At 46.2% G+C, this 71526-nt stretch overlaps 2 protein-coding genes and 1 long non-coding RNA gene across 4 annotated transcripts; 1 reads left to right on the top strand and 2 right to left on the bottom strand.

Moving 5' to 3' along the window:
* Positions 1-38259: 38259 nt before the first annotated feature.
* On the bottom strand, positions 38260-56401 carry CD8B (CD8 subunit beta). Of its 2 annotated transcripts, none has more exon segments than NR_145981.3 (6): positions 38260-38997; positions 40888-41112; positions 43153-43242; positions 47024-47113; positions 52830-53186; positions 56318-56401. NR_145981.3 is itself a non-coding variant. In NM_001348770.2 (6 exon segments), coding segments are annotated over 6 exon segments (630 nt in total). In that variant the 5' UTR covers positions 56361-56401; the 3' UTR covers positions 38260-38984.
* LOC146404692 (uncharacterized) lies at positions 55393-59158 on the top strand. The gene is made up of 2 exons (XR_014841512.1): positions 55393-55690; positions 58853-59158. It is a non-coding gene; the product is annotated as an uncharacterized LOC146404692 (long non-coding RNA).
* A 3520-nt stretch (positions 59159-62678) lies between these two features.
* Positions 62679-63737, bottom strand: LOC146404691 (lysine-rich coiled-coil protein 1-like). Its single transcript, XM_085020125.1, has one exon. The coding sequence runs from the start codon at positions 63735-63737 to the stop codon at positions 62991-62993; it is 747 nt and encodes a 248-aa protein (XP_084876251.1). The 3' UTR covers positions 62679-62990.
* Positions 63738-71526: the final 7789 nt, after the last annotated feature.

Genomic DNA, 71526 nt, shown 5'->3' with positions numbered 1-71526 from the left:
TGATTCCCTGTGTCACCACTGGATAGGAACCCAGAGCTATCAGAACATGGATTGGTTATGACTATGGGCCTAGAAAGTCAAAGGCTACTAAAATTCCAAGAGGAGGAATTCCCGTCATGGTGCAGCAGAAAGAAATCTGAGTAGGAACCATGAGGTTGCGGGTTCGATCCCTGGCCTCGCTCAGAGGGTTAAGGATCTGGCATTGCCGTGAGCTGTGGTGTAGGTCAAAGATGGAGACGTGGCTCAGATCTGGCGCTGCTGTGGCTCTGGTGTAGGCTGGCAGCAGCTGTAGCTCCAATTAGACCCCTAGCCTGGGAACCTCCATATGCCAAGGGTGTGGCTCTAAAAAGCAAAAAAAAAAAAAAAAAAAAAGAAAAAAAAATTCAGTTAAATATTTCCATGAGGAAAAAAAAAAAGTGTTCCCAGAATGCCAAATAGGATAAATAAAAATATGTCCATCTCTGCATAGATCAAGATGAACCACAAGACTTTAAGAGCAAAGAGAGGAAGGCATCCCAGGATGCCAGGAGAATCTAGAATAATGTTTGAAACATGTTTGGGGGAGCCTTAATCACAGCTCAGATGGGGCGACGAGAGTAAGAAGCTGATCTGTGTTGGGAAAAACCCACACGTCTGATGACAACTCGAGTTGATGCTATGTCATTCTCCCTTCTTGGCACAGATACGAGCTTGCTATAAAGTTGAGTTGGGTCACCTTGCTACAGATCTTTAAGGTCAAGAACATTCAAACAGGCGCCTCTTGAATGCAACTGAAGAGCCAGGATTTGAGTTCAAGGGAGGGGCCAGAGCTGGGGAAGCAGTGGCTGCAAGGGAGGAGTAAGTTGGGAGAGGGTCTGATTGCTAAGAGAGGTAGAGTGGAAGAGAGAAGCAGGAGATGATATTGAACCTTCAAGGAAGGCTCATATTTAAGGAGAGGGAAGAAAATATTGGCAATAATTGAGGTGGTGTAGGAACTTCAAGATGGGGCTTGAGAAGGTGGAAAGCCTTTATGGAGAGATGGCTGGTGCAGGTTTGGGTGCTAAGGGAATTATGCGAGGGCACTCAAATTTGGGACTGCAGGCCTGAGGCAGGAAGAGATTGTAATTACGCCTGTGATCAGTGCCTGGCTCACATAAGGACACCCACGCCCACGTGTTTCTCAGTAACCGGGGGTAAGATGAAGAAGACTCACAGGTAAGGAGGGAGGCTAGGGTGGGTGGGGGAAGGAGTGGGAGTGATGTTGGATGTGGTGATGTTGATGTCTGAACTTCATTTATTGTTTAGTCACTTAAATGTTTCTTCTAGTCACTGCTTTTAAAAAAATGTTATAAAAGCATTTGAACATAGAAAAATAGAGTAAATAATATAAAACACCCATATGCTCCTCAGAAAACATCCTTCAGAACTACAAGTGTTAGGGAGTTCCTGCTGTGGCTCTCTCAGTGGAAGAGAACCTGACTAGTATCCATGAGGACTCGGGTTCAATCCCAGGGCCCCTGCTCCGTGGATTAAGGATCCGGCGTTGCTGTAAGTTGTGGTGTAGGCCAGCTGCTGTGGTTCCAATTTAACCCCTAGCCTGGGAACTTCCATATGCTTTGGGTGTGGCCCTGGGGGAAAAAAACCAAAGATCTAATAACTGCTAGCATTTGGTCGTATTTGCTTCAGATGAAGGTGACAGATACAACTGTACCATGTCCAAACACCCTGCCTCCTCCCCTAGAAGCAAAATGTGGGTTTTTGTTTATCAATTATTAAAGAAGGATGTTATGTTCCAACCACAATCCTGGATTTTTCCCTTTCTCCCTTTAACTTTGTCCATTTTTTGCCTTGTGTATTCTAAAGCTTTGTTATTAGGTGTACAAACGTTTAGGATTGTTTGGTCTTCTTGATTGATTGACCTTTTTATCATCACAAAATATCTCTATCTCTGGTGATACTTTTGTTTTGTTTTTTTTTTTATAATGTAGAAAGGTAGTTATTATTTTATTTTTTTATTTCTAGAAGATTTGATTGAAGTGTAGTTGATTTATAATGTTGTATTAGTTTCATGTGTACAGAAAAGTGATTCAGTTTTACATATACACATATCTATTCTTTTTCAGATTTTGTTCCCATATGAGTTATTATAAAATATTGATACCTTGTCTTGAGGGTTTTTTTTTTCTTTTGGCTGCACCTGTAGCATGTGAAAATTCCCAGGCCAGGGATGGAACCTGTGCAACAGCAGTGACAGTGCTGGATCCTTAACTGGTAAGCCATCAGAGAACTCCAGTAATATCTTATTTTGAAGTCTAGTTTGATATTCATATAGCCACTCTGGCTTTTTTATGTTTTCTGTTTGAATAATATCTTTTTCTATCCTGTTACTTTTGATTTGCCCCTCTCTGTTTTAATACCTTCACCATATATGGTATATATGTATTAGCTATATATATTATTTTTGAGAATACTTCAATACAGAGAAATATTATATGTCTGAGTTATGCTGAGACATAAATTTAGTTCATTTTTCTTAAATGTTGTATAATAATAATCTACCGAGTATAATATAATAATAATCTGGTGAATATACCACAGTTCTGTAGTTCTCAAACCAGAGTCTTGATACCTTTGGGGGGACGTGGAGATTGTCCTTAAGGATACACATCATGTTAAGAGTTTTTTTTTTTCCCAATCCTCAAACCCCATTGGTCCAGATCTGCCCAAGAACAAATGCCTTTGTCTAGTCTTCACACTGAATTTCCTTCTCCTTTCATAAGTGCTCTTTTCCTGCTCTAGAACAAAATGGCAGCGGAGTTCCCATCATGGCTCAGCAGAAACCCTAACCTCGCTCAATGGGTTAAGGATCTGGCATTGCAGTGAGTTATGGTGTAGTTCACAGATTCAGCTCGGATCCCTCGTTGCTGTGGCTGTGGCATAGGCCAGCAGTTGTAGCTCTGATTTGACCCATGGCCTGGGAACCTCCGTATGCTGAGGGTTCGGCCCTAAAACGACAAAAAAAAAAAAAAAAAAAAAAAAAGGAAATACCCCCAAATTTTTCAATGTCCATTCATTTAGAAATTTTCAAAACCATGCGTTTCTCCTGAGAAATGTACATGAGATGCTGGCAAAGAGGGCATCTGGGAGAAATGCATGAGAAGAGCTTCTCATGGCCTCACCTGGGCCTTACCACTCTACCCCTCTCTCTGGTATTGAGCTGGCATTCAGAAGCGAGACTGTAATTAAGGGATGCTATTAACATGTTTGTTAGGATTGCAAAAGGATTCAGGCTTTTTTTTTTTTTTTTTTTTTTAACAGAAAGTAAGCCTGATTTGCTAATTGGTTTGACACTGAAGCCTTTGCCAATGAGATTAGTTGGCATTTTTTTTTTCCTTTTTGCCTTTTTTTGCCTTTTTCTAGGGCCGCTCCCACTGCATATGGAGGTTCCCAGGCTAGGGGTCTAATCAGAGCTGTAGCTGCTGGCCTACCCCATAGCCACAGCAACGCCAGATCTAGGCCACGTCTACGTCTTTGACTTACACCACAGCTCACAGCAATGCCAGATCCTTAACCCACTGAGCAAGGGCAGGGATCGAACCCGCAACCTCATGGTTCCTAGTCAGATTCATTAACCACTGAGCCACAAGGGGAACTCCTAGTTGGCAATATTTTTATTTTTCATGAATCAATTGAGGTAAACCTTTAGCTAAAAAGTTCTGATGAAAACAAAATTTAAAGCCTTTTTTTTTTTTTTTTTTTTTTTTTTTTTGGTTTTGCCCATGGCATACAGAAGTTTCTGGGCCAGGGATAAAACCAGTGCCACAGTGGTGACACAAGCTGTTGCAGTGACAGGACCAGATTCTTAACCTGCTGTGCCACAAGGAAACTACAAAATTTTTTAAAATGAATAAGTGGATTACATAGTCTTTCATACTTGGTGGACGGGAGGGATACAAAAGAAATAAGATTTGACGACAATGCCACTGTTTATTTCTCTAGTCTTTTGTTGATGGACCTTTTGGCTGTTTCTAGTTTTTGTCATTGTAAATGACACTACAGAGGACATCCACGTACATAAATTCCCTAAAGTCCTTTGAGTACAAGATTTTCTCCTAGGGTGTCAACCTGGACGAGGAAAGACCTAAGGAGGATGTTGACCTTGAGGGGAAGGATAACCTGAAGCATCTGTTTCTTTTACCCCCACAGCTGTTGGCAATTTTTTCTCCAAAGCAAGGGTACCTGCTTATACCCACACCGGCTGTGAATGTGGTTCCATTTATACCCACATGCTTTATAATTCTGGGCTTTGCCAGTCTTTTCAGTTCTGCGGATTAAATAGGTGTGAGTTGGTATCTTATTGCTGTTTAAACCTGCATCTCCCTAAACAAGGTTGGGATTGTACATTTTGTCAGATATTGGCCATTCAGCCTTTTCTGAAAAGCACCTACTTGCTTTCTTTCCTTTTTTTTTTTTTTTTTTTGGTTCTGTTTTGCTTTTTGATTGCGCCTGCAGCATGTGGAAGTTCTCAAATCATGGATCAAACTTGCGCCACTGTAGCAACCTGAGCTACTTTGATGACAACACCAGATCTTTAATCCCCTGCTCGCCACAGTGGGAACTCCTCTTTCCCTTATTTTAGTGTCAACAATGTTTAACTTCCACACACCAGGGGCTGTCCCAGCCTTCCAGAACTCGCATCATTTAAAGTACAAATTTTGTTGGTGCTTAAAGAACTTGATTTCTTTCCAATTAGTTATTCATTACTAATTTCAAAAACCAAAGGAGGCTTCGGCTCTGTCCGTTCACAGATTGTCCTGAATCCAACAGTATTCATAGTTAAGGCTCTGCCAAAAAAAATTGGGGAAGCAAAATAAACTATCAAGTCTCCTCTCTTTCCCCTCCCCCTCTTCTGCCTCCCCCTCTTTCTTCTTTTTTGGTGAGACAATTTGTTGTCTTGTCTTGGAAACAGTTTACGCAAAATAGAAACTTTGAAAAGTCAGTGGAAATTTTTCTTTTGACACAGGTACTTAATTCTTTTATTTGGGTGCTGATGGAGCATATATGAAGTAATCTCAATTGGCCCATAATGCTTTTCAGCTCACATTTTACAAACTATGACTTGGCCAGTGGGCAGCCCCGCATTCCCCCCTCCCTCCCCCCTCCCCCGCCCCCAACTTTCCGAGGGGATCTGAATTGTTCTCTTTGGTTACCTGCTGGGGTGAGCTGTGGAAGCTGAGGACAGCAACAATGGAAACATCGCAAGAGCAGAGAGTGACTGTTTCCACAGCTAACCACCAGAACCCGAGGGCGGGCCCCAAAGCCTCCAACCCCCGGTAGACGGTACCCACTTTATAGCAGTGTTTTCCTCTGGGAAGAGGAGGAGGAGGGAGGTGTGCACCTGGACAGAGGAAGGGAGAAAAGGCCAAGCTAGGGATGGAAAGAAAAGAAGATGAGGGAAGCCAAAGGCTTTTCCCATCCTTTCTCTAGAACAAATCCTCTAACTCCTTCTCCCGCTCCTCCCCCTCCTTTGATGGAGGCGGAATGAAAAGGGTTGGAGGATTTCTCAAGATGGTTTGCACCTTCTCAGTTAAACCAGAAGAAATGAGCTGCTTCCTCCACACCCCAGACACTGGGATAAACTGCCCTTCAGGAATATGTCTGATATGCTTAGAGCCAGAGGCATGAAAGAGGATCTCACCCCCGCCCCGCCCCGTCCCGTCCCAGTCCCCAATCATTTTACTTGGACCGTAGAGACGCCCCCCACCTCCCCACAAACGTGGTTGTGCAGTGGAGAGGAGCTACAGGGGGAGGGGGGTGTCACTAGGGTTTGCAGCTGCTGTCAAGCTTCTTGGTCTGCTGCCGTCCTGGGCACGGATGCCTGCTCAGCAACGCGGACAGACAAGGGAACACGTGATACCGCAATGAGGGTGCCAGGATGTGGTGGGTGCAGCCACGGACAGGCGCAGAGGAGACCAGCCTCCTGCCAGCCAGTGGGGGTTGGGTGGGGGCGGGAGGGGGGTGGGGCGACCAGGGCGACTAAAGCCGGCTGTGCCTAGACTCAGTCTTTCTGGAGGCGAAGACGCAGGAGTGGTGGGAGCCAGGCTGTTGGATGGGGAGCCTGGCTGAAGGCAGACAGCCAGACAGCGTGGCAAAGACAGGATGGCCAGAAGCCGCTCGGAGTGTCTGGGGAAGACAGCACCCAGCAGGGCTGTTGAGGCAGAGATGATGCTGGAAACGAGGTGGGACCCCGTTCACGAGCTCCCTTCCCTCGCAGTCACTCGATCTGTACAGTTCTCTGGGCCAGACTTGGAAGAGGTCTAAAATACCATGCCGGTGGATCCAAAGCCTGAATTCGAGCCCACCATTTCTCACAGGAATTTTCTGAGTACAGCCAGCCCCGATCACAGGCAGTCAGCACATTTCCCACTCTTCACCCTAAAAAACAGTAGCTCCAAACGAGGGGCAAGTCCTGGATTTATGCAGCTACCCACGTGAGAGCTCAGCGCGCAACACAGGGGCAGAAACTGGGAACCCATGGTGGGTGTGCAGGACCATTTGGGGTGGGGTGGGGTGGGGTGAAGGAAGGAGAGATGGTTGGGCCTGGTTGGGGAAAAAAGAGGGATCCAGACCTGGAAGTGAGCTCAGAGAAGATCCAGTCCAACACATTTACTTCACAGGGAAAGAAAATCGGAGGCCCAAGAAGGGTGCTTATCTTACTGGAAGTAACTCCGGAGGTCGGTGGGGACTGAGACTTAAATCGAATCCAACAGCAGGGGGCAATGTTGTTCTAGCTTTGGCCTCTTTGGGGCCAGGGGGTGGGGTGGGTAGGAAGCAATTCTGAATTCAGTCCGCGCCCTCGCCCAGCCGGCATGCAAAACTGAAGCTGGTGCTCCTTCCCTCTCAGCCAGCCGTCCACCTGCGCTCTTCAACGACTCCACCTAGCTCTTCCCTGGCTGTGGCTTTGGGCCTCGGCTTTCTCAGGATCCCCATCCCGACTCGCGACTCCCCAGAGTCCTATTCCAGGCCCCTAGAACTCCTCTTTTCTTTGGCGACCAAGGATGTAGGGGGATGGAGTGGAGGAGAATGGAGGGCAGGATTTGCATTTGATAGGGGACCAAAAGACTGGTTAAAGATGAAATTTCAGGTCCCAGAAAGGGCCAGGAGATGTCTCAGTTAGACCCCTAACCTCCCCCAGTTCCTCAATCTCTACCAATTTGTCCTAAGCCCTCTGTGCAATGCATCTTCGGTAGAAATAGAATGTCAACCCTTTCATGGTGGGTACCAGTCCCCAGTTTGAGAACCTCTCTTCTTTGGGCCAGGCTGTGCGTTCTCCCAACTTTTCTTCCCTCAAAGGAAAATGAAAAGGGATGGGACTGGAGATCCTGGGCCCGGAGCTAACCCGGTCTCAGTCTGATGGGCCCCGGGAGCGGAGGGCAGGCAGGCGGGGTCCTCCTGCTCGATCATCCAGACCTGCAGCCCCTAGAGGGGGCCCTGGGCCCAGGGGGAAGGGGGAGACGAGCACCGAGCAGGAAGTGCACGGGGGTCGGGGGTCTTGGGAGGTCCTGGGTGCAGATGCAGCGGCCCGCCCCTGGTCTCCGCGGAGGTCGCTGTGCAGAGAAAGGTCCCGGCAGAGGTTTGGCCTCGGACCGGCGGGTCTGGGAGAAGGGAAAGCCTGGGACTGAGGTGGGAGGTTCCAGGCGATAGGACTTCTCTGAAGTTCCCTTTTCCCATTCACCGATTTCATTCTGCTCTTGGTTTTAGTTTTCCCGGAAGGCCCAGCCCTTCACTGACCCTGGCGGTGCTCAGAACCAGAGCCCCTTGGTCAAAACGTGTCTGCCCTGCTGTCAGCCACTAGCAAGTAAGTAGGCCTAGGCAGTTTCTTCTGGGATGATGTGAATCACCATTTCTGGTTGTTCACACGAGGCCTGGGCTGATTAAACACAGCAGTGGGGGTAGGGGGCGGGGGTGGTGTGGACCGCAGTGAATGCCTCGGCCCCCTCCCCCACTGCTGCCCCGAACCTGAACTTGTGCCTTTAGAAAATGCCTAAATTCCTCTCTGCCTCAGATGTGTACAATCAATATTTACCTAAAAATAGCACGGGGAACACATCTCCATAGTCTGTAATAATCTATATGGAAAAATAATCAAAAAGAATTACATGTATACATGTTGCTGAATCATTTTGCTGCACACCTCAAACTAACACAATATTGTAACTCAACTATACGCCAATATAAAATAAAAATTAAACAAAAATTACTTAACCTAAAGAAGTTTTGCTTTTGTTTGTTTGTTTGTTTGTTTTTAGGGCCATACCTGCTGGCATATGGAAGTTCCCAGGCTAGGGGTTCAATTGGAGCCACAGCCACAGCAAGGCGGGGTGGGAGTCACGTCTGCGACCTAGCCCACAGCTAACCAAAACGCTGGATCCTTAACCCACTGAGCGAGGCCAGGGATCCAACCCGCATCTTCGTGGATACCAGTTGGGTTTTTAACACACCGAGCCACAATGGGAACTCCCTACCTGTTTTTCAGGTTAAAAAATTTGGGAAATAGAAAAGAAAACATAATCTCTCATAGAGCCAATATGGAACTATAATATCTCTTAACATTTTGGTGCATTTATAGTATTTTTTTTGTCTTGAATCCTATACTTATGCATTTAATTTTTCATTGTCACCATTATTTCCTATTCAGGTTTCCAGGTTGCTTTTATAAATTTTCATATGCATTTCTCTTATAATATGTTCTTCACGAGTCTCACTTGACATCTGCATAATATTTTGTTATATTTTGCCCATTTAGTTGGACATTTAGGTTATGTCTACTTTTTCATTATGATATGGTGGTATCTAAGTGGTATGTAATTTCAACTATAATTTTTTGTTTGTTTTATTTTTTTAATTTTATGGCCACAACTGTGGCATATGGAAATTTCCAGGCCAGGGACTGAATCTGAGGTTCAACATTAGGCAGTAGATTCTTTAACCCTCTGTGCTGGGCTGGGGGCTGAACCTGAGACTCTGCAGGAGCCAGAGCCACTGCAGTTAGATTCTTTCTTTTTTTTTTTTTTGTCCTTTTTTGCCTTTTCTTAGGTCCACTCTCATGGCATATGGAGATCCCAGGCTAGAGGTCTAATCGGAGCTGTAGCCGCCGGCCTATGCCAGAGCCACAGCAACGCAGGATCCGAGCCGCATCTGCAACCTACACCACAGCTCACGGCAACGCCGGATCGTTAACCCACTGAGCAAGGCCAGGGATCGAACCCACAACCTCGTGGTTCCGAGTCAGATTCGTTAACCACTGCACTAAGACCGGAACTAATAAAAGTTACCCTTTTTTTAAGTAAATAGGTTGATCCCCATTTGCTTTAATTTTCTTGTTCTATGGTCTGAGAATGTGGCTTGTACTTATGCTTTTGGAGTCCATTGAATTTTCGATTGATGGTTGTTTTTAATATAACTTTAGGCAGGAGTGCCCATTGTGGCTCAGCGGTAATGACCCCAACTAGTAACCATGATGACACAGGTTCGATCCCTGGCCTTACTCAGTGGGTTAAAGATCTGGTGTTGCCTTGAGCTGTGGTGTAGGTCACAGACTTGGCTTGGATCTGGCATTGCTGTGGCTGTGGCGTAGGCCAGCAGGGGTAGCTCTAATTTGACCCCTAGCCAGGGAACCAGGGAACTTCCATATGCCACAGGTGTGGCCCTAAAAAGCAATAAATAAATAAAATAAAATAAAATAAAAATATCCAGGGAAATCATATCTCTGATAAGGAGTCAATAGACAAAAAATATAGAGGGAGTTCCTGTCGTGGCTCAGTGTTGACAAATCTGACTAGGAACGATGAGGTTGCCGTGAGCTGTGGTGTAGGTTGCAGATGTGGCTCGGATCCTGAGTTTCTGTGGCTCTGGCGTAGGCCGGCAGCTATAGCTTCGATTAGACCCCTAGCCTGGGAACCTCCATGTGCAGCAGGAGCGGCCCTAGAAAAAGCAAAAAGACAAAAATAAAAAAATAAGTAAAAAATAAAGAACTCGTACAACTCAAGAGCAAAAAAATTGAACAATCCTATTAAGAAATAGGCAGAGGAACTGAATGGGTACCTTTCCAAAGAAGATACACAAATGGCTAATATGTACATGAGAAGATGATCAGCATTACTATTATTAGGGAAATGCAAATCAAAACCATAATGAGATATCACCCACATCTGTTAGAATGGCTATTATCAAAAAGATAGGATAAAACAAGAGTTGCTGAGGGTGTGTGGAGAAAAGGGAGCCCTTGAGTACCATTGGTGGGAATGTAAATTGGTACAGCTACTATAGAAAAACAGTATGATGGTTCCTCCAAGAATTAAAAATAGAACTACCATCTGATCTAGCAATTCCACTTCTGAGAGTTTCTCTGAAGGAAACGAAATCACTATCTGGAAGAGACAACCCCATGTTCATTGCAGCATTTTTCACAATAGCTAAGATATGGAAACAACTTAAGTGTCCATAGATGAATGGATGGATAAAGAAAATGTGGTGTATGTAGGCAATGGAATACTATTCAGCCACAGAAAACAAGGAACTCTTGCCATTTGCAACAATATGGATCTCAAGGGCATTAACTAAAGTGCAATAAGCCAGACAGAGAAAGGATAAATGCTATATGATCTCACTTATCTGTGGAATCTAAAAAACTGTGCTCAAAGAAACAGAGAAAAGAGTAGTAGAGTTCCCGTCGTGGCGCAGTGGTTGACGAATCTGACTAGGATGCATGAGGTTGCGGGTTCAATCCCTGGTCTTGCTCAGTGTGTTGAGAATCCGGCGTTGCCGTGAGCTGTTGTGTAGGTTGCAGACGTGGCTTGGATCCCGTGTTGCTGTGGCTCTGGTGTAGGCCTGGGAACCTACATATGCTGCAGGAGTGGCTCAAGAAAAGGCAAAAAGACAAAAAAAAAAAAAAAGAGAGAGAGTAGTGGTGGCCAGAGGCAGGGGAGTGGTGTAAGTGAGTGAAGGAAGTCGAAAGGTATAAACGCCCAATTCTAAGATAAATAAGTCAGGGCATGTAATATATATGATGGTGTATGTCGTTAATGACATTGTGTTGTATGCTTGAAAGTTGTTAAGAAAGTAGATCTTAAAAGGTCTTTTTTTTTTTTTTTCTTTTTTAACCACCTCGAGGCACACAGAGTTCCGGGCCAGGGATGAGATTTCAAGCCACAGCTGTGGCAATGCCAGATCCTTCATGCACTGTGCTGGGCTGGGGATGGAACTTGCAAGCCAGCCTTCCAAGACCCCACCAAGCCTGTTGTGCCACAGTGGGAACTCCAGATCTTAAAAGTTCTTATCACAAGAAAAAAATGAGATGGGGGATATTAACTAGACTTGCTGTGGTAATCATTTCACAATATGCATATACCAAACCGTTATGTTGTACACTTTAAACTCATAACGTATTTCATGTCAATTATGTCTCAATAAAACTGGGGAACAGAATAGCCAGGGTCACTTGCCTAGGGTCACTCAGCAGCCCAGGTCTGCCGTCTCCAGCCTTCATCTTAAATACTGAGCATTTTGTTTGCCCCAAGAGCTCCGATCACCTCCCCTCCCATCTCACTTCTTGCCTGATCCACTCGATGTTACTGGACTGAACTGATTTGAAAGGACCAACTTTATTCTCAAGTAACCCAATAACTCAGACTTTTTTCAGATTCCACAGGCTTCTCCAAAGTTTTTCTCCAGACTCCCAGGCTTGCTGCCCCTCAATGTCTTAAGGCACAGCTGGGCTCTTTCTGGCACGTGTGGGAGGTGGGTAAGGCACAGGAGTCAGGCCACCAGGGGTGGGTGGGTGGGGGAATGCAAATCCTACCGCTTCGTTTCATTAAATGCTGTGTGATTTCAATCCTGCCAGAGAGCCTCTCTGACCCTCAGTCTCCTCACCTATTAAAGGGGTCACTAACATCTACCTTCTTGGGCTGTTAGGAAACACACAGCTCCCCAGCATAGCATGGTGACTTTGAAGCACTCAGCAGATGGGAGCTTTATTACCCTTCTTCATCTCATGGTGAGGAAGCAGCTGGGGTCTAGTGCTGTCTGGCTCACTGGAGCTGAGACACACTGGGGCTCCTTCACACCCTGGCCCAGGCTGGGACGTAGCATGAGATGTGGCCACTGCAGCAGGGCTCAGTAGCTGAAAGCTAGAGGACTGTGTTTAAAGCCAGTGTGGACCCCCAAGTGGAACATCTTCCTTCCCAGGGCAAACCCCTTCAGAACCCTTGGGAAAAAAATCACAGTTTCACTTTTAACAAGACCCTGCCGCAGTGGGGAAAGCCCCCACCATAACCAACCCTCTCCAAAGGCAGAGTCCCCTTGGGGAGGGGAGGGTGCTACACCTGTTCTGTGCCCCTTGGTCCCAGGACCCTTTTCTTTCCTCTGCTAATGCCTTAACTCCTCCCCATCCTGCCTTATTTATTCTTTTGCCTCTTCCAGCACTTGCTTCTTTCTCATTTTGGAAAACTACTGCACTGCTTGAAGATTCTGGGTTGTCCATCTGCCCTTGGCCTGGGGAGGGAGTCTGTGCCCAATGATCTCAGTGAAGCCTCTCTTCTTCTTTCCCCCTTAGTACTTAGCTTACTGCTTCTGATCATACTGCCCTAATGTGCCCCCAGGCACATGATGGACTGAACCAGGTAGCCTCTCTAGGGTTTTGAATTCCAGCAGTGTTTCCGGCACAAACTCTATGCTTTAGGTTTATGCACAGCAGGAAGGTCAGTGCACTACAAGGAAAGCCATCCCACTTGGGAAATAGAGAGTTTTAAAAAGTTGCTTTCTTCCAAGGCAGATCCAGTAAAGAAATAACCAATACGATGGACTTCTTTAAAATTAAAAACGTCAGCTCTTCTAAGACAATGTTAAGAGAGTGACAAGGCAAACCACAGACAGGAAGAAATATTTGCAAAAGGTACATCTGATAAAGGACTGTTACCCAAATTAACAAAGAACTCTTAAAACTCAGCAATGAGAAAACAAACAATCTGATTAAAATAAAGGCCACGCGCTTAATGGACACCATACAAAAGAATATATGAATTGTGAATAAGCATAAGATGCTTCACAGCATATGTCACTAGGGAAATGCAAATTAAAACAACAATGAGATTTCACTAAACACCTATTAGAAGGACCAAAATCCCAAACACTGACAATATCAAATGTTGATGAGGATGTGGAGCAATAGGAACTCTCATTCATTGCTGGTGGGAATGCAAAATGGTATAGCCACTTCAGGAAACAGTTTGCCAGTTTCTTCCAAAATGAAACCTACTCTTAGCATATGATCCAGCAATCTCCTTATAAATTCTTCTTGTATTTACCCACCAAAAGTGAAAACTCAAGTCCACATGAAAGACTGTACAGGAATGTTTACAGCACCTTGATTCATAATAGCCAAATTGGAAGCAACCAAAATGTCCTGCAGTAAGTGAATGGATAAATGAGGCATGTACATCTAGACAATGGAATAGTATCGAGAGCTAAAAAGAAATGCACTATCAAGCCATGGAAAGATATGGAGGAAACTTAAATGCATATTACTTAGTAAAGAAGCCAGTATGAGAAGGTTACAACTATATGTCACTCTGGAAAAGGCAGAATGTAGAGACAGTAAAAAGACCAATGGTGGAGTTCCCGTCGTGACTCAGTGGTAAAGAACCTGACTAGGATCCATGAGGATTTGGGTTCGATTCCTGGCCTCACTCAGTAGGTTGAGGATCCGGCATTGGTGTGAGCTGTGGTATAGGTCTCAGATGCAGCTCGGATCCTGTATTGCTGTGGCTGCTGTGTAGGCCCGCAGCTGTAGCTCTGATTGGACCCCTATCCTGGGAACTTCCATCCACATGCAGCAGGTTTGGCCCTAAAAAGCAAAAAACGAAACAAAACAAAACAAAACAAAAAACCCCCAAACAAATAGACCAATGGTTGTTGAGGCTGGGGAAGAGTTAGGAGGATTTTTAGGGCAGTGAACCTATTCTGCATTATAGTGGTAGATACATGCCATTATCCATTTGTCCAAACCTATAGAATGTACAATTTGAAGATGGAACCCTATTGTAAACTACGGATTTTGGATGATAACGATGTGTCGACATATGTCCATTAGTTGTAATAAATGTCGGACTTTGGTGGGGTATGTTGATAAGGGGAGAGGCCATGCATGGGTGGGGGCAGGGAATAATGGGAAATCCCTGTACCTCCTTTTCCATTTTGCGGTGAACTTTAAATTTTTCTCAAAACATAAAGCCTTAAAAAGGTGGCAAATTTCTAAATACAAAGTCATATGAACACTGAAAAAGTATTTCCCACCTATAACCCAGCAGGGGAAAAAATAAAAGGTTATACCTATTGTGGTTGAAAGTGGTATAGAACTGGTACTTGCCGGTGGCCTGGAAAGCATGATACTAAGTATTAAAAGCTATAAAAATAGGAGTTCCTGTTGTGGCTCAGTGGAAACGAATTCAAATAGGAGATATGAGGTTGCGGGTTCTATCCCTGTCCTCGCTCAGTGGGTTAAGGATCCGGTGTTGCCATGAGCTGTGGTGTAGTTCGCAGACGAGGCTCAGATCTGGTGTTGCTGTGGCTGTGGTGTAGGCCGGCAGCTGTAGCTCTGATTCGACCCCTAGCCAGGGAAGCTCTGTATGCCACAGGTGCGACCCTTAAAAAAAAAAATAATAATAATTTTAAAAAGCTATAAAAATATTTATACCCCTATGCTCAGTAATTCCAATCTGGAAAATTTCTCCAGTGGATATAGTCTTGGACTTGGCACAATAGGGTATGACCAGAGATGTTAAAGGTTGCAATTTAAAATGTTCAGAAATAGGAGTTCCCGTTGTGGCGCAGTGGTTAACGAATCCGACTAGGAACCATGAGGTTGCGGGTTTAGTCCCTGCCCTTGCTCAGTGGGTTAACAGATCCAGGGTTGCCGTGAGCTGTGGTGTAGGTTGCAGACGCGACTCGGATCCTGCATTGCTGTGGCTCTGGTGTAGGCCGGTGGCTACAGCTCTAATTAGACCCCTAGCCTGGGAACCTCCATATGCCATGGAAGTGGCCCAAAGAAATAGCAAAAAAAAAAAAAAAAAAAAAAAAAAGACAAAATGTTCAGAAATAAAGGGTCATTTAAGTAAACTATGATAATCCACTCAATACAATTTCAAGCATTAAAATTATGAATTGTTGGAGTTCCCGTCATGGCTCAGTGGAAAGGAATCTGACTAGCAACCGAGAAGTTGCAGTTTCGATCCCCGGACTCACTCAGTGAGTTGGGTTAAGGATCTGGTGTTGCCGTGGTGTAGGTTACAGATGAGGCTTGGATCTGGTGTTGCTGCGGCTGTGGTGTAGGCCGGCGGCAACAGCACCGATTAGACCCCTAGCCTGGAAACCTCCATATGCCTCCGTTGCAGCCTTCAAAAGACAAAAAAAAAAAAAAAAAAAAATGCATTCAGCATGATTACAGATAAAAAATGTTTTAAAAATTTCAGATGAAAATATGCCAACATGCCTTTTCCTCACTATCTCTCTTTTTTCTAGTTTCTAAGTTTCTACAATGTATATTACCATGATTAAATTACTTTATAGATGGAAGATTTAAAAATAACTCACTTCCCTTCTGGGCATGTGCTGCTCAGTGCAAAGCCGCAGAAACAGCCTTCAGAACTGGGCTTCTTTCTTTGGGGGGCTGAATCAAGCCATGTGTGTGTTGCTTTTTGCTCCACATTTTGTCCTTTATTCACTTGTTGTCTCATAATTTTCCAGTTTGGTATGTTTATGACTTTTTCCACAACTACTAAACATCTTTAAATAGCGGCAAATTGTACATAACATAAAATTTACCATTTGAACCACTCAGTGTACAGTTCAGTGGCATTCACATTGCAACATCAGCACCTTCCATCTCCAGAACTTTTTCATCATCCCATAGACACTAACTCCTCTTCTCCCCTTCCCCACAAACCCTGGCACCCACCATTCTGCTTTCTGTCTCCATAGAATCTAACTGCTCTAGGAACCTCCTATGAGTGGAATCATACCATATTTATTTTTTTTACCCCATCATTTTTAAAGCTCTCTAAGGATAAGGACCAAGTCTCTAATTTATTTTCATTGTAAATGTAATGTTTACTTGCTCATTTATGTAAATGCTATAGTGCTAGGCAGAGGGTTGGGCGACACTGGAGAAACATATGTGGTCTCCGTGGCTGACAGGGTAGTGGTGGGGACCGGGGCTGGGAGAACAAGGGAAACACAGAGAATGGACAGAGTACGAGAAGGGTGCTGAGTGTGGTGACAGAACCACGGGGCGCCTTCTGGAAAACCTCAGTGCTGTAGGATAATTGGGGGAGTGGTCCTGGAGGAAGGTGAGGAGGAGCCCTGCAGGGTCTGGGCAGAGGGAGGGGGCACAGAGCATGAGGAGGAAGTGGTCTTTGTGCAGTGTGGGTGTCCTGGGGGAGATGGCAGGCTCTGGGTGACTAGGGAGAGCAGGTGTGTGTTCTAGGTGTGGTGAGGATTGTGGGGGAGCCTCTTCTCTCACCCACTTGAGAGGAAGGAAGAGGTGCCCTGGGTCAGGCTGAGCGCACAGCCAAGACAGAAACAAATGCTAATACATCATGAGGGGTGCTGATTCTGCAAAGCTCTGTACCTACCTCTGGGTCCAGGTACCCAGGGAGCCCCGTGGCTCAGAGCCCAAGGGAGAGGCACAGATCAGTGCAGCTTCTTACTGGGCACTGGAGCCTGGAATCAACCCTTCTTTTTTTTTTTTTTTTTTTTAAGGGTCTCACCCAAGGCACATAGTGGTTCCCAGGCTAGGGGTCTAATTGGAGCTACAGCTGCCGACCTACACCACAGCCACAGCAATGCTGGATCCTTAACCCACTGAGCAAGGCCAGGGATCGAACCCACAACCTCATGGTTCCTAGTCGGATTCATTTATGCTGCACCACCACAGGAACTCCTGGAACCACCACTTAGTTCTGCATCTTGATTTATGCGTGGCTGTGAATACATTGTCTGCAGTACAGCAGGGGGTATCTCTAATTTGTAGGCATGAAAACAGGCTTAGGGACCAGAAGATACCCCCCAAGGTCAAAGTGCAATTGAGTGAAGAGTGAATATGTGATCGAATGAAAAGAGGAAAAAAAAGTCCTATCCCGTTCCCTCACTCCACTAGGCCCCTAGTGGGAGAGAGAGGGCGGCCTGGACGGGAGGAAGGGGGAGTAGAGTCCACCACAAAAGATGAAAAGAAGATTCTAGGCTCTTCAGAGCACACTCGGATATACTTTCTTGTGCTTCCTAAAGCCCCTTCTTGACCTTACTTACTGTAAACGCAATGTTATGTCCTGTTTTTCCATTAGTTATTTGCCTAAATGTTCTCTAAGTCTCTTACAAAATCTTGTGGGTTTTTTTTGTCTTTTTAGGGCTTCACCTGTGGCATGTGGAAGTTCCCAGGCTAGGGGTTGGATCAGAGCCACAGCTGCTGGCCTACACCACAGCCACAGCAATGCCAGATCCAATCTGCGTCTACTACCTACACTGCAGCTTGAGGCAATGCTGACCCTTAATCCACTGAATTAGGCCAGGGATCGAACCTGCATCCTCATGGATATTAGTTGGATTCTTAACCCACTGAGCCACAACGGGAACTTCACTTACAAAAAGTCTTTATGACCACAGTTGTTGAGCTTTGAAGAATTGTCTCCCGAGTAAATGGAGCACAATTTATAAAATTTTCCTTATTGTCAGTCATTGAAGTTATTTTGATATTTTCTAAAATACATAAACAATTTTACCAAATAGTGTAAATAACACTGAGAGCAATCATTCCTAAGGACTGATCTCCAGACTGGGTTGCAAGGGTCTGGTTTTTTGATCCCTGAGCCCAGTGCCTAAGGTAGCCATGGGCACGCCGTGGAGACCCAGGACTGAGCCCCAACAGTGCATCTGTGCTTGTAAGTCAACTTGTTCTTCGTCCCAAACAGCTGCTGGAGGGGGGCCTGCCCTACATCACATCCCCACATAAAAGGGGCAGGTGTGTAGGTGGGACCTGGGTGGCAGCAGCTATGCCTGACTCCCCTGGCTTATGGGGGGGGGGCGATTTCCCGCCTCAAGAGTCCCCCCACCCCACACACTCCCTTTGGGCCATTCCCTTGAACTTCCCTTAGGAAAGAGTCCAGAGTATGAGGATTCTTGTCCATTTCAGTCCGACTTCATCTGAAGCACAGCCCCAGAGTCCTTAACTTTCCCAACAAACCGCCCGCACGCAAAGACAGAAGCCTGTGGCTGGCTTGCGGTCGCTGTGATCAGCCGTGATCACGCTGGAGTCGGAAACCTGCTCTGGCAGGTGGCAAAGCTCTGTGGCAATGGATGAAGTCCCGAGGCTGTGGGGGGGACTCCGCCCTGGTGGCCTGGACTCCAGCTGGCTATGCCTCCTACCTGGCTGGCACCCGTGGGCCAAATCCTTCTGGGAAGAAACCCACAGGAAATGTACAGGAGAAGAAAAGTGCTGGGCCCATCATGGTACCTCCTCCAAGTCCAAGTGCTCAGCAGACCATAACATGGCGTGAGAGCTTTCCAGAAAATAGCCCCCTCCTTTCTGGTTGGCTCACCTCCTGCCGGTCCACCATCACCCTTTATTGCCCTTTTCCGGCTGTACCAGGCCAAGTGACTCAGCACGTATCTGTTAGCCACCCCCAAAGAGGCACTGAGGTGGCAGCCGTGACCCTGTCCTCAAGAAGGGGACACCCTTGGGTCATGATCAGGAGCACGTACCTGAATGTGTGGACATCGGCGCCTGGAGCTCTGGGAGGAAAACATCCAAGACGGCCCTTCCCAAACTGTGATACATCGGTAGACCCAGCAGGCTGAGGCACCCGTGTTTTTAGGTGGTTTTTTAGAAAGTCTCATTTATCTTGTGTTGATGTGCCCCAGGAGGCTCATCAAAGCCCTGGAGGAAGTGTGATCTTGTGGGGAGCGCTGTGCCGGCAGCACGGGGCCCTGTGCGGTCTTCTTAGTGCTGCCACTTGCTGTTGGTCCATCTGGGCCACGGGAGTGGAGAGGAGGTCACCCCTGCCCCCTGCTTAGCCAGCGACGCCTCCTGGTGGTGTGGCAGCCTTGATGGGCTTCTAGAGCCAATAGACACAACAAAACAAAGAGCATCTCTCATACGGTGATTTTCTTGCAGATGATGGAAGGAATATTCAGCAAGGAAGGAATATTCATCTGTGCCATGAATGCCTTTGCACATGAAGAGGAAAAGGGACCACTGATCAATTCATAGTGATACCATTGATAGCAGAGGTTCTGGGCTAGGGGAATACCCACAGAGGTACTGAGGAAGTAGGTAACCTGGGAAGGGTGACAATACCCCTGGGGGCTATCGCTTGAACCCGGTCACATGGAAAGAACCTCAACTCACCCTCTTAACCTTTTCTGTCTGAGTGCCTTACAGTGTCACTGCTGGCTGTGAAGAGTGACCATTAAGAATAATCCCTTCCTTTAGAAAAGGAGAGCAGGTTCAAAATTATTCTTGTGAAACTCAGTGTCACTCACGTTGTCGTAGGCTTCCTTGAGTGGGCTAGAAAGGGGTGGAGTGACAGCTGGCACACTGGGAATCAACCACATGCGACATCACTGGGAATTTCGTGGCAGCAAAAAGTTCAGCTTGGTGCATTGGTGACTCAAAGCTGCGGTCAAGTGTAAGTTACTAAGGAGACTTGCTTTGAGGGTTTTTTTGGAAGCTTGCAGGGACTTCTTTTGAGAAAAACGCTTTCTAGTGGAATTAGTTAATTAAGTTGCCCAGAGGATGGGTGTTCCATGTCACAGGAGGTACTTACATGTGGGATGGGCGAGCACTTGGCACAGTTGCTGCAAAAGGCATTCAAGTATTATTTTGGAAGCTGAATTAGGCAGGCTTGAATTTCCTTTCCCAGCATAGAGATCTGTAACTTTAAGGGATTGGGTTTTACCAGTTGTAAAAATTTTTGAATTTTAGCTGCAGTTTGCTGCTGCTTTAGTCACAACTAGGGTACAGAGAGAGCCACGGATGCCTTAAATGCAGGGATCACGAATTCTGGGACTTTATGTAGCTGTATACTAGGTAAACTTGTGCAGGAACTAAGATTAAACAGCTCTGGTTCTTTTCCCATGGGATGGGGTGGGAAACAGGACATACCACCATATCACTGGGTGGTAGTGTTGGGTAAAGTCCTGTCTCTGCCATTTGCTTTCCAGCCTGGGGACTTGTGGGGGCTCAGGCTTAGCGTCCTGCTTATAAGATAGCAGAAGGCATATGTGCTATGCATTTAATCACCCTTAAGGGGTTGATTGAAACCATGCAGGTAAAAAAGTACAGTACCATGTGAATAATAAGTGCTTAGTAAGTGGAGATGATGGCTGGCGGTTAAAAGTGAACATCAGTAAACAACGTGTGAAGATCCACGTCTTCTGGTCACTTTAAATTTTCAGGGAGATTGGAGGCAGGCAACCCTTCTCCGAAAACAAGTAGAAGTGTGTGCGTGTGTGTGGTCAGACCCAGAGACAACTTTTTAAAACAGATGCGTGAAGTAAAGAACCTCATTTATGTTTTGGAAATTAAAAAGATTTTTTTCTTGTATGTTATTTGATGATGAGGATGATTTTTTTTTCATCTCAGGGATTTTGCAGCTGCAGGGGATGCTGTTGTTGAACCCACTGTGGAGGGCAAGATGCTCTTCTGACGGCCCTGGACTCAAGAGCTGTGAAACTCTCAGGGCGGCTGAAGATGGTGGGTCTGTGATGTTCCGAGCCAACATGTCAGTGTGAAGTTCTGTACGTTTGTAAGTACATTTAAAATAATTATATTGTAGGAGTTCCCGTTGTGGTGCAGCAGAAATGAATCCGACTAGGAACCATGAGGTTTCGGGTTCTATCCCTGGCCCCGCTCAGTGGGTTAAGAATCCGGCATTGCTGTGAGCTGTGGTGTGGGTTGCAGAGGTGGCTCAGATCCCAAGTTGCTGTGGCTGTGTTGTAGGCCAGCTGCTACAGCTCCGATTAGACCCCTAGCCTGGGAATCTCCATGTGCTGTGGGTGCAGCCCTAAAAAGACAAAAAAAAAAAAAATTATATTATAAATATGTATGCTTTAAATAATTAGAGCCTGAGAAATATGATTTTCTTATTTTCCAAGTCATATCTCTTTAGGAAAATCTAGGACATAGCAAAGCCAAGAGAAGAGGAGAAGAAAATATTCATACAGTCCTAACCTCAAAGATGTAACCGGCAACCTCTCCTAGGTTGCTTTTCCAGATTCTCTCTTCAAAACGGGGCTGTATTCTGGTTGCTCTGATAATATTTCACAGCTTTTTAAAGACTTTTTGCAAACAGTAATTCTTGTCACTATACATGCCTCTCATGCATATATATTTTTTCAAAATAGAAATTGCTTTATTGTTTCATCTAGCTATAAAAATGTAATACATAGATGAGAGCAACGCACTTTCCTGAAAATTAAGATGAAAACTACCTCTAATCTGCCACCTCCCCCAACCCCTGTAACAGTCAGAGTGAATATTTTGGCACCTGCACTTTTTGACTGTCTTTTCTGATGCTTGTTTCTTAAACACAGATAGTTCCCCTTGCCTCCAAGATAGAGTTCATATAACATCTAATGTTTCATAACCTGTTTTTTTGTTTGTTTGTTTGTTTTTGTCTCTGGTCTCTTTAGGGCTGCACCTGAGGCCTATGGAAGTTCCCAGGCTAGGGGTTGAATCAGAGCTACAGCTGCCAGCCTACACCACAGCTCATGGTAACACCAGATCCTTAATCCACTGAGCAAGGCCAGGGATCGAACCCTTGTCCTCATGGATCCTAGCTGGGTTCGTTAACCACTGAGCCATGACGGGAACTCCCATAATCTGCTGTTTAAATTTAAAAATACTTTGTGTACAGACATAGAAAACAAACTTATGGTTACCAATGGGGAAAGGGGGGGATAAATTTGGAATTTAAGATTAACAGCTACAGACTACTGTATATAAAATAGCTAAGCAATAAGGACCTATTGTATAGTATGGGGAACTATCGTCAACATCTTGTAATAACCTATGATGAAAAATAATCTGAACAAGAATATACATGTGTGTATAACTAAATCACTTTGCTGTACCCCTGAAGCACTGTAAATCAAAACTTATATCAAAAATTAAAATTAAGGAGTTCCTTTCATGGCTCAGCGGAAATGAATCTGACTAGCATCCATGAGGATGTAGGTTCGATCCCTGGCCTTGCTCAGTAAGTTAAGGATCTAGCATTGCCAGGAGTTGTGGGGTAGGTCACAGGTGCGGCTTAGATCCTGAGTTGCTGCGGCTGTGGTGTAGGCCAGCAGCTACAGCTCCGACTCAACCCCCAGCCTAGGAACCTCCATATGCCATGGGTGCGGCCCTGAAAAGACAAAAAAACAAAACAAAAACAAACAAACAAACAAAAAACTGCCTTGAATTTCTTTTGGTGTAAAATGTAAAGGGCTACAAGACCCCAAGGGGTGCTGAGACCTAGTGGACCAGCTGCATAGGACTGCCAGCTCCAGGCAGGACCCCCTGCAGCCCAGAAAAGCTGCAACAAGCCTGGCCGAATCGGGAAAAGATCTCAGACGGTCTTTCTGAGTCAGGCTGTCCTGGGGAGGAGCCTCTTGAGCCTCCAAGGGCCCTGCTACCCGCCCAAGACCCCAGGGGGTGCTGAGACCTAGTGGACCAGCTGCATAGGACTGCCAGCTCCAGGCAGGACCCCCTGCAGCCCAGAAAAGCTGCAACAAGCCTGGCCGACTTGGGAAAAGATCTCAGACGGTCTTTCTGAGTCGGGCTGTTCTGGGGAGGAGCCTCTTGAGTCTCCAAAGGCCCTGCTACCCGCCCAAGACCCCAAGGGGTGCTGAGACCTAGTGGACCAGCTGCATAGGACTGCCAGCTCCAGGCAGGACCCCCTGCAGCCCAGAAAAGCTACAACAAGCCTGGCGGAATCGGGAAAAGATCTCAGACGGTCTTTCTGAGTCGGGCTGCCCTGGGGAGGAGCCTCTTGAGCCTCCAAGGGCCCTGCTACCCGCCCAAGACCCCAGGGGGTGCTGAGAACCAAGTGAAATCTGCTACCATCGTGGGGTGGACCTCCCAGTCCTGTCTGCCCTCAGGAAGTCCTCCTTTGCTTCAAAGAAACACTGTTAGTCCCATCAACACTCCAGAAAAGCCACACTGCCTCAAAAAAAGATTGACCAACAACGACAGCCCTCAGGAAATATTCCAGGGCAGTGACAAGGCAAACACTACCCGATAACGGAGAGTACAACTCCCTCAGGAGAAAGAAGACAACAAGCAAGATGAAGAAGCTGAGAAACCACCCCCAGTCAAACCAACAGGAGAACTCACCTAAAACAGTCAACAATGAAACTGATCTCTGCAGTCTGACAGACCTGGAGTTCAAAAGAGAAATAGTGAAAATACTGAAGGAATTAAGAGAAGATATGAACAGCAATGCAGATACCCTCAGAAAGGAGCTAGAAAATATAAGGAGGAGCCAAGAAAAACTAGAACATTCATTTGCAGAGATGCAAACTGAACTAGGGGCAGTAAAAACCAGAATGAATAATGCAGAAGAACGAATCAGTGATATGGAAGATAGAATAATGGAAATCACTCAATCTGGTCAACAGACAGAAAACCGAATCAAAAAACTGGAAAGCAATATAAGAGACCTATGGGATAATATAAAACGGGCCAATCTACGCATAATAGGAATTCCAGAAGGAGTAGAAAAAGATAAAGGAATGGAAAATATATTTGAAGAAATTATCGCTGGAAACTTCCCAAATCTAAAGGATACTGGATTCAAGATACAAGAAGCACAGAGGGCCCCAAACAAACTGAACCCAAACAGACCCACAGCAAGACACATCATAATAAAAATGGCAAAAGTTAGTGATAAAGAGAGGATCCTAAAGGCAGCAAGAGAAAAACAGAATGTTACCTACAAGGGAACCCCCATAAGAATATCAGCTGATTTCTCTACAGAAACACTACAGGCCAGGAGGGAATGGCAAGAGATATTTAAAGTGCTCAAAGGAAAAAATATGCAACCTAGAATACTTTATCCAGCAAGAATATCATTTAAAATAGAAGGGGAAATAAAAATTTTTCCCAACAAACAAAAACTTAAAGAATACAGCAACACAAAACCCAGGTTAAAGGAAATATTGAAAGGGCTTCTCTAAACCAAAAAGAAAGGAAGGAAAGGGAAGAAAAAAGAAAAGAAAAAAAAAAAAAAAAGAAGAAGAAGAAGAAGAGGAAGAACTAGGACTGAGGAAGATACAATCAGAGAGCAGTCACTCAAATAAGCCAGCATACAGATTTAATCATGAACATGCTTCAAACAAAATAAAATTAAAAAGAAAAAAATAAAAGAGTCATCAAAACCATAAAATGTGGGCAAGGGATGTTAGGAGGTAAATAATCCTTTTTGTTTGTATGTATGTCTCTCTTCTTAATTTTAATATAATAATGAAGTGTTTGAACTTACAGGACCATCAGGCTAAAACACAAAATTATGGGAAGGGGTTAGCATACTTAAAAAACAGGGCAACCACAAGCCAAAACCAAATATTGCATTTGCAAAAAATGAAAAAAAAAATACACTCAAGCAGATAATAACAGGAGACCATCCAACCAAAAAAAAAAAAAAAAAAAAAAGAATGGAGAACCATAGAATCAACTGGAACACGAGGATCAAATGGCAATAAATAATCATCTATCAATTATCACCTTAAATGTCAATGGACTGAATGCCCCAATCAAAAGACACAGAATGGCTGAGTGGATAAAACGGCAAAAACCTTCAATATGCTGCCTACAAGAAACTCACCTTAGGACAAAAGATACATATAGATTGAAAGTGAAAGGCTGGGGAAAAGTATTTCATGCCAATAGACATGACAGAAAAGCAGGAGTTGCAACGCTCATATCAGACAAAATAGACTTTAAAACAAAAGACATAAAGAAAGACAAAGAAGGACACTATTTAATGATTAAGGGATCCATCCAAGGAGAGGATGTTACTATCATCAACATATATGCCCCAAACATAGGAGCACCCAGATACATACAACAAATATTAACAGACATAAAGGGAGATATTGATGAGAATACAATCATAGTAGGAGACCTAAATACCCCCCTCACATCAATGGACAGATCCTCTAGACAGAAAACCAATAAAGCAACAGAGATCCTAAAGGAAACAATAGAAAAGTTAGACTTAATTGATATCTTCAGGACACTACATCCAAAAAAATCAGAATACACATTCTTCTCAAATGCTCATGGAACATTCTCAAGAATCGACCACATATTGGGACATAAAGCGAATCTCAATAAATTTAGGAGCGTAGAAATTATCTCAAGTATCTTCTCTGACCACAATGCCATGAAATTAGAAATCAACCATGGGAAAAGGAAAGAGAAAAAACCTACTCCATGGAGACTAAACAACATGCTACTAAAAAACCAATGGGTCAATGAGGAAATCAAGAAGGAAATTAAAAACTACCTTGAAACAAATGATAATGAAGACACAACCTCTCAAAATCTATGGGATGCTGCGAAAGCAGTGCTCAGAGGGAAATTTATAGCAATCCAGGCCTTTCTCAAAAAAGAAGAAAGATCCCAAATTGACAACTTAACCCTCCACCTAAATGAATTAGAAAAAGAAGAACAAAGAAGTCCTAAAGTCAGCAGAAGGAAGGAAATTGTAAAGATCAAAGAAGAAATCAATAAAATAGAGACTCAAAAAACAATAGAGAAAATTAATAAAACCAAGAGCTGGTTCTTTGAAAAGGTGAACAAAATTGATAAACCCCTGGCCAGACTCACTAAAAAGAGGAGAGAAAGAACCCAAATCACCAAAATTATAAATGAAAAAGGAGAAATCACAACGGATACAGCAGAAATACAAAAAACCATAAGAGAATACTATGAACAACTATATGGCAATAAGTTTGACAATCTGGAAGAAATGGACAATTTTCTAGAATCTTACAGCCTGCCAAAACTGAATCAAGCAGAAACAGACCAACTGAACAGACCAATCACTAGAAATGAAATTGAAGAGGTCATAAAATCACTCCCTACAAATAAAAGCCCAGGACCAGATGGCTTCACAGGTGAATTCTATCAAACATATAAAGAGGAATTGGTGCCCATCCTCCTTAAACTCTTTCAAAAGGTTGAAGAAGAAGGAATACTCCCAAAGACATTCTATGAGGCCACCATCACCCTCATTCCAAAACCAGGCAGAGATACCACCAAAAAAGAAAACTATCGCCCAATATCATTGATGAATATAGATGCAAAACTTCTCAACAAAATCTTAGCCAACCGAATCCAACAACATATCAAAAAAATTATACACCATGACCAGGTTGGGTTCATCCCAGGTTCACAAGGATGGTTCAACATACGCAAATCAATCAACATCATACACCACATTAACAAAAAAAAAGTCAAAAATCATATGATCATCTCAATAGATGCAGAAAAAGCATTTGACAAAGTTCAACATCCATTCATGATCAAGACCCTCGCCAAAGTGGGTATAGAGGGAACATTCCTGAATATAATCAAAGCCATTTATGATAAACCCACAGCAAATATAATCCTCAATGGGGAAAAACTGAAAGCCTTCTCACTCAAATCTGGAACAAGACAGGGATGCCCACTCTCACCACTGCTCTTCAACATAGTTTTGGAAGTCTTAGCCACAGCAATTAGACAAACAAAAGAAATCAAAGGCATCCATATAGGAAGAGAAGAGATCAAACTGTCACTGTATGCAGATGACATGATTCTATACCTAGAAAACCCTAAGGACTCAACCCCAAAACTCCTTGAACTGATTAATAAATTCAGCAAAGTGGCAGGATATAAGATTAACATTCAGAAGTCAGTTGCATTTCTGTATACCAGCAATGAAGCATTAGAAAAGGAATACAAAAATACGATACCTTTTAAAATTGTACCTCACAAAATCAAATACCTCGGAATACACCTAACCAAAGAGGTAAAGGACCTATATGCCGAGAACTATAAAACCTTAATCAAAGAAATCAAAGAAGATGTAAAAAAATGGAAAGATATTCCATGTTCCTGGATTGGAAAAATCAATATTGTGAAAATGGCCATCCTACCCAAAGCAATCTACAGATTCAATGCAATCCCTATCAAATTACCCATGACATTTTTCACAGAACTAGAACAAACAATCCAAACATTTATATGGAACAACAAAAGACCCAGAATCGCCAAAGCAATCCTGAGAAACAAAAACCAAGCAGGAGGCATAACTCTCCCAGACTTCAAGAAATACTACAAAGCCACAGTCATCAAAACAGTGTGGTACTGGTATCAAAACAGACAGACAGACCAATGGAACAGAATAGAGAATCTGGAAATTAACCCTGACACCTATGGTCAATTAATCTTTGACAAGGGAGGCAAGAACATCAAATGGGAAAAGGAAAGTCTATTCAGCAAGCATTGCTGGGAAACCTGGACAGCTGTATGCAAAGCAATGAAACTAGAACACACCCTCACACCATGCACAAAAATAAACTCCAAATGGCTGAAAGACTTAAATATACGACAGGACACCATCAAACTCCTAGAAGAAAACATAGGCAAAACACTCTCTGACATCAACATCATGAATATTTTCTCAGGTCAGTCTCCCAAAGCAATAGAAACTAGAGCAAAAATAAACCCATGGGACCTCATCAAACTGAAAAGCTTTTGCACAGCAAAGGAAACCCAAAAGAAAACAAAAAGACAACTTACAGAATGGGAGAAAATAGTTTCAAATGATGCAACTGACAAGGGCTTAATCTCTAGAATATACAAGCAACTTATACAACTCAACAGCAAAAAAACCAATCAATCAATGGAAAAATGGGCAAAAGACCTGAATAGACATTTCTCCAAGGAAGATATACAGATGGCCAACAAACACATGAAAAAATGCTCAACATCGCTGATTATAAGAGAAATGCAAATCAAAACTACCATGAGATACCACCTCACACCAGTCAGAATGGCCATCATTAATAAATCCACAAATAACAAGTGCTGGAGGGGCTGTGGAGAAAAGGGAACCCTCCTGCACTGTTGGTGGGAATGTAAACTGGTACAGCCACTATGGAGAACAGTTTGGAGATACCTTAGAAATCTATACATAGAACTTCCATATGACCCTGCAATCCCACTCTTGGGCATCTATCCGGACAAAGCTCTACTTAAAAGAGACACATGCACCCGCATGTTCATTGCAGCACTATTCACAATAGCCAGGACATGGAAACAATCCAAATGTCCATCGACAGAGGATTGGATTCGGAAGATGTGGTATATATACACGATGGAATACTACTCAGCCATAAAAAAGGATGACATCATGCCATTTGCAGCAACATGGATGGAACTAGAGAATCTCATACTGAGTGAAATGAGCCAGAAAGACAAAGACAAATACCATATGATATCACTTATAACTGGAATCTAATATCCAGCACAAATGAACATCTCCTCAGAAAAGAAAATCAATCATGGACTTGGAGAAGAGACTTGTGGTTGCCTGATGGGAGGGGGAGGGAGTGGGAGGGATCGGGAGCTTGGGCTTATCAGTCACAATGTAGAATAGATTTACAAGGAGATCCCGCTGAATAGCATTGAGAACTATATCTAGATACTCATGTTGCAACAGAAGAAATGGTGGGGGAAAAACTGTAATTGTAATGTATACATGTAAGGATAACCTGACCCCCTTGCTGTACAGTGGGAAAATAAAATTTAATAAAAAAAAAAAAAAAAAAAAAAAAAAAAAAAGAATAAGATATCAACAAACTAAAATCATTTTAATCAAAAAAAAAAAAAAAAAAAAAAAAAAAAAAAAAAAATGTAAAGGGCTAAAACTTTTTTTCCCAAATAGTTAGCCAATGGTCTCAGCATCTTTTATTATAGAATTTATTCTTTCCCCGTGTATGTGAACATGGATTATGTAGCCTGTAATCTGTATATTCTACCGGGGTCTGTTCTTGAATCACTTTAATTGTTGGAATCAGTGATTGTAAACTGACCAGTATGTGTCATGTAGCTGATAATCCCATTGGGAGGGAGAGGCTCTTGCCTTTGAGGAAGAAAACGTTTCTGATTCTGAAAAGATGGGTGAATCACTTTCTTCCATCTCTGCAATGGAGGAAGCCAGAATCCAGAATTCAGAATGTGGCCGACCAGTAACAAAGCTTGTATGAACATTTAAGCAGCCCCCTATCCCCGGGGTGGGGATGGTTACGGTGAAAACCGAAGATCAGCCTCAGGGATTCTAACACTTTGAGAAGTTAGCCAAATTCTGAGACCCTGATAAGAAATTAAAAAGGAAGAGTTTGAGGAGGTGAGAGTTTTGTTCTGAAGCTTTCAGAAAAATTAAAAAAAAATTTTTGGAGCAGAGAAAGTTTTATTCCAGGGCCAAGTAAGGCAAATGGGTAGCTCATGCTCAAAAACAAAGCAAACAAACCAAAAACCCCAAACCCCTTAAATAAATGTTTTAAATGACCAAAAAACTCACATCTCACTAAGTCAATAACTTCATTGTACCTACATGTCCGAAATGCATCTTTTAAGTGCAAAAACTGGTAAGATGTTCAGTTACTGCAATAACAAACTCTACTTCTGTGGAAAAAAAAGTAGAGATAAGTGGAAATTGGGCTCTCTCATCTCACTGTGCTTCTGAGCAACCTGGGTGTTCACACCATGAACCCACAGCCAGAGCAGCCCAGCCTATGTGGGGAGGTGAATTGTAATTTTAGGTAAATATAGAGGAAAAAATTAATTACCTAGAGTGATTGGAAAACTAAAAATGGAAAGTAAGAGGTGATAGCATATTGAGTACAATGAAGGACCCAGAAACATCCACTTTTCTATGTGCCCAATGAGCCGGCTTAGAGATGCTGAGGGCCAGTGAGCATCTTGCTGAGATGCTGCTGACACTCCCTCACCCTCCATCCCAGGGCTAGTTTGCTCTTACTTACTGTTCTCTTTGTGTATTTAGCTTTCTAAACTTCCCCGAATCCTTTCTGGAATTGGGCAGCGCAAGAATAAAGTAAAATATTACTTCTTGGGAGTTCCCTGGGGTCTAGTGGCTAGGATTCCGTGCTGCAACCCCCCCAGACCAATAATAATAAAATTTAAAAATATCCATTCTTAAGTGTTTCCGATGTATTGTGAAATGGAACTTTAACAGTCAAGTTAATCAAAATAAAAGGAAGCCTGTTTGTGTGTTATTCTTTCATTACCTAAATAAAACTAGTTCCTTTTTCAGAGCTTTTTAGCACGCATGCCCAATGCTGGGGGTCAAGTGGGTATCCTTCTGCAGCGGTATTTACCTCCTCACGCAGTCACATACACTCAGATATAGACATGTATGTATAGGATTTTCTGCAGGTGATTATTTGCTTTGCAGAAATAGGGTCCTATTTTAAATATATCTGCTTTTGTTCTCGGTGGATCCCTTTCAGTCTTATCAAATCATTCTTTTGAGTCATTCTTTTGATGGCTGCATGGTATTTTGGGGCGTGGATAGACTACAATATTTAGCGATTCCCTTAGTAATGATTGTTTCCAGTTTTGATTTTGCCCACATAAAGGATATTGAAATAATCATCTTTGTGTATTTATTTGTATGTAATGATGCTTTCCCTTTATGGGGGACATAGTCCCAAGAAGGCTGAGTTAGACGTTACTAGGCATTGCTGAACTGTGTTCTGAAAGGCTGCAGTGTTTCCTAGGGCCATCGGCGACTGCTGTGAGGTTGAACACATCCTCTCCAGCAGTGAGCGGCATCCTGCTTTTATATTTTTCACCCAGTGGCCATTTGTTTGCAAAGGATGGATTTCCATTTTCTGGAATATATGTTCTTAACCTTGACCGAGTCACAGCTCATGCTATGAAGATGAAATTTTGGTCTAGCCATCAGGTCAGGAGATTGAGAACCTGTGAATCAACCTTCCTCTCTTCCTCTTTTTCTTTCTTTTGTCTTTTTTATTTCCTTTTAGGGCCGCACCTGCAGCCTACGGAAGCTCTCTGGGCTAGGGGTTGAATCAGAGCTGCTGCTGCTGTCCTACACCATAGCCACAGCCACACCAGACCCCTGGCTGCATCTGTGACCTATGCCGAAGCTGGCAGCAACGTTGGATGCTTAACCCACTGAGCAAGGCCAGGGATGGGACCTGCATCCTCATGGATACTTTGTTAAGTTCTTAACCGGCTGAGCCACAGCTGGAATGCCCTTCCTCTCTTAAATACGATACACACCAGAGATCTTAATTTAGTTTGGATACTAAAAGCAGGGCAAGAAAGTGGGGTGGAGGGTGGGGTGGATTTTGTGTTAATATCAGCAGGGTCTCAAGTAAGAGACAGCTGTCCTTGGAAAGGCCCTGTCACAATCATCAGGATTAGTTTACAAGGCAAATATCCTGCCCCCACCTCACCGGCCACAGATGGGTGCCCACTCACTCGGAAATTACATAGATCAAATCCCAACAATATTATTCCTGCTTCCATGGATCAGCTCCTCATGTGCTGGCTGGGCTGATAGAGTCCTAATGGAGAAAAACGTGAAAAGCCAGTAGAGGAAAGACTGGCTCCCATCAGAGCCCCAGTGAGCTTTTCTTTGCACCTCCTTCAATCCCCCACACTGCTGGGTGGGCTGCCAGAGATGGGGCTCTGGGTTTCTGGGGAGGCAGGCTTTGAGTGGGGGCAGGAAAGGTCTTCCACAAAGGCCTGCTCCTCTGGTGGAAATCACCCTTCCTCCTGCCTCCAAAACCAAAGCATCGTGGTGGCAGGAGGGATGCCGATGGAATGGAAGGAAGGGACAGCCCAAATGCCTCCTTCTCCCGCCCAGAGCTTAGGACTCTTGAGTCAGCCCCAGCTTTCGTGCTGAGCCGATGGCCTGCTGCTCTTTGCTTCCCAGGTCCCCAGGCTGGGCTGAGGCCTGGAGTGGGGTGAGGGTGGAGGACAGGAGTCCCAGCCTCCCTTTTGCCTGGCCTGGTCCTCCCCAACCAGCAGCTCCGGCCGATCAGCCGGCTTTCGGCCCACAGGATGCTGAGGGGGTGCTGTGGGTGGGGTGTGCTGAGGAAGGGGGGCCTCCTCCAACACTTCAACTCTTCCTCTCCAAGCTTTGCCCCCACCCAACCGCAGAGACCTCCACAAAATCAACTGCGAGAGGCTGCAAACTCTCCTGTCAGCGAACACAGCTTTTTGCGAGGAGGCAGTTGGTGCCGTGGCCTGTGTTAACGTCAACTGGGTACTGATTTTAACATCGAATGGTGCCTTGTTTACCGTCTATCCAGGGCTGGCATGAGGGTGGGGCGAGTGAAGCCGGAGGGCATTCACTCTGGGCGTCACATAAGTGCCAGCCCTGTGTCCTGTCTCCCAAGACGATAGAAACCCAGGGGGTCAGGGACAGTGTCTGACCCTCTGTTGACACGGTCGTGCCCAGAACACGTTAGATGCTCCATTAGCATCCGATTTGCTGAGTGTGTGTTCCCCAGGGGGTTTGTCCAGGGGACTTGGCAGAGAAAATATTCAGGAGTTGAGTCCTCACTGCCTTGGGGAGCCCAGAAAGGTCAGCTAGGGAGCCAGGGGGATAGGGGCTGAGGGGGGCCTCAAGGGAGGGCCTGCTCCCTGACTCGTCATCACTAACAGCAGAGCAGGCTGCCTGGGGGTGCTGGGGGACCCTAGGGGAGCCTTCTCCCTTGTTTGTTTATTCGCTCTGGCCTCAAGGCTTGGGAGTGCTGGCCATTTGTGTGGTGGCAGGACAGGGCAAGAGGCCTCCCACAGGCTGTGGTCCCCTCACTCCAGGAAATGAGGGATGGGGGAGAGAGGACAGAAGTGTGGCCTAGAAGCCTCTTTGGTAAGTGCGATGAACAAGATTCGATGAGGAGCTGGGCTGTGTCATCCTGACCCCCTTTCGTCCCAGCTCAGGGTGGCCGGGCACAGGGTGCCCACGTTATTATATTTGAGGCTGCAGCAAGCAGCCTAAGAAAGAGGGGCTGTTACTGCAGAGAGAGGGGCCCAGTGATCACAGGGGAGGTAACATGTGAGGAGTTTCCTGGTAGCCTGGTAGTTAAGGATCTGGCATTTTCACTGCTTCGGCTTGGATCACTGCTGTGGCTGAGGTTTAATCGCTGGCCCGGGAACTTCTGCATGTCTTGGGTGCAGCCAAAAAAGAAACGGAAAAAAAATATGAAGGGAGATGTAGGCACCTTCCATTCAAATGTAGAGTCCGAGGGGGTTCCCACTGTGGCACAGTGGAAACAAATCTGACTAGTATCCATGAAGTTTCGGGTTCGATCCCTGGCCTTGCTCAGTGGGTTATGGATCCGGCGTTGCCATGAGCTGTGGTGTAGGTCACAGACACGGCTCGGATCTGGCATTGCTGTGGCTGTGGGGTAGGCCAGCAGCTGTGGCTCTGATCTGACCCTTAGCCTGGGAATCTCCACATGCCATGGGAGAGGCCCTAAAAAGCCAAAAAAAAAAAAAAAGTAGAAGCCAAAGTGAAGGTCTAAGGTGGATACTGGCATATAAAAGGCAGTAAATTAATGGAAAAAGACCCTCCTCTGGAGGGTCAGCAATACTATTCAGGCACAGGAGAGAATTTTCTCAGCCCTTCTGCCTTAGCTTGATAAAATCACGGGTGGCAGGCGTATTTCTTCGACTGCCAAATTGACCCAGTGTTGGGGACCAGGGCTTCCCTCTGTTGGAGTCACACCTGAGGACACCAAGAACCAGTGACTCACAGCCACTGAGGAGTGTCAGTGACGCATCTGAGGAGGTTTCCCAAGAAGCAACAGAGGAAATCTCTGTCATCCTCCACACCTGGAAAGGCCTCAGCTCAGCGCCCTTTCTCTCTTTCCCTTTGACTGGGTGGTAGATTCGGATCAGCTTCGCAGCCCACATGGGTTGGGTTGGGGATCACTTTCTGAAAACAAGCTGCTCGCTTCCCACAGGTAGAGACTGGCTGGGGCGGGGGTGGGGCTGAGTAAGGATGAAAGGGAAAGAGGGGGTGGGAGCCCCCTTCCTCCTCTGAACTTGGCCCTGCTGGGCCCCACACCTGCAGTCTGGGGCCCAGAATCCTCCACCCTTGCTGAGAGGGAGGGAAGGGGGGAAACCAGCACTGCTCCAGACCCTCCTATCGGTGGTGACTCAAGGCCAAGAGCAAGACCAAGGAGGAGACACTACTGGATCTCCCACTTCAAGGGAGAGAACTAAAGCTCACAGAGGTTAAGTAGCTCGCCCAAGGTTGTACAGCTGGTAGAGTTAGGCCCTGTTGTCTGGCTGTCTCAGCATGTGACAGTGATTTCTGTTGTAAAGACTTTATTTTATTTTGCTTTTGGAGGGGGGCACACCTGCAGCATATGGAAGTTCCCAGGCTAGGGGTCAAACTGGAGCTGCAGCTGCCAGTCTACCCACAGCATAGCGATACCAGATCTGAGCCAAGTCTGTGACACATACCACAGCTCACGGCAACGCTGGATACTTTAACCCACTGAGCGGGGCCAGGGATCGAACCCTTGTCTTCATGGATATCAGTGGGGTTCATTTCCATTGAGCCACAATGGGAATTCCCTGTACAGAATTTTAAAAAGACATGATTTCTGAACAAATTCCTCATTGATGGATATATAAACAGATTCCAATTTTTTAATAATACAATGACCAGATCCTCTTTTAAAGGAGGCTGTTCCTTTTTTCCAAATTTTTGATGCTTGGCCCAGTTATAAAAGTAAAAGGAGGGAGTTCCCATCGTGGCGCAGCAGAAGCAAATCTGACTAGGAACCATGATGTTGTGGGTTTGATCCCTGGCCTTGCTCTGTGGGTTAAGGATCTGGCATTGCCAAGAGCTGTAGTGTAGATGGCAGATGCAGCTCGGATCTGGAGTTGCTGTTGTTGTGGCTATGTCTGTGGTGTAGGCAGAAGCTGTAGCTCCGATTTGACCCCTAGCCTGGGAACCTCCATGTTCTGTGAGTGCTTCCCTAAAGAAAAGCAAAAAAAAAAAAAAAAAAAAGTAAAAGGAGATTGTTGTAAAAATTCAGAGAACACAGAAATGTACAATCCAGAAATGGAAAATCCCCAGAGTAACTGCCATCAACAGCTTGGAGTATATCCTTTCAGACTTTGTCTATTCATACATGAAAAATTATGTCCAGAAGCCTTCACATATTACTGAGCACAGATGTTAAAATACAGGCAGCTGTAGTGGCCATCATTTGATGGCAGCGTATAGGTGTTTAGCTCAGTCCTTAGTAGCAGCATGGAGTCCTTTGCATCACAATTGATCTAACTGGCTCCTTTTGAGGGACATTTGGATTGGTTTCAATTTTTGATTAATAAGAACACTCCAAGGAACAATTTGATGCCCAATTTCTTTGTGCCTGTCACTTTGAGATGTGTTTCTTTAAGGTATATTACGATGCGTGAAATTGATAGTCCAAAGATTGCTAGATTAAGAAAAGTTTTTTGGGTATTTTGCCAGAATGGCCTTCCAGAAAGTGTTAAATGCTCAGTTCCTTCTTGAAAACAAAAGTCAGGTGCTGAGGGCAGACCTCCTCACCGCAGCCCCCCGCCGCTGGCAGCCAAGGCTGTGCTGATTTCCCGCCCGGGGCCGACGGAGCCCAGGCTGCCTTGGCAGGTGCCTGTTGCACAGAAAACCGACAGAGGTGCACCACCCCCCCCATAACCTCACCCCATGCAAATGCACAAACAACTAAACACAATCACAAAGACAGCAGCAGGGAGAGTCTGCTAGATAGTGGAGCCCACAGCGGGATGAGGGGCCTTGAGGCCGGCTCTCATTTCCTCTGCGGACGGGGTGTGAGCCTTCAGAAAGGACAGGCTGCACATCTGGGTCTTGGTCTCTCATCGTTCAATGGGACATTTCAGAGCAAAGTGAACCCTGGAGGAGTCTGGTCCAGGCTAAGCTGGCCCTTTCCTCCAACCCCTCAGCCTTGGGAGGCAGCCTGACCTGCTGTCCTCACAGCTGATGGGCAGAAAGCGTTTGTTTCCCTTGAGCACCTCCTGCATCTATGCCCTTCTAACTCCTACCCACCACACCTGGTTCTGCTGCAACCCCAACTCCACGGAGAGCCTCTCAGATGCCAGGAGATGGTTACACCAGCCCTTTGTCACGTTCTGTGGCTGCCAGAGGGCTCTGAACAGAGCCTGGTTTACCATTGCCTTTTTCTTTTCTTTTTTTCTGGCTATGCCCATGGCATGCCTAAGTTCCTGACCCAGGGACTGCACATGAGCCAGACAACAACCCGAGCCACAGCAGTGACAGCACTGGATCCTTAACCTGCCGAGCCACTGGGGAACTCTGCCCTTCTTTGCTGGCCAGCAAAGCAGGTGGGACTTTCCTCCTTTGACCTGCGCCCAGAGCATCTGTGAATGCAGCCAGAATTTGAATTCTCCTTTTGCTCAAAAGCTCTTAAGCTGCTCAAGGCCTGGGTGGGGAGTTAACATGAAACCCAGGAGTTTTTACATCCCTCCACTCCAGCTCAGCATTTTCTCCTTGCAGCATATTTCTCTGACTACCAAAGCTGAGAGACGGTAAAATATCATGGACATGTGACAGAGACCCTGATGTCTCTCCCCTTCTCTTTGGTATGAGGTTGCCAACCTCACGGCCAGGTGTCCCTGGAGTTCCATGCTCAGTGAAAATGAACTGGTGCTGGCAAGGGCAGCTTGGGGAGGTCTGGGGGAGGGTGGCCTCTGCTGCCTGGCTCTAGGTGCCCTGGGTGCCTCCTCTCTGGGCCTTCTCTACACCTACAACATGGACTACAGTGTATCATGGGGGCAAGTGAGGAACTCTACCCCTCCTTTTTTTTTTGGCCTAGACTTTGGCATGTGGAAGTTTCCAGGCCAGAGATCGAACCCATGCCACAGCAGCACCCAAGGTGTAGCTGTGACAACGCTGGATCCTTAACCTGCTGCGTTACAAGGGAACTCCTGCTGCATTACAAGACATACTCTTTTTAACCTTGTGTTTTCTTTTTAACTGAGCATCACCATCTTTAACATATACATGAGTCTTTTTTTTTTTTTTAAGGCTGTACCCAAGGCATATGGACATTCCCAGACTAAGGGTCCAATAGGAGCTGCAGCCACCGGCCCACATCACAGCCACAGAAATGCCGGATCTGAGCCTCATCTACGACCTACACTGCAGCTCATGGTGATGCTGGATCCTTAACCCACTGAGTGGGGCTAGGGATCAAATCTGCATCCTCATAGATACTAGTCAGGTTCACTATAGCTGAGCCCTAATAGGAGCTCCATGGATGAGGTTTTGTGCATTTCCATCACAGGAGCCATCTCACCTTTTATTCAAGACTTTATTTTTAATGCCATTCTGAGCAATGTGGATGGAACTAAAGATTATCATACTAAGTGAAATAAATCAGAAAGAAAGATAAATACTGTATGATATCACATATGCAAAATCTAAAATATGATACAAGTGGACCTATCTATGAAACAGAAACAGATTCATGGACATGGAGAACAGTCTTGTAGTTGCCAAGAGGGAGGGGGTTGGGGAAGAGATGGAGTAGGAGGTTGGGGTTAGAAGATATAAACTATTATATAGAGAAGGGATAAACAGCAAGGTCCTACTATACAGCACAGGGAACTATATTCAATATCCTATGATAAAAGATAATGGAAAATATTTTTTTATAAAAAGAATGTATAGGAGCTCCCTGGTGGCTCGGCAGGTTAAGAACCCAGCATTGTGGAGTTCCTGCTGTGGTGCAGTGGTAACGAACCTGACTAGTATCCATGAGGATGTGGGTTTGATTGCTGGCCTCACTCAGTGGGTTAAGGATCTGGCATTGTTGTAAGCTGCATTGTAGGTCACAGATGAGGCTTGGATATGGCGTTGCTGTGGCTGTGGCTGTGGCTGGCAGCTGTATTCTCTGATTGGACCCCTAGCCCTGGAAATTCCATATGTTGCAGGTGTGCCCCTAAAAAAAAAAAAAGAACCCGGCATTGCCATTGCTGTGGTGAAGTTTTAGTATTTGATGCAGGAACTTCTGCATGTTGCAGGTGTGACCAAAAAAAAAAAAAAAAAAAAAAGTGTGCGTGTGTGTATTCTTATTCAGAAATGAACACAACACTGTAAGTCAACTATACTTCAATAAAAATAAAAAAATACTTTATTTTTTACAACCAAGTTATTTTCATAAAAGAAACAGAGAGTGAAAGAAGAAATGTACAAGCCATGGGAGGGCAGAAAGTGAAAGCTGAGGAACTTCCTAGTGGGAAATCAAGTGGCCTCCTGGCCCCAAACCCCAAGTTTCCAGCCCCAAGGGAGGTCCTCAGAAACAGAGGTGAAAGGGGGAGCCAGCTCAGGCCCTCTTGGAAGCCTCCTTTCCAACCTGGGTCTGCTGCCTGGGGCTCTCTGTGGGGAAGGACAACTCCAGCCAGGGAAGACCAAGGGGACCCATCCCAGCACCATCCCATGAGAGACTCAGGTCTCAATGTCACCGCCCTACCAGGACAAAGCAAGGCGGTGGCTGGACCGCAAGACTGAAATTCCCAGCCCAAACAGGAGCTGGAAGTGCTGCACTGGAGCCATTTTGTACTCAATCCTGCATATGCCTTTCGAGTTGCAGAGAGGGCCCTGGGGCTCTGAAGGCTTCTCTCTCAGATTCCTGATGACTATGTAACAAGTTGCTCTCAGGCATGAGGTCCACAGAAAGAACTTGCAGTAGTTAAAAGCAGGCAGCTTTGGCAGGTTGGTGACATGTCCATGGTTGAGTGTGTCCTTTCGCTCTCATTTTTCCAGACCTTGTCCATCAGTGACCGATGTATTTTTGTAGCAGGACACCAAAAGCATATTCTCTGCTCACTTACAAAACCTGAAAACAATGGCAAGTTGTGAAACCACTTATTTTCAGGCAAATGCAATTGAATTCCCTGTAATGGAGATAAATGGATGCAGACGCCATTCTAAGAAAGAAGCCTAGGGCCAAGAGTTGTTATTAATATATTTTTAAGGCTCCATCTTAGTCATGAAAAATAATAAAAAAAAAAACCCTCAAAAAACACAGCCCTAAGAGCTCTAGCTTTGAATAGTGTTACTTCCTGCGGCACTTTCTAAGATAAGCAAGTCACCAATGCACACGAAGGGGCCAGAGGAAGGTGGCCTGCTGATGGGGGTGATTTTCTAGGGCCGGTTACAAAGGCTGGGGAATGTCTGCCCTGAACTGTGAATTGACCTTGGAACTGTTGGTCTGTGAGACCCGGGACTGTTTCATCCATACCTGGATCATGACAGCAAAACTCCTTTTTAAACTCCTTTTTAGCCACAAACCCTTTTGTTCAATGACATCTTACAGGTACGTGTAACTACAGCCCATGGATGAGAGCAGAGCTGTTCAGAATGAAGAGGGTGAGGGCACTGGGAGCCCACCCACCCCAGCCCCTTCTTCGTCTGAGCTGATCCTCAGAACCTCTGGATTTGCCAAAGCATGAGGTCCTGCAGCCACCCCCTCCAGAACTGGCATCAAATCACTGGGGAACAAGTTAAAAATGAAGGGGTGGGTGGGTGGGTGGGAGGCAGAACCACAGGCAGCACACACACACCCCCCCCCCCCGGGTGCGGGGGAGTCGTTTTCCATAAAAGGTCACCACAGGAAAGATTTCAAACAGAACATTCTGGAGGTCTAGAGTTAGACAAATACACCTAAGTTACTATCTTTTAAGTATGAAGTAATTTCTAAATGCAGCACATAGGAGTTCCTGTGTAGTGGAGCCAGTTAAGGACCCAGCATTGTCACTGCAGTGGCTCCAGTTGCTGATGTGGTGAGGGTTCGATTCCTGGCCTGAGAACTTCCACATGCTGCTGATGCTGCTAAACCAAAAAAAAAGAAGGAAAAAAAAAAAAGAACAAATGAAATAATAGGCGATGAAGACTTTGGGGTATCCTGCTCTATGCATGCAAGAGCTAATTTTTTTAGGGGGGGGCCACGACCTTGGCATACGGAGGTTCCCAGGCTAGGGTTCAAATTGGAGCTGCAGTTGCTGGCCTGCACCACAGCCACAGCAACTCGGGATCCAAGCTGCATCTGCAACCTACACGACAGCTCATGGCAATGCTGGATTCCCCCACCCACTAAGTGAGGCCAGAGATCAAACCCGCCTCTTCAGTGGATACTAGTTGGATTCATTTCTGCTGTGCCACAACAGGAACTCTCAAGAGCTAATTGTTTATTCAATATCTTGTAATCATTATAGTAGAAAAGAATCTAAAGAAAGCATATACGACAAAAACCAATAAATAAATACATAAAATAAACAAGACAACAATATAGCAAAAAATGAATATATATAATAATTAAATCCCTTTGCCATACACCTGATATCAACACACCATTGTAAATCGGCTACAATTTTATTTTTGGTCTTTTTTGGACTTTTTAGGCGGTATATTGAGGTTCCCAGGCTAGGGGTTGAATCAGAGCTGTAGCTGCCAGCCTACACCACAGCCATAGCAATGCGGGATCCAAGCCTCGTCTTCAACTTACACCACAGCTCACGGCAACGCTGGATCCTTAACCCACTGAGTGAGGCCAGGGATAGAACCTGCAACCTCATGATTACTAGTCCAGTTCGTTAACCACTGAGCCACGACAGGAACTCCTAAATCAGCTATGATTAAAAAAAAAACTTTTTTAAAAGTTCATTGCTATCCTCAGGAGAGCTAAGCTCTAAATCTTACCATACTTGACATACACTTAAGCACTCACCGGCATCTCTACTTAGGTTTTGTCTTTGCCTGAACTCCATCTCCCCATCTGTTTGCACAGTGTATGATTTTTGAAGGTAGTGTCTGGCTGGGGCTCCTTGCAGCTGGAGGCTGTGAGCAGCCGCAGGGGCTGAGAAAGCCAGGGCCACACCCAGGCCTGAACACTTTTCCCAGGTCCCAGCTACTTACTGTTTCATGAGGCGATGCCAGGCTCTCCTCTGCAGGCCTGGAAGAAGAAAACAAGAGCAGTGGTTGGCCTGGGCTGTGAGCCGCTGACACTGAGCCCCAGAGAGCGAGGAGGGCGAAGAGGTGGGCAGCCGACACTTCAGCCCACTGCGTTGTGGGCTCTGCTCCAGACACTGCCTGGGTTTTAATCCCCTTAACGCTCAGGGCAAACCTATGAGTTGTATTTCACTCATTAGCTTTGTTTGCATATGGGGGAACTGAGGGAGAGAGCGAGCATGTTACTGAGTGACCTGCCCACCGTCCTGCAGCTAGTGAGTTGGCTTCTGTGCGGCCATAAACGTGTCACCTGCCTTTCACGGGGTGGAGGGTGGGGGGTGGAGGGGTGTCAGGAAGGAGAGGCTGTACAGATAGTCCTAAACCAGAGCACGAATGTTCTGGGGGTGTACAAGAGTTCCCCTGGGACGTAGTCAGGAAATATGAGCATGTCTATTTACATATTTATCTCAACCTTTTTATCTTTTTTTTTTTTTGCTTTTTTAGGGCACCTGTGGCATATGGAGGTTCCCAGGCTAGGGGTCTAATTGGAGCTGTAGCTGCTGGCCTGAACCACAGCCACAGCAATGCAGAATCCGAGCCGCGTCTGCGACCTACACCACAGCTTACGGCAATGCTGGATCCTTAACCCACTGAGCAAGGCCAGGGATCAAACCTGTGTCTCATGGATGCTAGTCAGATTCGTTAACCGCTGAGCCACGACAGGAACTCCTCAGCCTTTTTATCTTTGAAGTATATTTAACAACATAAACAGTATGTTAAATAAACATAGCTAACATAGCTATTAGTAATTTATTAAAGTATATTTATAATGCTATATTAAGTATGTACATACATAATAAATAAATACAGCCAATTGTAATTATTTAGTTTTTATAGTATTTGTACTCATTTTTTTTTCTTTTTATGGCTGAGCCTCTGGCATATGTAAATTCCTGGAGCAGGGTCAAATCAGTGCTGCAGTTGCTGGCCTACACCACAGCCACAGCAATGCCAGATCCATGCTGCATCTGTGACCTATACTGCAGCTTGCGGCAATGCCGAATCCTTAATCTACTGAGCGAGGCCAGGGATAGAACCCATAACCTCACAGATATGATGTCAGATTCTTAACTCACTGAGCCACAACAGGAACTCCCAAAAGATTTTTTTTTTTTTAACTAATGAGGTCCTTGATCAAAAATGTTTGCATACCACTAATAGTTCTTGGAGCAGATGAAATGGATCCCTTTTTTTGGGTGGCAATTGTATGCAAAAAATGTGTACATGGTGTCTTTCTCTGCAGAGGAGGTCCAAAATTGTCTTCATATGTTCAGACGGGTCTGTGACTTATAAAAGAGGCACGATCTAGTCCATGCCCTTGTGGGCCACCCTGAACCATTTTACAGAAGCCCAGAGAGGGTAAGTGGCTTGCTCAAGGTACACAGGAGAGGAGAAGAGTCAGGGGTAGACGCCAGGGCTCTGGGCTCCTGGCCAACTCTGCTGGCCTCCCCTGTAGCCCGGAGAACGAGGTGACCCCACCTCCAAAGTGGCTGAGAGCAGCAGCCATCTCTGTTTCCCTACAGCCTCACAGGGAGGATTTCTAGCCTCTGGGAACATAGCCCAAACCTCACTCTGTGCACCCTCATCTCTGTGCCCTGCTTCCACCCCAACTGCTCAGGGCCTTCCTGCTTACTGAACACAGGCCCCAGCTGGGCACCTGGCAGGACTTTACAAAAGCCACCCTGTAAGGCAGGTAATACTGTTTCCCTGGGTGGGGCAGCTGAGGCTCAGGGGGCCAGGGCATGTGCCCAAGGTCATGGGATCAGGAATTAGCAATGTCAAATTCAATCCAGGTTTGTCTGACTCCAGAGACGGGGTGGTCTCTCATCCTTGCAGCTTGGCCTGGAACTTCCATGGGTTTAGGGGGTGGGGGCAAAGTTCCATCAGGCTGCCATCTGCCCTTCTCCCCCAGAGGAGGAAGGACCCTCGGGGACACCTCCAACAGCAGAAGGAGTGCATGATGGCCCAGGGGGGCACGACTTACAGTATACATGGACAGCAGCACCCAAGGACACCAGCAGAACCAGAAGGCCGGCCACCAGCAGGCCAATGATGAGGGGGGCACAGGCAGGGCCTGGAAAAGAGGCACATGTGGAACAATTGAGACTGCAGATAAATACAAAGAGGGAAAATCAACAGGGAGCTCCATTGCCCACAGAATACCACTGTTTGCCTATTTCCTTTTCATCTTGTCCCTAGGCATTTTAAGCATTGAGATCATTTCATATAGAAAATTTCATGCCCCACATCCATATTAAAAAAATCAGTAGAAGTTCCCTGGCGGCTCAGGAGGTTAAGGCTCTGGCATTGTCTTTCTATGGCTTTGGTTACTGCTGTGGCTTGGGTTCGAGCCCTGGCCTGAGAACTTTTGCATGCCACAGGTGAGGCCCCCCCCACCATCCAAAATTAATAAACTCAGGAGCTAACTTTTTCTTTGCATGCCACAGGTGAGGCCCCCCCGCCCCAAATTAATAAACTCAGGAGCTAATTTTTTCATTCCTTTTTAGGGCCACACCTGCGGCATATGGAAGTTCCCAGGCTAGGGGTCTAATTGGAGCTACAGCTGCCGGCCTACACCACAGTCACAGCAACACAGGATCCGAACGAGCCGTGTCCGTGACCTACACCAGAGCTCATGGCAAAGCCGATCCTTAACCTAGGCAGTGAGGCCAGGGATTGAACCTGTGTCTTCATGGATACTAGTTGAGTTTGTAACCTGCTAAGTCACAACAGGAACTCCCTCAATCTATTTTCATATATTGGCCATATTTGATTTTTTTCGTCTCTAAGTTGCCAATGTGTTCTTTGCCCATTTGGTATGCTATTTAAATAGCAGAAATTCTATTTCCAGGGCCCTAAATCCTTCTCTAACACCATTTGTGCCTCTATGGTTGGTCCCTGTGAATAGTTGAGGGGGCAGAACCAGGACCCATGGGTGAAAAAGGCAAGGCTGCAGATGTGGGCTCAAAGTTAAAAAAATTAGAAACAGTTCTGAATGTCACAGAAGTGGGAGAATGTTTACTGAAGACCTATCATGTGCCAAGTGCAGTCCTAAGTGCAAACTTCACCTTGGGAGGCAGGGAGGTATCACTATCGATTTTATCTCTCATTTTATAGTTCAGAAAAGCCGAGATTCAAAGAATTTCAATTACATGCCCAAGGTCACCTGGATACTAAAAGGCAGGGTGAGGGTTTGGATCCAGGTCCTCTGAGTTCTAAGGCCCCTGCTGGTCCCCCTGGGAGAGGGCAGGAGAGGTAATGGAGGGGATGGTGTGGGCCACCACGTGGGAGGGAGCCGGCCACGGCCCAGGCTGGATGTCGCCCGTGTGGAGAAGTTGGGTGAGAGGCCCTCGGAAGCCCCTCCCACTTCTGAGATGTACGGGTTTCTTTCCGCCTCTCATCTCCTCCATGGTGTTCCGACCTGGATGAGCCTCAGAATCATGATGCAAAGTGAAAGAAGCCAGGCCTGAGAGACCACGTGCTATATGATTCCATGTGTACGAAATGTCCAGAAGAGGCAAATCTATAGCAACAGAAAGTAGATTAGCAGTTGCCGGGGGCTGGTCTAGGAAAAGAGATTAGCCGTAAACGGACCCAGGGGATCTGACAGGCGGACAGAAATGTTCTAAAACTAGATCGTGGTGATGGCTGCATAACTTGGTAAACTGACTAATTTAATAATAAATTAGTAAATTAAATAATAAAAATTAATATCATATAATAGTAATGAATAAATAACTAAATTAATAATTAAATTCAGTAAGTAAATAATTGAATTAATTAAATTATAGTAAACAATTAATTAATATTTAATAGCAAATAACTTAAACAGTAAGTAATTTAAAATAATTAGATAACAATTAAATAATTTTGAATAATTTTAAATAATTAAAACAACAGTAAATATTTTAATTAATAATTAATAGTAAATTATTAATTAAAAATTAAATTAATAGTAAATACTTAACATAATAAATAATAGTAAATAATTTACCGAGTTATGCAACCAGCGCCAAGGCACACCCAGGTTTTGCATCCTCATCTTAGCACCTCAATTGTATTTGCCTTTCGTGTCCTTTTTTGGTTCTACCCTGCCTGAAATCCTTTAGGCAAAGTTGTGGGGCACAAATACTTGATAAAAAAAGATCATTCTGTCTCTGCCTTTTTGTTCCTTAAGACTTTGCCCTCCTGTACATGGCTTCGATTTGCCTTTTTTTTTTTTTTTAATGACTGCATTTGTTGCATATGGAAGTGCCATATGCCAGGGGTTGGATCCAAGCCTCAGCTGTGATCTATGCCGCAGATGTGGCAACGAAGGATCCTTTAATCCACTTGCTAGACTGGGGATCGAAACCGCACCTTCGCAGGGACCCAAGCTGCTGAAGTTGGATTCTTAACCCATTGTGCCTCAGCAGGAGGTCCCTGATTTGCTTTTTACTGTGATCTCATATGGCAGTTTCCCTCTCCCATGCTCTGGATCCTGTCAGATGTCTCTCTCCAGATCTTTCTGATACTTTATATATTTAAGACAAAGCAGCGCCAGCAGCACAAAGCAGCCCTGGTGTGGCTGCTTGTGGTTCATTCTATTGGGTAAGAGCAGATGGCACTTTCTGTTTGTCACCAGTAACTCTGCGGGGACAGAGGTCCGTGTTTTTCCAGAAACACATTTGGCTGATGGGTTCCAGGAAAGAGTGCGTGTGTGTGACTCAGCTATAGTGTCTGGCGTCTGCGGCACAATGCAGTGAGCTGGTCCACCCATTAGTAAAAGTATATTAAGCACACACTGTGTACTGGTAGGTCCTCCTTCCTATTAGGCATCAAAACTGGGAAAGGCTAAGGTGCTGGTTCTTTAGGTTTGATTTTTTTGTCTGTTAACAGCTTTATTGCAATATAATTTATATCTTGTAAAGTTCACCTGTTCAAAGTGTAGATTTTAAAGCCTTTTGGTATATTCACAGAGTTGTACAAACCATCACCATAATCTGCTTTTAGAACATTTTCATCTCCACCCAAAGAAATCCTGCGCCCATCAGCTGTCACTCCCCATTCCTTCCCCAAACCCCCAGGCTTAGGCGAGCACTAATGGACTTTCCGTCTTTATGGATTGTCATATTCTGGATATTTCTTATCAACAGAATCATAGAATAGATGGTCTTTTGTGACTAGCTTCTTCCATGGCATATTTTCGAGGTTCATTCATGTGGGAGCCTGTATCAGTACTTCATTCTTTTTTGTACGCTCTGTGGCATATGGAGTCCCCAGGCCAGGAATCAGATCCTAAACTGCAGATGTGGCGATGCCGGATCCTTAACCCACTGTGTTGGGCCAAGGATCGAACCCGCATCCCAGAGCTCTCAAGATGCCCCCAATCCCATTGTGCCACAGTGGGAACTCCAGTACTTCATTCTTGCTCACAGCTAAATAATATTGCATTGTATGGAGAGTCCAGATTTTGTTAATCCAGTCATCAGATGGTGGACATTTGAGTTGTCTTTACTTTTTGGCGATTATGAATAGTGCCACTATGAACATTTGAGTCCAAGTTTGGGGTGGGTGTACCCTTCATGAAGTTTCGTCCTGTGATGACGTGAGAGCGTGTCTCCCACTTGGCTGTGAGATGCTGGACAACAGCGCTGCTGTCACACTCAGCTCCCCTTCAGACCCCAGCTCAGGGCTACAGAAAGAGGCTACAGCCCACACTTGGGAAGAGCTTGTGAAAGAAAGGAAGGAAGGAGAGAAGGAGGGAGGGAGAGAAGGAGAAAGGGACAGAGGATGGAGGGAGGGAGGGAGGAGGGAGGGAAGAAAGGAAGGGTTCCATTGTGCTTCTGAGAATGCAGGGGGATGGGAGAACTCACCCTTTGGGGGCACCAGGTTTGGTAATCGGCATATTTTCTTCTTGGGTCTGGTCTTCTTGGTGGGCTGGGCAGTGGTGGGAAAGACATCAACTATAAAAGCAAGCAAGACACATATCTTAGCCAGGTAAACGGCAGGTGGACTTAGAGATAAAACTTAAAACTGCACATCTTATATTCAGATTCTAAAGTCCTTATCCATGTCCCCTAGCCTCTACAGGGCTTGACGGTCACAGATCAATAGAATTTTTTCTTTATTTCTTTTTTGGCCACACCTGCGCTATGTGGAAGTTCCTGGGCTAGGGATCAAATCTGTGCCACAGCAGCAACCCAATCCACTTCAGTGACAACACCAGATCCTGAACCTGCCGAGCCACAAGGGAACTCCAGACCAATAGAATTTTTGATCTACTTCCCCACTCCTCTGAGGGCCTAGGGATGGGGTCCACTTGGTGTCCACACAAATGTGGACAGCGCCCCAGCACCCTTGATTAACCATGTGTGACTTGGGGAAAGTCCTGTCACTTCTGTGTGCCTCAATTTCCCCATCTGCTGAAACCAAGATGGCCCCATCTCCTCCTTGGAGGGTTGTGAGAATTAAAGGGGACAGTATGCCCAGTAAGGTGAGCAGTAGAGGTGGCTCCTGGCTGAAGACCTTTATCTAAAGCCTGAGCCCCCAAGTCCTTGGCACAACCAGCCCCTCAGCCCAGCTGCCAATCCCTAAGCAAGTGGAGGAAAGTCACAGAAAGGAAGTGGGTGCCTTTTTCTGCACGGACAAAACCACTCAGGGTGTTGTATGTTGCAATGCCGGATTCTTAGCCCACTGAGCCAGGCCAGGTATCGAGCCTGCATCCTCACAGATACTAGTTGGGTTCGTTAACCGCTGAGCCATGACAGGAAATCCTGAAGAGATTTTCTGCACAATGGTAGGAGAAGGAATTGGGTGACATCATGAACTCAAACTCTAGGGTCAAGGGCACAGGGAGGGGCGGCCAATGTTTGGTCGTTTGGGTCTGGCATCTCCTATATAAAAAGCAGACACTTTGAGGCGTTCCCATCGTGGCTCAGTGGAAACAAATCTGACTAGTATTCCTGAGGACACAGGTTTGATCCCTGGCCTCGATCAGTGGGTTAAGGATCTGGTGTTGCCGTGAGCTGTGGTGTAGGATGCAGATATAGCTCGGATCTGGCGTTGAGGTGGCTGTGGTGTACACCAGCAGCTATGGCTGTAGCTCCGATTAGACCCCTAGCCTGGGAACCTCCATATAAAAAGACCAAAAAAAAAGAAAAAGCAGACACTTTGGAACCTCACTGCCTAAGTGAAGGGAAGCAGAGAAAACATGCCCATTCTGCCTGCTCCGTGGTTTCTAGAAGAGCCAATGAACCAGAATTAACCCTTTCGAGGCCCCCACGGACTAGCAGCAGTGGTAGCAGTGCCAAGCACATCAGCTTAAGCTTATTGAACCCAACAATTTTGGGGATGAGCACTATTTTCCCCCACTTTATTCCTGAGGAAGCCTAGGCTCAGAGGACTGAAATAAACCACTTGCCCAAGTCTGGAGAGCCCAGGAACAGCAGGGTCAGCATCTGAGCCAAAAGATGCCCTATACCTGGATGGAGCTCCCTTGTGGTGCAGTGGGTTAAGGACTTGGCATTGTTACTTCAGTGGCTCAGATCATTGCTGTGGCTCGGGCTTGATCCCTGGCCTAGAAATTTCTATATGTCGTGGGCATGGCCAAAATAAAAAAAAAGAAAAGAAAAAAAGATGCCTATCCTAGGCTCTCACCCTGCCACACTGCCTCGGAGGCAAATGTTGTTTTTTTTTTTTTCTTTGGCCTCACCCAGGGCTTGCGGAACTTCCCGGGCAGTTAAGCACATCAGGTCATCAGAATGCTAAGGGAGGAGTTCCTGCTGTGGTGCAGGGGAAACGAATCCGACCAGGAACCATGAAGTTGCAGTTTTGATCCCTAGCCTCTTTCAGTGTTGGTTAAGGATCTGGTGTTGCCGTAAGCTGTGGTGTAGGTTGTAGACGCAGCTTGATTCCTGCGGCTGTGGTATAGGCCAGCATCTGGGAACTCCATATACCACAGGTTTGGCTCTTAAAAAACAAACAAACAAACAAAAGGCAAAAAAAAAAAAAAAAAAAAAAAAAAAAAAAGAACACTAAGAGAGACTGTTGTGAAAGGAAAAGTGGCCTCAGTATCATGCTCTGAATGCCTGTGAGGAGCCAGCCCTTTGCTGGAGTGCCACGGCCTCTTTACCCACTTCAGTCCTGGAAAGTGTTCATTCCCCTACATTTTTTTTTTTAGGGTCACACCTGAGGCATATGGAAGTTCCCAGGCTAGGGGTCGAATTGGAGCTACAGCTGCTGGCCTACACCACAGCCACAGCAATGCTAGATCCAAGCTGCGTCTGCGACCTATACCAGAGCTCAAAGCAACACCAGATCCTTAACCCACTGGTTGAGGTCAGGGATCGACCCCACATCCTCATGGATACTAATCAGGTTCATTATTGCTGAGCCACGACAGGAAAACCCACTCCTCTACTTCATACACAAGGAGGCACAGAAGCTCCCAGCAGGCAGTGGTGCTCTTCGAGGTGACCAGTTCTCCAGGACCTCTCACCTTGGCTGGGCACAGAGGCTCAGAGCTGATGGGGGTTGTTCCATTTTTTGGGGGGGGCTCCCCCGTGACATATGCATTTCCTGGGCCAAGGATCAGATCTGAACCACAGTGCTGACCTAAGCCGAAGCTGTGGCAGGGCTGGATCCTTAATCCACTGTGCCAGGCTGGGACTCAAACGTGCATCCCAGCTGCTCCCAAGACGCCACCAATCCCATTGCACTAAGTAGGAACGCTGAGACTCATTCCATTTTAATGTCTTCATGTCCAGACTCAGAACCCCTGGATTCTTCTGAGTCTGGGGTTCTACCTCCCCCCCAGTTCAAAACTCCACCCTTTTCTACTCTTTAAAATGGGTAGGGGAGTTCCCGTTGAGGCTCAGTGAGTTAAGAACCCAACTAGTATCCATGAGCATGTAGGTTTGATTTCTGGTCTTGCTCAGAGGGTTCAGGATCCGATGTTGCTGTGAGCTGTGGTGTAGGTCACAGAAGTGGCTCAAATCCCACATTGCTGTAGTTGTGGTGTAGGCCTGCCGCTGCAGCTCCAATTTGTCCCCTAGCCCGGGGAACGTCCATAGGCTGCAAATGTGGCCCTAAAAAAAGGTAAAATGGGGAGTTCCCGTCATGGCGCAGTGATTAACAAATCCGACCAGGAACCAAGAGGTTGCGGGTTCGATCCCTGGCCTTGCTCAGTGGATTAAGGATCTGTCGTTGCCATGAGCTGTGGTGTAGGTCGCAGACGCGGCTCGGATCCTGCGTTGCTGTGGCTCTGTTGTAGGCTGGCGGCTACAGCTCCGATTAGACCCCTAGCCTGGGAACCTCCATATGACGCGAGAGTGGCCTAAGAAATGGCAAAGAGACAACAACAACAACAACAAAAAGGTAAAATGGGTAGGACTTTTGAGTCCATGGTATTTTGAGGGGCCTGAAAAAAGCCAATCTTCTCCCACATACTTTCTCTACCATCCAGGCTTCCTCGTTTCAGTTGTACTGATCTTCCAAGCAGGAGCATGGGCTCTGGATACCCTGCCCCGGGGAGATGGTATGGCTGCGAGCACGTGGCTTTGGGGAAGGACTGCCGTTCCTGGGATGCTGGGCAGCAGGAGGGTTTGGAAGATCAAAGCTGGGAGTGAGTGGGTGATGGTGGAGGTGGGCAGAGGCTTCTGAAAACCAGTTTTGCTTATTTCACCATCCACCTTTCTTAGACCCTGAAATTTCATGAGTGGGAAGTGTGGGGCTTACAGAGACAAAAACAATAAACCAAACCCTAACCTCAAACTCAAAAAGGCCCCAGTTTTCAATACAAGAATCAGTTAACACTCCCCCAACCTTCAGGGATGCCTTGGTTTCTTGTCCAGAGATCTCTCCCAACCATCCCCCCCTCCGCCTCCTGATTTCTAAGACCTGAGGCTGGGGAGATGGGTCTGGGTCATCACTCTGGCTTGTGCCTTCTTAATTTTGCCACTGTCCCTGCATGTCACATGCTGAGTAGTCTAATTCCTGGAGGGTCCCCTTGTCACTCTCAATGCCCCCAGCTTGAGAATATCCCAAGGGAGCAGGAAGCACCTGGTCCTGGGCTAACCTGGGACATGGGGCTTTGAGAATTCCTTCACACCCTTGATAGCTTCATCCTCACTGTCCAATACGGCAGCCACCTGCCACGTGTGCTGTAGAGCACGTGAAATGTGGCCAGCCTGACCTGAGCTGTGCTGTACGGGTAAAGTATACATGGAGCCCTTAATACGAAAAATGAATGTAAGATACTTCAGTAACGATTTTTACCCTGATTACATGCTGAAATCGTAACATTGCTGAGAAGCTGGTTTAAATGAAATATGCAATTTCAATGCAATTTAAATTAATTTCACTTGTTTCTTTAGACTTATTTAAACGTGGCTATTGGAAAATTCCGAGGGTTTTTCTTTTCTTGCTGTTATTGTTGTTGTCTTTTTTGGCTGCTCTGCGGCATGTGGAGTTCCTGGACCAGGGATCAGATCAGAGCTGTAGTTTCAACCTAAGCCTCGGCTGTGGCAATGCCAGATTCTTAACCCACAGTGCCTGTCCCAGAGATCCCAAGATGCCATTGATCCCATTGAGCGACAGGAAAATGCTAAATTACATCTTTGGCTCAAAATACATTTCTACTGGACATGCTAATTTAACTCCTGAGGAACCGAAGCTTCTAAGGGCCAGAGGGAGTCATGCAGCCCCGCAATACAAATGGGAAGACTGAGGCCCAGGGAGGGGAGTGACAGTAAATTGATAGCTGAATTTTCAGCTGGGTCTGGGGTCCAGCCTTCTCACTCACTACATGTCTTGGTGTGGGCTCAAGCCATGGGCGTCCATGCACAATAAGAGGACAGCTGCCCTCCACTGCCCTAGAAGTGCTTTATATCCAGGCAGCAAGGACGTTCTTTCCCTGTGTGCACACTCAAAGGGGATTCCCTTTCTTTCTTTCTTCCTTCCTTCCATCCTTCCTTCCTTCCTTCCTTCCTTCCTTCCTTCCTTCCTTTCTTTCTTTCTTTCTTTCTTTCTTTCTTTCTTTCTTTCTCCTTTTGCAGCAAGTCTCTTGTCTTTTTATAGAAGTTCCCTGGGTAGGGGTCAAATTGGAGCTGCAGCTGCCAGACTACAACACAGCCACATCACCGGATCCAAGTCGCATCTGGGACCTATGCTGAAGTCTGTGGCAATGCTGGATCCTTAATCCACTGAGCAAGGCCAGGGATTGAACCTGAATCCTCACGGATACTATGTCAGGTTCTTAACCCACCAAGCCACAATGGTAACTCCTCAAAGGGGATTTCTGAGAAGACTATCAAGTCTGGAAACGTGGCCCAACCCAGCCACAGCCTTGGGGGGTGGGGGCTAGTATGGATGAAAGACAGCCCCCCCTTTCACCAGAAGAAGCAGTGAAACATCTAAGCACCTCATCTACAATGAGAATCAAACGGCACCTGCCTCCCAGGACGGCTGACAGCATTGAGTGGAATAACTACATACAACTCTTGCACCTGCTTGGCCCGGGGTTCCTTTTTTTCTATTTTTGGTAATGATGTTGCTCCTGGCAATCATCCCCCTTCTGCAGAGTGGGGCTCGCTGAGAATGGGAGCCCATCCCAGGGCCTGACACACACCCAGCACCCAGTAGGTGCTCTATGCTTTTGACGGCACTGAGCCAGATTCTTACCCACACTCAGCCGAGTTCCCTTCCCAAAGGTCAGCTCGGGGTTGCCAACAGCCATGCAGAAGTAGTTGCCACTGTCCGCAGGCTTCACGTGTCGGAGTTGGAGAAGGTAGCGGGAAGAATCTTGAAGCACAGTTAGCTGCTTCTCCGTCTCCTTGCCATACACAGGGTTTCCGTTAGGAATCCAGAGGGCCAGGAACTCGTAGTGGCTGTTGGCACTCGGGGCCTGACGCAGCCTCAGCCAGTAGATGCGAGTGTTGGTGGGGAAAGTTCTGGCTTCACAGGACAGCTTCACCGTCTGGTTGGTTTGAGCCATCACAGACGAAGGAGTCTGCAGGAGTGCTGAGCCACCGTGGAGAGCTACGAGAAGCAGAAGGAGCAGAGACCATCAGCACGCTTTCCTGGCCACGGGTGTGGGGGCCGCAGAGTTGCCCTGAGTCAGGTATGAGAAGAGAAGCTATGGAAGTGCCCGCCTGGTTGCAGGGCCCAGGGGCTGGGTGAGAAGCAGCTGGCGGGCCCCGGACTCAGAGCTCAGGCACCCCATCCCCCAGAAGATTATCTGCCAAGCAGGTGTTCAGGATGCCAGCCTGACAAAGGGGACAGGGGAGAGGCCATTTGTGGATGGCATACTTATATGCCCAGCTCTTTGCACAAACTACCTCGATCAAGCCCCAGACTTAATTTAGGATTTTTATTCCCAATACCTCAGGAGGAACTGAGGCATGAAATGACTTGTCCCACTTGAGGAGTTCCCGTCATGGCTCAGTGGTTAACAAACCCGACTAGTATCCATGAGGATGTGGGTTTGATCCCTGGCCTTGCTCAGTGGGTTAAGGATCTGGCATTGCCGTTAAGCCATGGTATAGGTTGAAGATGCAGCTTGGATCCCGAGTTGCTGTGGATGTGGTGTAGGCCGGCAGCTGTAGCTCCAATTAGACCCCTAGCCTGAGAATCTCCATATGCTGTGGGTGCAGCCCTAAAAGGACAAAAGACAGAAAAGAAAAAGGAAAAAAAAAAAAAAAAGTCTAACGTGCAGTTAGTTGTGACCTGAGAGTCAAACTTAAGGATTCAGCCTGAGGGCAAAGCTGGTTCCTTTTAACCTTGCCCTGCTGCCGCTCTATGTACAGACCTTCAAAAGACTATGAGCAGCTGAAGAAGACCCAGAGCAAGCTGGGAGAGGACTCAGAATCACCAGCAGAGCACGTGGCTGGTCTGGCCAACCTACAGGACATCCAGACACCATTTCTGGACATTGACAACAATCAGCAAGAGGAATTCGCTATCCCCTGGTAGGCACAGTTATAATCCATTCCTCTCCAGCCCAGGAGTCGAGTGGTGTCTGGATCCCCATTCCTGAGTGGAAGGACAGACACCCCAAAAGCAGAGGTAGCAGTTCATTTGTCTCAGAAGGGAAGCTCCTGCAGGCAGGGCGTGGACCCGGCCTTGAACCCAGCCTGTGCCCTGCACCAGTTGTGGGACCTCTGGCAGGTCAGGGAGACTGTCTCCTCCATGTAAAAGGAGGGTGGCTTGGTGTCACTGTCCTGCCTGCTCCGGAGGCCTAGAAGTTCCAAAAAAAAGTAAGTGGATAAGTCATCGTCTATGTGTCTCACATCTCCAGGTTGTTACTGGCAGCAAATGCAATTTTAAGGAGAGGGTTAGAATGGGTCTTTCATGGCCAAGTACGACAAACCAAATCTGACCTTGTAAGCCTTTCATTTTAGCTGTGGGGCAGAGGAGACCTCGCAGAACAGGGTGGAGGCCCGGGAGCATCTGGAGGCCCAGAGAAGACACGGATTTCCTGGGCGGGCAGAGAGGGGCCGGTGTGTGTGTGTGTGTGTCTGTGTGTGTGTCTGTGTCTGTGTACCCAAGGCTTGCCGAGGCCCATATTCACAAGCTTGCCTGTTCTTTTGGCTCAGGCTCCCAGGCTCCACAGTACTAAAGAAATAAACTTAAACTTTTAGCCTCCCCTCATAGATCGCTCTGAGCTTCTGCTCCCACTGAAAATGAAACAGTACCCAGGGCCCAAGTGGCTGCTGGGCCTTCTCAGAAAACCCCCCAAATACAGTGCCGCCTTTTCAGCAGCGTAGAGGTTCTTCACTCTTTGGAGTCACTGACCTCTTGGGGGAGATAAGAATGGATAACACCAATATTTGCTGAGCTGTGCTGAGCACAGTGTGTGCATTGTCTCATTTAATGCTCAGCAAGTCCTTTGGGAGGAAATAGACGCAGTGGACACATGAGGGAATAGAAGCTCGTGAAGGTTAAGGATCTGCTCAAGGTCACACAGCCTGTGTGGTGGATTCAGATTCAACCCTTGGTCTGGGACCTTAGAATCGGAGCTTCAAGCCAGTCCTTGAATTGAGGGTTCCTGTGATCCTCTCCAGGATCTTGCCATGGGCTCCTGGGCACAGAGTGGGGCTGCAAACATGCAGACTCCCCAAGTCCTTCCCAGAAAGCCCAGCAGGGACTCCTCCAGAGCCAGAGGGGGCCGAGGGGCCTGGGGCTCCGTGTAGAATTCTAACCTACGTCCTGACTTGAAGACTTCCTGGCTGAGACACACCCCGGTCTCTCTATTACCCACTGGCTTTTTGGCCCTGGAGACCAAAGCCCTGGCTGTGCCGAGCCCCATCGGTGCTATTGACACAGAGCCGGCCCTTGCCATAGGCATGGTCTCATTTAATTCCATTCTCAGAGGGACCTGCTGTTTCTAAAGTGTCTGGCAATGAGGCTGGAAGTTTTGAACGGCCTGGACTAGCTTCTGCTTGAGATGCTGTTGTGGTCACTAGGTCAGAGCCTGGGCAGGCAGGCCTCTGGAAGGAGGACCAGCTTTGGGCTTTTTGGACAAGAGAGGAAATCAACCACAGGTTAGTAGTGGGCAGTTTGGTGTGTGTATGTGTGTGTTGTGGGGGGTGGTTCTTCTAAAAGGCAGTTGGACTGGGTTTGGTTAGAGGGACAGACTCCCCTCTGCTTTCCACCCCCAACCAAGGCTGCATGTTCTGGGGGCCACACAGTCCATGACATCCACCCCCAGGAAATATTAGGGAACCAGGGGACCCTGGGAATGTACCCAGATGTCAAGCACCAAAGTGAGAACTGGGCCCTGGCCCCTTCCTGGGGGTACAGCCCTGCTGGGCCCCGGACAAGGGCATTTTCCTCCCTTTCTTTTCTTCCTTCCCAGCTCCTTCAACCCTCTCTCCGGACTCCCGTTCTCCCTCCTCTCTTCCTGTCTTCTCTTCTCTTAGGCTCAGCCTTTTGGGCTAAGGTAGCCTTTAACCTGAGGCTCCAGGGACTCCTGGGGTAATGAGCTCCGGGGAGGTTCCCACCCCTCCTCCAGGGACCGTGGCTGCCGCTGCTTCCCCTCCGCGCCCCGCGCAGCCACGGGCTCCGGGCTCCGCATCGCAGGGGGACAGCCTTCCCCAAATGCCTTGGCTCAGGCCAGCGGCAGATCACCCGCTCCTCCGCCCGCGCTCCCCGTGGTCTCCCCTTCTTACTTGACAGCTGCGCGGCAATGAGGAGCCAGAGCCTCGGCTGCATCTTGGCGCGCCCGGGAACACCTGGTCCCGATGGTCTCGGCTGAGACGGTGCGGGCTGGAACCGGGCGGGGCAGCCGGGGGGGAGGGGGGATAGCGGGGAGGGAGGGCCCCGCGGGAAGAGGGGCGGGAGCCTGGTGTGAGGATGGCGAGGTCTCCGCCCTCATCCTCCCCGCATTGCAAAGGTCTTGGCTGCATTTCCAGTAAGGAGGTGACCCCGCTGTCCCGCGTCAAGCAATTGCACGTGAGTGATCGCCTCTTGCTCTGGAAGGTGGTCAGCACAGGGTCATGACTCCATGCGACTCCAGAGGAGGCCACTGAGACTCAGAGATGCCAGGATGCTCAGGAGGCCCCCACAGGAGTGGTGGTGGAGCAGGACCCCAACTCCAGTCACTTCCTTCCTTTTTGAGTAGTTATGGAGCGCCTCCTGGGTACCCTGGGCCCAGTGGAGTCTGGGGGTGACCAAGACCTAGACCCTGCCCTCAAGGGCACGCACTTGTAAGGGCGAAGGAAAGTTAACTGATGAGACATGCAGTCTGATAGTGAGGAGGGTGTGCTGTGGCAGGGGAGAGGGGCCCCCACCTCTGCCTGGCCTGGGGCAGAGCCAGACCTACACCTTCAGGGTCAGGAAGAGCTTAGAGTATGATATTCTCTTTACCCTCCTCACTCGTGTAATTCCTGTTAAAATAACGCTGAAACAGGGACTCAGCAGAAGATCAACAAAGACGTCTACTTTGAAGCTGTGTGTGTGGCGGCGGGGAGGCTCAAGTTCACCCTGCTCTCCTGCTGTGTGGGTGCTGCAAAGCTATGGAGCTTTGGCTGCCAGTGATGCAGTCCAGTCCTGGGCAGGGAGACTTATCAGGGTGATCTTCCTGTTCAAGGGCCAAGTGCAGGTTCACAGAGGGAGGGGGTTGGGCTGTTGGAGGAGGGCGTTCCAAGAATACTGAGGGCCTGTGGGCCCAAGGGAGCCTGGGGAGGGCAGTGGGAGGAAGCCACCTTATCAACAAGGACCTAAACCTGCAGACCAGTTGGTTTGGACCTAAACTCTGAGAGATTTGAGTTAATTGAGAGGGGATGGAGTGTCCCTGAAGGGATTGAAAGCAGGCGGCAGGGCAAGGACACTTCCAGCATCCGGAGCCAATCTCCTTTGTCCTATAACTGTGGCGTATAAATTATATTGATTTGTTTGTTTGTTTGTTTTTTGCTTTTTAGGGCCAAACTCGAGGCATATGGAGGTTCCCAGACTAGTGGTCAAATCGGAGCTACAGCTGCCATCCAACACCACAGCCGCAGCAACACCGGATCCTTAACCTACTGAGCGAAGCCAGGAATTGAACCTGCAACCTTATTTTTTATATTTTATTTCTTTGTCTTTTTTAGGGCTGCACCCATGGCATATGGAAGTTCCCAGGCTAGGGATCTAACTGGAGCTGTAGCCACTGGCCTATGCCAGGCGAACAGTAACGCTGGATCCGAGCCGCATCTGCGGCCTACACCACAGCTCACAGCAACGCTGGATCCTTAACCCACTGAGCAAGTCCAGGGATCAAACCCAAAACCTCATGGTTCCTAGTTGGATTCATTAACCACTGAGCCATGATGGGAACTCCCTAACCCACAACCTTATGGTTCCTAGTCAGATTCATTTCTGCTGCCACATGATGGGAACTCCTTGATTTGTTTTTATGTTGAATCACCCTTGCAGTCCCAGGACAAGTCATGGTGTGTAATCATTTCAACATGTAGTTGGGTTTTGTTTGCTAGTATTTTGCTGAGGATTTTTGTAACTATATTCATAAGAGATATTGGTCTCTAGTGTGACCTTTGTACAAGATTGACCACTGAGCTATTTTGATCTGTGAATGCTTTTATTTTATTCGTTTTCTTTTTAGGGCCACACCTGTGGCATTTGGAAGTTCCCAGGCTAGGAGTTGAATTGGAGCTGCAGCTGCCAACCTATACCGCAGCCTCAGCAATGCAGGATCCGAGCCACATCTGCGACTTACACCACAGCGTGTGGCAACACCGGATCCTTTAACCCACTGAGCAAGGCCAGGGATTGAACATGCATCCTCAAGGATACTAGTCTGATTCTTTTTTTTTTTTTTTGTCTTTTTTTGCCATTTCTTGGGCCGCTCCCGCAGCACATGGAGGTTCCCAGGCTAGGGGTCAAATCGGATCTGTAGCCTCCGGCCTACGCCAGAGCCACAGCAAAGCGGGATCCAAGCCGCGTCTGCAACCTACACCACAGCTCACGGCAACGCTGGATCATCAACCCACTGAGCAAGGGCAGGGATAGAACCCTCTACCTCCTGGTTCCTAGTCAGAGTCGTTAACCACTGAGCCACGACGGGAACTCCTAGTCTGATTCTTAAACTGATGAACCACAGCAGAAATTCCTTTGACTGCTTTTAGAGCTGTAGCAATTCCTGTGCTGTATTAATGAAGCAGAGGCATTAATGGCTGTAAAACATCTAAGCTAACGCATGTTTCCAGTTTACTTTCCAGCCTCTGCAAGCTGTGCTGATCTAGAAAAGCTTCCTTGCCCTCATGCCCTTCATTCAACAATCACATAGTGAGTGTGGTCTAACCCTGTGCTCAGCCCAGGGATACCAAGGTCAGCAAGAGCCAATCCCTGCCCTGAAGGTGCCGAATCTCCAGACTGACACAGACATGTGGACAATTACAACTGCATCAGTTCAAGCACCAGGTCACCCATCAATTCCGATTCGACGCCTAGCCTCCTTATGCCGTGGGTGAGGCCTTAACAAGCAAATAAATAAATAAATAAATAGGCTAAAAGTCAACGGTCCTGATGCTTCCCGGCCCTAATGGGTCCTCTGTCCCGGATTCTTCTGTCTCCCTCGCTCTCAGTGGGTGGTTGCAGGTAAGGGAGGGAGTTGTGATGTTGAGAAAGAGCACATGCGCCTTTCTAGTCCTGCCACTCACCATCTGGGCAACTTGAGGACATCTATTCAACTCTCTGAGCCCCAGTTTTCTCAGTTGTATACTGGAAATAATGATCCAGCACCATAGGGCACGGTGATGTAGACACGAGGACTTCCTAGTGAAGAATTTTCAAATTAGAGACTCAGCTGATGTGAGGGGGCATCTGAAATAGCCAAGTGGTCATTGCTTCCCAATGAAACAAAACTAGCCTGGACCCTCCTAGAAAGCTCACACCTTTCCCAACCTCTAGACCTAGCTTTATAAATATTCGTAAATTCTTCCCAGGGAGTTCCCATTGTGGCTCAGTGGTTAATGAATCCGACTAGGAACCATGAGGTTTCGGGTTTGATCCATGGCCTTGCTCAGTGGGTTAAGGATCCGGCTTTGCCGTGAGCTGTGGTGTAGGTTGCAGATGCGGCTCGGATCCCGTGTTGCCGTGGCTCTGGCGTAGGCCAGTGGCTACAGCTCGGATTTGACCCCTAGCCTGGGAACTTCCATATGCCTCAGGAGCGGCCCAAGAAATGGCAAAAAGACAAAAAAAAAAAAAAAAAAAATTCTCCCCAGATTCCCCCCTCATTATTCCTTATCCAAATCTTTACCTTATTTCATCTCCTATCACGTCAGCCTGTATTTGAAATATGCATGGCATGGTTTAGGCTGGTGTTCCTCACCCTCATTATTCAGCCCTCACCTTTATTTTTCCAACACGGTATTCCAAGAATGCACTTTCTTTAAATTGATTTTTTTTTTAAAAAAAAGCTCAGTTAAATTTATTTTTGTGAAAAGTCTAATAACACGTGCTATAAATGGAAGAGGACCTTTTTTTCTCCTTCCTTTTAGGCATATGGAGATTCCCAGGTTAGGGGTCAAATCAGAGCTGTAGCTGCTGCCCAGATCTGACCTGCATCTGCAACCTACATCAGAGCTCATGGCAACGCTGGGTCCCTAACCCACAGAGTAAGGTCAAGGATCAAACCTACATTCTCATGGATAGTTGTCAGGTTCATTTCCACTGAGCCATGATGGGAACTCCCTTTATTTTTAAATTAAAAAAATTTTTAATTATATTTTGGCTGCACCATGTCATGTGGAAATTTCCAGGTCAGAGATCGCCCCTGCACCACTCAGTGACAATGTCTAATCCTTAACTTCTAGGCTGCCAGGGAACTCCAGGGACTTGATTTTTAAATGTTTGTTCAGTTGAACTCTGAGGCTAAGCCAGGCATTCTCAGAGGGAGCAGAAATCTTGGGGAGGGGCGGCATTTTGTAGATGTATAGGGATCTATGTTGTCTCAGTGTCTGGGTAGGAAGAAGGAGCTACGGCATTTAGTAGATGGGAACTAAATACGTCAGATGGTCTATAAATGTGGAATGATACCAGCCAGTAAACAAGGAGACTCTCCCCACCTGCGAGGCTCTCAGAGTCCGTCTAGACCCACGTGCAGCTGAATGACCTGCCCATCATGACCCAAAGCCAGAAATAAGCTCTATTTTAGACATCAACAAGGGAGTTTCCTGGTGGCCTAGTGGTTAGGATTTGGCACTTTCACCACTGTGTCCAGTCACCGGTTTGGGAAATCCCACATCAAGCCACTGCACATCATAGCAAAATTAATTGATTAATTAATTAATTAAAAAACCTTCCTTCCTTTCCTTCTTTGTATCTCACTTACATATCATTTTATTTCATCTTAGTACCTAGAACAGTGACTAGAGCTCAATATTTATTAAGTAAATGGATAGATGAATGCCTTTTTTCCTACTGGGTGTTTGTATTTTCTGATTAAATGGTAGGAGCTCAATGAGGTCCTGCTGTATAGCACACGGAACTATATCCAATCACTTGTGATAGAACATGATAAAAGATAACATGAGACAAAGAATGTGTACATGTATAATTGGGTCATTGCTACACAGCAGAAATTGACAGAACATTGTAAATCGACTATAATAAAAATTAAAAAAATATCCAAATCTAATAAATGGTAGAAGCTTTTTGTCTATTAGGGCTGTGTCATTCAGGGCCAAATCAAGAGACAAACCCTACCATTAAGTTACACAGAGACAATTAAACACAAAGATTTTTAACTAATAAAATTGGTTAATGAGAAAGAGGGGCAAAAAGACTGAGGCAGGGATTGGTAAGCTTTTTGGGTAAGGCCCGGGGTAAATAGGCTTGGTGGAACAAGAGACACAATGAAGGACAGAATATATATAACAATGCATAAAAAAAGTTCACATTTGTATTGATAAAATTAAAATAGAGTAATAAAGGGTACAAGCTTTGTAACAAAGTTCTCTAATGAGAAGAATGGGATCCATTGTTTTGGGATAACATTTTGCTTCTTTGGGGTTCAAAAGTGAAGATCATTTTTCTTTTTCTTTTTTTTTTTTTTTTGTCTTTTTAGGGCCGCATATGGAGGCACATGGAGGTTCCCAGGCTAGGAGTCGAATTAGAGCTGTAGCCACTGGCCTACACCAGAGCCACAGCAACATGGGATCTGAGCCACGTCTGTGACCTATACCACATCTCATGGTAACACTGGATCCTTAACCCACTGAATGAGGCCAGGGATCGAAACTGCATCCTCATGGATGCTAGTCAGATTGCTTCCACTGAGCCACAACGGGAACTCCTGATACCATTTTTCTTGATGGAGGGCAGTACAAAAACAGGCAGAGGGCTGGGTTTAGCCTCCAGGTTGGTCTGCCCACCCTCAGCCCTTGCAGGAGTGTGAACATAGGACTGAATGAGAAACTTGGAGGAGGGGCTCCAATGACTTAGGTTCAGACCTGTGCAGAAAGAATATAGATGCTCCAGGTCACGCAGCCCCCCAAAGACAAAGATATATGTCAGAGGGCATGGGCTGCAGCTCAATCACATACATGAAGGCACCCAATTGGTGCCAGGAAAAACTGACACAATTTCTCCCAGTTTATGATGTCCCTCCAGCGCCCTCTACTGGCAGAAACTAACAAGCCACTTGGCAAGGGACAGAAGGCTACCGGGTCCAATTTTCCAGAAGCAAAGCAAAGAAGCTGCTTGGAGCTAAGAGGCAACCATTTGACAACAGGCTATTAATATTGAGATATTAATATCGAGTGTTGCAAATATTTTTCCAATGTTTCTTGTCTTTAAAAAATATTTATTAAAAGTTTAATAGTCTCTGGAGGTGTTCTATGCATATGCATATGTACAATGCATATCATCTTTTTCCTTCTACTTTTTTGGCTGCCATGAGGCATATAAAGTCCCCAGGCCATGGATCAGATCTGATCCGTAGCTGTGATCTACTGCTGGATTTTTAACCCACTGTGCTGGGCCAGGGATAGAACCTGTGTCTTGGTGCTGCAGGGATGCTGCCAATCCCATTGCTCCACAGAAGGAACTCCACAGTGCATATATTTTAATTTCCATTTTTAAGAAAATGTACAATGAAACCTTCTGTTCTACACATTTTAAATGTTTCTGCAATTACCTTTTCCTATATTTTCTTCTAGTGCTTTTATATTTTAATTTTTATATTTACATCTTTAAACTAACTGGGTTTTATATCTGAACAGAGTCTGAGGTAGGAAATCTAATTTTTCTTTGAAGTTTAGCCATTGAAATGCTCCAGTACCATTTAATCCAGCCTTTCCAATGGATCCATATCATATAATATCCAGGACCCAATCTCCAGCATCAGTAACAGCTGCCAAGGATGGCTTCATCCCACAAGTCCCACTCCTGTGTGCCTTCTTGGCCATGATGCTTCTTCTCTCTGCTGGACCACCTTCCCTCCTTGGTGGTGTCCCAGGCATGGGTGCTCTTCTTTCTGTGTTTGGACTTCTCTGTGCTGCCTGGCTCCGCCTTGGCCTTCTTCCCATTCTCTTTGTGGGAATCTTCATCCTCTTCACAGTGCCTCCTCTTCCACTCCACCTGCTGCTTCTTGCCATGTCCTCCTCCTCCCTTTTCTCTGAACCTTCTTTTCCAGCTTCTGTCTTGATCTCCTGCTGGGTGGATGCTGGTTCGGTCCTCTGAGAGGCAGTTGGTGGCTTCTCTGTGTTGTGCTCCTCGGGGGCCGCTGGTCGTTCCTTGCACAGGTGGGCTGGGAAGCCACCAGCTATTGAAGAATTGGTCATGTTCTTTCTGATGATGGTTTATAGGTCCCAGTCTTTTTCTGAAGTGGTGACTATTGGACAATGGGGGTAAGTGGCTTTCCACTGCTCTAGGCTTTTTGAAGTAACTGGGAAATGTGTGAGGCTTCCTAAAGGGGAATCGTTGCCCCAGCTGTGGAGGTCTGGGTGCAGTGGGGTCCTCTTCTCTGTACTCAGAGTCTTTTGTCACCTTTCTGAAGCAAACCTCTGGCTGTAATCCTCTGGCTCTCTGCTTTCTAATGTAATCCTGAAGTTCACGTTGAAAAGAGTCATAAATTTTAGGATCTTCCATTATATTGACTATGGATGACTCTCTGCTGAGGAAGATGAAGAAAATTTTTTCTGTTAATTATCTTAATCTCATAGCTAGGGTAAAAGATCAGAGATGATACTTATTATGGTAAAATCTAAAATCTGGATCAATTTATCATTTCTTTTTTTACAAATAAGGAAAGTGAGTTAGTATTTAAATAAGTTCACAGCCAAAATATGGAAGAGCCAGGATTTGAAGTCAGGCAGAGGGTCCAGAGTCTGATCACTTAACCACCAATACTGGTACCAACCCTGAAGGTGTTATGAGGACTAAATGAGTGATTATAGGGGTTCCCATTGTGGCTCAGTAGAAATGAATCCAACTAGGAACCATGAGGTTTCAGGTTTGACCTGGCCTTGCTCACTGGGTTAAATATCTGGCATTGCTGTGATTTGTGGTGTAGGTTGCAGATGCGGCTCAGATCCTGCATTGCTGTGGCTGTGGTGTAGGCCGGCAGCTACAGCTCCTATTAGACCCCTAGCCTGGGAACCTCCATATTCCGTGGGTGTGGCCCTAAAAAGCAAGAAAAAAAATAATAAAAAATAAATGGTTATACAAATGAAGGGCTTGGAATGGTGATGGGTACAGAGCGACTGGTCAGTGACTGTTACGTAATAATATTCTCATCGAGCTGCTGGAATGATGGCCAGCAGCATTTAATGTTACTAGTGATTGATTCTGAGAACTTGTCTATCAAATTAAACTAAATACCAGTTTGTACTAAAAGAAAAAGTCACAGAAGCCATATACACTGTAAAAGTAAACTCTGCAGAAATAAATCTTAGATATATTCCTGTGTTACTGCAGACTAAAATTCTGATCAAACAGGTGTGAGGTCAGGATGTACATTCTGGTTTGCAACTTGGTTTCCAAGCCTGTACAACTCTGTTCTTCAGTCAACCAGGTTATCGCTTCCCTGCCTACTTAGTCTCATCTCTGCCTCCCTGGCTCTTTCTTTTTTTGGCGGGGGGGGGGGGGTGGGGGGGAAGGGGGGGTCAGGGGGGGGATGCTCTGTATTAAAACAAACTTGGCTACACCATGGGGTAGAAAGCCCAATTTTTCAACCTTTTCCCCACCCCACACACAAACCATGTCCAGTTGCAATCAAGTTCTCTAAGGCACTTCCTTCTGCTCAGGGTTCCCCCCAAGAGATTCCAGTCCACTGTCCTTCCAGGGAACTTGTGGGACCTCTGGGGAGCTTGCACTGCCTGCAGGCTCTCTATCTCCCTCAGCTCTCCTTCCCTCCTTCCATGGCTCAGGCGGGAAGCCCAGGAGGCACTAGCCCCTACCCCACTTTCCTCACACCTCACAGGCAGCCCCGTCAACAGGTCCTGCCTGCTCTATTTTCATAATGTATCTAGGAGTTCCTGCTGTGGCGCCTTGGGATTGGTGGTGTCTCTGCAGCCCAGGACGCAGAGTGATTCTGGCACTGTGGCTGCAGCTGGATGCAGTGTTGCTGCAGCTGTGGAATAGATGGAAACTGTCACTCAGCTCAGATCCCTGGCCAGGGAACTCTATGTTATGGGGTGGCCACAAAAGAAAACAAAAAACAAAAAACAGGAGTTCCCGTAATGGCTCAGTGGTTAATGAATCCGACTAGGAACCATGAGGTTGTGGGTTCGATCCCTGGCCTTGCTGAGTGGGTTAAGGATCTGGTGTTGTTGTGAGCTGTGGTATAGGTCACAGATGCAGCTCGGATCTGGCGTTGCTGTGGCTCTGGTGTAGGCTGGCAACTACAGCTCTGATTAGACCCCTAGCCTGCGAACCTCTATATGCCGAAGATGCAGCCCTAGAAAAAGACAAAAAAAAAAGGCTGATTCTGACTCAGTGGGTCCGGGGGGCCCTGAGAATCTGCATTCTTCTGCAGCCCTCGGTGATGCAGGAGGTGCAGCTGATATAAAAATTGTTTTAATTTTATTTTTTTGGCCACACCCACAGCATGTGGAAGTTCCTGAGCTAGAGATCAAATCTGTGCCATAGCAGCAACCAAAACCACCGCAGTAAATAGGCCAGATCTTTAACCTGCTGCACCACAAGAGAACTCCTGACATACAATTTAATTGAAAAATGTGATGTTTCCATCTTACCACCCTTTTAAAGTTTTTGTTTTTTTATCTTTTTAGGGCTGCGTCTGTGGCATATGGAGGTTCCCAGGCTTGGAGTCGAATCGGAGCTGTAGCCGCCGGCCTACGCCAGAACCACGGCAATGCCAGATCCCAGCCTTGTCTGCGACCTACACCACAGCTCATGGCAATGCTGGATCTTTAACCCACTGAGCGAGGTCAGGGGTCTGACCCTCAATCTCATGGTTCCTAGTCAGATTTGTTAACCACTGAGCCACAAGGAGAATTCTATCTTACCACCCTTGAATAGAAATTCCTCACCAACACCAATTCCCGCTGTGGCACAATGGGATCGGCTGTGTTTTGGGAGCTCTAGGATAATGGTTCAATCTCTGCCCCAAATTGTGGGTTAAGGCTCTGACATTGCTGCAGCTGCAGCTTAAGTTGTAACTTTGGCTTAGATCATATGCTGTGGGGTGGCCAAAAAAGAAAAAAAAAAGAAGAAAAAAGAAATTCCTGAAGTTCCTGTTGTGGCTCAGCAGTAGCAAATCTGGACTAGTGTCTATGAGGTCGCAGGTTCAATCCCTGGCCTCACTCAGTGGGTTAAGGATCCATCATTGGAGTGAGCTGTGGTGTAGGTCGCAGATATGGCTCAGATCTTGCATTTGCTGGGGTTGTGGGTAGGCCTGCAGCTGCAGCTTGGCTTCGACCTCTAGCCTGGGAACTTCTGTAAGTCGTGGGTACCGCCCTAAAAAGCCAAAAAAAAAAAAAAAAAAAAAAAAAAAGAAAAGGCAAAAAAAGCGGAGTTCCTCACCAAGCAAAGAGCCCCATTCACTGGTGTCTTTTTGGCATATCAAATTGTGCTTGACTTTAAGTAGATGCCTAATACACACTTGCTGAACAGAAGTGAAGAAGGGCCCTGACCTCTCTCCACACACCCAGGACCCCTGGGAAGCCCGGATCCAGGGCATCCTGCCTGACTCAGCCATCCTGCCCACCCAGCCTCCCCCAGTTTGCACCTCAAGCCACCATCCCTCCCAACTAGCGGCTCAGGGCTGCCAGCCAGTAGCGCAAAAAGGCAGCATATTGGGTTCGCCTCTTACCTGGAATTGCCACCACGCTAGCTTACTGAGAAACTTCCACAAACAGATGGAACCCTCACTTCCTCAAGCCTACAAGTCTTTGGAGTTGTGTAAGTAGGAAGTCCTGTGGGCCCACAGAGAGCAGAGCCTCTGGTTGGAACCTCCAAAGGAAAGAAGGAAGACACCCTAGCTCGGGGTGGAAGTTTTACTCAGCTCCAGGAGAAGAATCCCAACTTCTTGGCAGCTCAGACTGGTCTGCCTGGGAGCAGGGAAGCTGGGAAGCAGGAAGCCACGCCTCTTCCTCTGTCGGCAGGCCTTTGAGTTTTAGAACCTCCTCATCTCATAGCTCCGGGCTCTCAGGAGAAACAAATCCAATCACAGTTGTTAAGATGATTTAGGAACACTCAACCTCATCACCTAGAGCACATCACCTAGTCTCTACCTTAAACCAATATTCTATCTTGTTTGATGAGTTCAGTTTGAAGCATTTTTTTTTTTCCTGTCTTTTATCTTTTGTAGGGCTGCACCCGCAGCATGCGGAGGTTGAATCAGACTACACCGCAGCCACAGTATTGCAAGATCTGAGCCTCGTCTGCGACCTACACCACAGCTCATGGCAACTTGGGATCCTTAACCCACCGAGTGAGGCCACGGATCGAACCTGCAACCTCATGGTTCCTAGTCGGATTCATTTCTGCTGCACCACAAGGAGAACTCCAGTTTGAAGCATTTTGCAAAGAAAACGCACCCTTCTTGAATTGTAAAATATAGAGCACATGCAGAAATGTGCATGAAACCAAAAGCTATACCATAATGATTTTTCACAAAGGAAATGTCTACCAAGCCACCTTTCAGGTCGGTAAATAAAACACTGCCACACCCCGGAAGCCTGGCTCCTTTCCTTCCTAATCTTAACTCCCCCACATGTTTCTCATTAGCATGCTTTTTTTCTCTCTTTTTGTTTTTCTCCTATTTTGTTGTTTTCATTAGCATGATTTTTTTTTTTTTTAATCTTTTTAGGGCTGCACCAGTGGCAAAGGGAAGTTCCCAGGCTAGGGGTCGAATCAGAGCTGTAGTCGCTGGGCTACACCACAGCCACAGTAGCACCAGATCCGAGCCACATCTTTCCACCTACACCACAACTCACCGTAACGCCAGATCCTTAATCCATTGAGCGAGGCCAGGGACTGAACCCAAGTCCTCATGGCTACTAGTCAGGTTCATTACTGCTAAACCGACAGGAACTCCCGCGTCATGAGTATTCTGAAGTACATCTCCTAACATACACAGCCTGCATTCCTATAGACTGTTTGCCCAGGAGAGAAATGTCCATATTACACAGCATCGCACATTCAGCTTTATCAGACACAGTGACACCAGACTTTTTCAAGAGGTTCCATCAATTTAAATTCTCCTCCAGGAGGGTTTGAGTGCTTTCTAACACGTGGAATTGTCTGACCTTAAATTCTGTATTTAGTTGTAACGATTAAAATCAATAGCATTTCCATGTTTATAGTGATACTGAGTACCTTTCCTAATACCTATTGGCCATTTGGATTTTCTCTTTGTGAAGCGCAGGTGGAGGTCTCTGCCACACCGTTCTGTTGTGTTGTTTGCACTTTTCCTTATCCATAGCCTGCAACTGAGCCCTTTGCTGGCTTTTATGTGCATGAGATCTCTCACTCTTTGACTTGTGTTTTCATCCTCTTGGCAGTATCTTTTGATGGTCTTAATTTTAATGTTGTTGGGAGTTCCCCTCTGCGGTGTGGTGAGTTGAGAATCCAATTGCTGTGGCTTGGGTTGCTGTGGGGCCATGGCTTCCATCCCAGTGCAGTGGATTAAGGATCCAGTGTTGCCACTGTGGTGTAAGTTGCAGTGGTGGCTCGGATTCAGTCCCTGGCTTGAGAACTTCCATATGCTACAGGTGCATCCATTAAAAAAAGAAAAAAAAATTAAAGGAGTTCCTGTTGTGGCTTGGTGGAAATGAATCTGGCTAGGATCCGTGAGGATGAACGCAGATTCAATCCCTGGCCTTGCTCAGTAGGTTAAGGATCCAGCATTGCCGTGAGCTGTGGTGCAGGTCACAGATAGGCTTGGATCTGGCATTGCTGTGGCTGTAGTGTAGGTGGGCAGCTGCAGCTTTGATTGGATCCCTAGCCTGGGAACTTCCATATGCCATGGGTGCGACCTTAAAAAGACAACACCAACAACAAAAATTAAAAAAACTAATGTTTTCAAAATTTGCAATTAAATTATTAGAGTTAGAGCTCTTTTTGTGTGTGTCATATTTAAGATGTAATTTCCTAACCTAGACCAGAGTTTTGACATGTTAGCACTCTTGACATTTTGAGTTAGGTAACTTTTCATTGTAGAGCTTGCTCTGTGGACTGTAGGATGTTTCGCAGCATCCCAGTTCTCTACCTGCTTGATGTTCATAGCAACCAACCCTCTACCCCCAGGTTTAACAACCAAAAATGTCTCCAGACATTGTCAAATATTTCCTGGGAGACAGCATTGTCCCTGACTGAGAACCACTGCCATAGATCATAAACATATATTCTTATGTTTTGCAAAAGCTTCCTGAATACATGATTCAACTGGAATTGATTTTTTAAAATTTTTTTCTTTCTTTCTTTTCCTGTTTTTTTTTTTTTAATTTTTGCTTTATTTTTTTGCCTTTTAGGGCCAAACTCGAGGCATATGGAAGTTCCCAGGCCTGGGGTCAAATCGGAGCTGCAGCTCCCTGCCTACGCCACAGCCACAGCAACACAGGATCTGAGCCGTGTCTGTGACCTACACCACAGCTTGCAGCAATGCCAGATCCTTAACCCACTAAGCGAGGCCAAGGCTCGAACCTGAAACCTCATGGTTCCTAGTTGGATTCGTTTCCGCTGTGCCACGGTGGGAACTCCAACACCATTTCATGAAGTCTGTCTTCCTCCCTGCTCTGAAGTGCTGCTTTTGTTATGTTAAAAAAATTCAAAAACAGCAACAAAAAATATTGAAAAAAAAGAGAAAAAATTCAACTGAGTAAATTTAAAGATCTAATTGGCTTTATTTGATAATCTGGCAGCATCCCTTTTAGCAAATAGAAAGGTGTTCTGAGAAGTTGAAGAAAATGGGAGGTTTTCATAGGCAGAAGAAGGGTGGGTCGAGAAGAGTTAAGAGTGGATTATTTCAGGAGTTCCCGGCGTGGCGCAGTGGTTAACGAATCCGACTAGGAACCATGAGGTTGCGGGTTCAGTCCCTGCCCTTGCTCAGTGGGTTAACGATCCGGCGTTGCCGTGAGCTGTGGTGTAGGATGGAGACACGGCTCGGATCCCTTGTTGCTGTGGCTCTGGCGTAGGCCGGTGGCTACAGCTCCGATTGGACCCCTAGCCTGGGAACCTCCATATGCCGCGGGAGTGGCCCAAGAAATAGCAACAACAACAAAATAAATAAATAAATAAATAAATAAGACAAAAAAAAATAAATTGCTCAAAAAAAAAAAAAAAAAAAGAGTGGATTATTTCAGGCAATGTAACTTTCCCTTAGAGAAAGGCAGGGGGTTTTAGGAAGATTATCTCACTGACAGGATAATTCCAGGCTGACTGGTTTAAAATCCCACTCCTTCAGAATGGCCATTGTTTAAAAAGTCTACAAGTGAAGTTCCCTGATGGCCTAGTGGTTTGGGATTCGGCATTGCCAATGCTATGGCTCAAGTTCAATCCTTGGACCAGGAACTTCTGAATGCCATGGGTGGGGCCAAAAAAAAAGAACAAATGCTTGAGAAGATGTGGAGAAAAGGGAACCCTTCTACATGGTTTGTGGGAGTGTAAGTCGGTACATCCTCTACGGAAAACAGAATGGAGTTTCTATAGAAAACTAAGGGTAGAATTACCATATGATCCAGCAGTCGCACTCCTGGGCATATATTCTATTTGAACAGAACTATAATTCAAAAAGATACACACACTCCTATATTCATAGCAGCTCTATTTGCAATAGCCAAGACATGGAAACAATCTAAATGTCCACCTGATTGTCCAATAAATGGATAAAGATATGGTACATATGAGCAATGGAATACTACTCAGCCATAAAAAAGCAAATAATGCCAAATGCCATTTGCAACAACATGGATGGAACTAGAGACTGTCGTACTGAGTGAAGTAAGTCAGAAACAGAAAGACAAATAGCATATGACATCACTTATTTGTGGAATTAAAAAACAACGCAAAAGAACCTATCTATGAAATAGAAACAGACTCATAGACATAGAGAACAGACTTGTGGTTGCCAAGAGGTAGGGGGTGGGACGGATGGAGTGGGTGGTTGGTGTTAGCAGATGTAAGCTCTTATACATGCAGGGGATAAACAACAAGGTCCTTACTATATAGCTCAGAGAACTATATTCAATGTCCTAAGATAAACTATAATGGAAAAAATATTTTAAGAGAGTGTATTATAAAAAAAGTGTATTTTATATATATATATATATATATATATATATAGCTGAATCATTTGCTGTACAGCAGAAACTAATACAATTATACTTCAATGAAATTATAAATTATAAATCAATTATACTTCAATGAAAAAATAAAATAAGGGAGTTACCTTGTGGTTCAGTGGGTAAAGGGT

This window comes from Sus scrofa, chromosome 3 (assembly GCF_054392235.1).
Source record: "Sus scrofa isolate SSC_HxYL_T2T_F1_AM1 chromosome 3, Sscrofa_HxYL_maternal_Yorkshire_Landrace_v2.0, whole genome shotgun sequence".
In the NCBI taxonomy this organism is placed as follows: Eukaryota; Metazoa; Chordata; class Mammalia; order Artiodactyla; family Suidae; genus Sus; species Sus scrofa.
This window is presented reverse-complemented; position numbering and strand designations above follow the sequence as displayed.

Bases quoted from the DNA above. Each gene is read 5' to 3' on its own strand.
- LOC146404691 (XM_085020125.1), bottom strand. From the start codon at position 63,737: ATGGAAGATCCTAAAATTTATGACTCTTTTCAACGTGAACTTCAGGAT.